General features: G+C 42.3%; 2 long non-coding RNA genes across 2 annotated transcripts in view; both read left to right on the top strand.

Annotated features, from left to right (window-relative positions):
* The first annotated feature begins 3,232 nt into the window (after positions 1-3,232).
* LOC120740728 lies at positions 3,233-28,447 on the top strand. Its single transcript, XR_005697472.1, has 3 exons — positions 3,233-3,249; positions 21,686-21,687; positions 28,351-28,447. It is a non-coding gene; the product is annotated as an uncharacterized LOC120740728 (long non-coding RNA).
* Positions 28,448-60,897: 32,450 nt separating this feature from the next.
* LOC120740677 overlaps positions 60,898-60,948 on the top strand; it is a 3,640-nt gene continuing 3,589 nt past the window's right edge. The window contains exon 1 of the long non-coding RNA XR_005697438.1: positions 60,898-60,948. This exon is cut by the window's right edge and continues 2,077 nt beyond it. This is a non-coding gene — a long non-coding RNA (uncharacterized LOC120740677).

Raw genomic sequence — 60,948 nt, 5'->3', positions numbered from 1 at the left:
AATAATATAAATTGTAAATAAAACAAGTATATTTACAATTACCTTTATTTACCTCACATTATTCAGTAATCCAAACAGTCTATGTGCTCGCCTCACCTCCACTTTCTTCTGCAGCCTAATGTCTTCTCTAATTAAATCCAGTCCTTCATCCTCTCACCCTCCTGCTCTTCCTCATCCTCCTCTCACTTACCCACTGCTGAACTTGGCCCTGGAGATTCTTCATGGGTGGAGGCAATTACAGCAGGAGGCCTGGTGGATTGCCTCTGTCCCAACATTTCATCCATGAGGCCAAAACAGAGCCAAGTAGACACCGGGCCCTTTCAATCCTAACAGCAGAGTAACAAAGCAACAAAGAAGAGTTTAACACAAATAAATAATTAATAATTAATTACAAAAAAATCATAATATTTGAATAAAATGTACATATTAGTATTTTCTCTTGTAGGCCCATCATCCCCAGACTTGTCCTAATGACAGACAGAAAATAGAGAACATGTTAATCCCTGGACAGCAGGACACACATCCAGAGCACCACAGGAAGTAACTATGCAGATCACATGCAAATCACCGGAAAAACTAACAAATACAGAAGTGAAGATAATGAAATGGAATCCGTGTACATGAAAACTTATAGCTGACACTAGCTTCATGTGTTTTTATCCTTTAACATCTCTCCTCATTTATTCCTTTTTCTCGCTCTGCTCTTCACGTGTCCGTGATCATCATCATGTACACGAATGCAAACAGGCGTGAAGGCTGCTGTACGCTGCACCTCAGCCAGCCTCTGACGGACTCTGGTAAGACGTTGCGTTTGATCGAGTGCAGTGAAGTGACGAGGAGTCGTACGTAAACGAAGGGAAAAGTAATGGACATGGTGAATGCGTGTCCAACCTGACACCTTCAGAGTCAGCTGCTTTTTATTCACAATTTTACGTTCGTTTTGTGTCTGAGGCTCTCAAAGTACACAGGACTTAAAATTTGGTGCTTTTTATCTTCCTTTCTTTTAGGAGCCTTCATTACTTTTAATTATATGAAAATTATTTATGGTTGAAAATCACATTATGCTCTTTTAAAAACTACAACCAAATCAGATTTACATCCACTCCAAGGGTCTCGAGTCGACTTCATGACTTGCTGCTTCATTTCCGGTTTGATTTTGATATATGACAGCATGTTCCTTTTATTCTCTTTATAGGTGGACAGTGAATTTCCTAAACTCTTACCTTTCCAAGCAGTTTTTACTACCTAAACCTAACCACCAAGATTAAAAAAGATTGTAAAAAAAGAAGAAATTCTCCAACCTGCTGAAGATAAAAACTATACCTCTCCAGCCCTCCAACATCTGAATTCATACTTTTTAGGTTTTGGAATTTCGTAAATCTGCAGCTTGTGTGTCGTAGTGAGATGCAGGGAGTGTCTCACAAATGGCATCGTGTGTTGGCTCGCAATGAGCTCGCTTACCTGAACAGAAGCATGCTCCCGCGCCTACAGATTCTCCATATTCATATGTAAATCAGTTTATATTAATCTGTTTTGTGAGACGTGGAAAAGGTGGTGTCCACCTGCAGCGTGCAGAACAAGCTGCGCTGGTGTGTGGAAGCTTTTCTGGTAAAACTGTGCATTCATGTGGCCACAAAAGAATAAATCACGCTAATTCCATCCATCCAGCCTACCCCGGTTTACCCTGGACAGGCTGCCAGTCCATCACTGAATCACGGATAATATGGATATCTGAGTTCATGAGTGAACTCAAAGTGAGAGTGGGCTAAACTCTAACAGTCGTTCTTCTCTCAGGTAGCAGGTCAGCAGCAGTTTAAATACAGAGATTATTAGGCAGATTAGCTTCATGCTAATTTCTCGTGCCATCCCGAGCTGCAGGCTGGAAATTAAACCAGCCTGCAGCTCAGGCTGATTTAATTTCAACCGGCCCCTTCCTCAGGTGGACTGTTAGCAGAGTTTGGATAAATCCAGCTGGCTTTGTGTTAATATTGTTCTCTGCATTATCCTCCATCATTTCTCCTCGCTGTGGAAGAAGCAGCGGTCCCCTCACCCAGGGGCCCTCGCTGCCATCTTTTATTATTTATGAATCTGATTAATAATCTGCCGCCCTGCTGGAGCAGAAGCTGAGATCTATAAAAGCACCCAGAAGAAAAGCAGCACCGGGATGTAATTCCACTTCAGCGTGCTGCAGAGAAGAAAAGGAGAGAGCTCATCATCTCGCATATGCTTAATGAGAATAAAAGCCGACACAATGCTGCTGGAAATCCCACACTCAGCCTGTTTAACCCAACTTTTTATTGAGGTTCAAGCAGGCGGGGGCGGAGGGGGTTAAACGCTGCAGGGGGTCTTGGAGGGGGAGACTAATGCGGCGTTGCCGAGTGTGGCGTAGAAACAACAGCAAGTTCAGTCATTGATAGCAACAAGCTCTGAATCTGCAGCAGCAGCACAGGCATAACCCAGGGACCATATTATTAGGCACACCCGCTCAAGTGCGCATCACTGCAAATGTTTAATCAGCCAATCACATAGCAGCAAATCAGTGTATTTAGGCATGTAGACACAGTAAAAATGACCTGCTGAAGTTGGGGAAGAAAAGTGACCTTTACTTTAAGTGACTTTGGACATGGCATAGTTGGTCTGAGTGTTTCAGAATCTGCTGATCTGCTCATGTTTTTTCCCCACACAACCATCTCAGAGTTCAGACAGAGACAGACAGAACAGTCTGAAAAAGATCAAATATCCAGTGAGTGGCAGTTCTCTGGGAGAAAACCTTGTTGATGTCAAAGGTCAGAGGAGAATGAACACACTGCTTTGGGCTGATAGGCAGGCAGCAGGAACTCAAATAACCACTCACTAAAACAAAGGTCTGCAGAAGAGCATCACTAAAGCATAAAGCAGATGGGCTACAGCAACAGAAGATCACACTGGGTGCCACTCCTGTCAGTAAGAACAGGAAACGGATTCATACATGGAAAAATATTTCCCGGTCTAACGAGTCTCGATTTCTGCTGCGGCTTTCAGAATTTCACAGCCTAACTGAGCGTTGTTGCTGACCTGCCCATCCCTTTATGACCTCAGCGTACCATCTAATGTCAAATCATCAAATCATCTCAGCCTGGCTTCCTGAACATCACGATGCGTTCGCTGTGCTCACATGGCATCCGCAGACACGGATCTCAATCTCTTTTGGGTTGTGGTGGAACAGGAGAGTCACATCATGGATGTGGTTGACAAGTTTGCAGCAACTGTGTGATGCTGTCATGGCAACATGGACCACAATCACAGGAATGTTTCCAGCACCTTGTTTAATCTGTGCTGTGAAGAATTAAAACAGCTCTGATGGCAACACGGGGTTCAACTCAGTACTAGCAAGGTGTACCTAACGAACTGTCCAGTGAGTATATATTTAACCAGAGTTTGCAAAGTCCAACAACTGTAAACTGAAGAGAGATGAGTGGGGTGAGGATTTATATGAATACAGACAGCTTTAACCTTTAAACACTCATAACAGATCAACAACAATACTGAGCGATTATCAGTCCAACCTGTCTCATCGATTTATTAATCATTTCTTAAAAAACAATGAAACATTATTAACTTCAGCAATATAAAACATCTAAATGTTTTCTTGGTTATCAGGCTAATTGTTGCCATTTAGCAGAAAAATAGTATTTTTTTTGTCCAAGGAGTTGAGTTGCTTCACTTTCCAAGGTTTGGTTTAAAAGGAGGAAATCTGGGACAGCGACAGCTCTTTCTCATCATATCATTAAGCAAACTACAAGCTCATTTTCATTTGAGTGACAGCAAAGTGTGAAGAAATGTTACACATCGATACTGCTAATAAAAGCTGTTGACCAAAAAATAAAAACACACAAAGCCTCGACCTAGACTAAGACTCCTAGACCAGAAACACAGGTCAAAGGTCAACACTACGACCAAATTATACCCGCAGAGCCCATGTGATTCAAAGTTTAGCATCACAGATAGAAAATACCAGCAAACACGTGAACGTGTGTGTACGTGCAGAATCCCTGACGGGGCCCTCATCACGCCACGAAGACGAGATCGGTTTTATCTGCTTCAGTCCAAATCCCCCCGTCAGGGCTGCGAGCGTTTATTAGAGAGAAGCTAAAGAAGGAGAAACAGAAATAGTACTTTTCACAGTTTTTTAATTTCCTCTCTGTGATTCATCCGTTATGTCTTCATCACTCTGTGAATAATGATTCAACTGGATTTATGATTCAGTGCCTTTCACCTTTTTTAATTTAATTTTTTAAAATGTGTTTGCTGAACATTTTGCTGGATGTTCTGGGCGGTAAAGCGTGGACGTTTTCCCTAATCGCTTTTTAACAGCCTTCACTTCACATGCAGCAGGAAAACAGATTCTCAGTTTGAGTGTAATTATTAAAGTTAATGACGGCTGAAGCTGCGGCATGGACTACACCGTTTAACTCCACTACAGGTCAGCGTCTCAGCGTGGAAGTGAACCCCGCTTTGCTTCGCTTCTCTGATAAAATATATTCAGTATTAGCTCAATATTGAAATTATTATTTTGTTCAGCTGGAAATGAGCTTTTTTAAAAAGCAGTACAAAGTTGGAGTTTAGTGCTCTGACATGTTTTATGGGTCTCACAGAGACATAGCAGACTGAAATAAAGCAGAATTACTCTTCAAATTAAATTTACAGTGGACTCAGGAAAATTCATTGGCATGGTATTTTGTATTTACAAATGAATCAGAATCAGAAAGGGTTTTATTGCCAAATGTTGAGCAGGTTTACAACATTAGGAAATTGCTGCGGTGCTTAGTGCAAACATACTGTCATATAACGCTTAAATAGACATGAAAATAAAAATAAGAATAAGAATTAAAAGTGCTAAGTAGATAGATATATACATGAGTGCAGGTGGTGATCAGTGCCAAACATGGAATGATGCAGTGAACACAGCGTAGGGTCATGAGTTAGTGGTGGGAACAGTCATACGGTTATTGTTCATGTGTCCAACAGCAGAGGGGAAGAAACTGTTCTTATGGCGAGAGGTTCTGGTGCGAATGGACCGGAGCCTCCTGCCTGAGGGGAGCAGGTCAAACAGACTGTGTCCAGGGTGAGAAGGGTCAGCTGAGATCCGAGCTGCACGCCCCAGTGTCCTGGTGGTGTACAGGTCCTGCAGAGATGGGAGTCTGCAGCCAATCACCTTCTCAGCAGAGCGCACAACACGCTGCAGTCTCTGTTTGTCCCTGATAGTGGCTCCAGCGTACCACACGGTGATGGAGGAGGTGAGGATGGACTCGATGATTGCAGTGTAGAATTGCATCATCGTCCGTGTTGGCAGGTTGAATTTCTTCAGCTGCCTCAGGAAGTACATCCTCTGCTGGGCTTTCTTGATGACGGAGGTGATGGTGGGCTCCCACTTCAGGTCCTGGGTGATGGTGGTACCCAGGAAGCGGAATGAGTCCACAGAGGTGATGAGGGTGTCAGTCAGGATGAAGGGGGGGAGTGGAGCTGTGTGCTTCCTGAAGTCCACAATAATCTCCACTGTCTTCTGGGCATTCAGCACCAGGTTGTTGTGGCTGCACCAGGACACCAGACGTTCAACCTCCCTCCTGTAGGCAGACTCATCCCCGTCCGAGATGAGCCCAATAACGGTGGTGTCATCTGCAAACTTGATTAGCTTGACAGACTGGTGGGTGGAGGTGCAGCAGTTGATGTACAGGGAGAAGAGCAGAGGAGAAAGAACACAGCCCTGAGGGGAGCCGGTGCTGATGGTCCGGGAGTCCGAGACATTCTTTCCCAGCCTCACATGCTGCTTCCTGTCCGTCAGGAAGTCAGTGATCCACCGGCAGATGGGATCAGGCACATTCATCTGGGAAAGCTTGCCTTGGAGATGGTCTGGAAGGATGGTGTTGAAGGCAGAGCTGAAGTCCACAAACAGGATCCTGGCGTAGATTCCTGGGGAGTCCAGATGCTGCAGGATGAAGTGTAGAGCCATGTTGATGGCGTCATAGAATAGAATAGAATAGAATAGAATAGAATAGAATAGAATAGCCTTTATTGTCATTGTACAGAGTACAATGAAATTGGAGTGCCACTCCCTTGGTGCAAGTTTCAATAATAAATATAAATGTAAAATATAAAAAGTACAAAAAAACAATCGTAAGTACTCAAACAATAGTATGTACAATATATACAGGATAGCAGCATTAATATAATGACAGTGACGGTATGGAATAGGTTCAATTGTTTTTGTGCTTATTTACTACGGTGATAGCTCTGGGAAAGAAGCTATCCCTGAATCTGTTTGTCCTGGTTTTATGTGACCTGTACCGTCGGCCTAACGGTAATAGTTCAAACAGTTGATTGCTGGGGTGAGAGTGGTCCTTGATGATATTGCCAGCTCTGCTGAGGTACCGAGAGTTTGCAGTGACCTCCAGGCTGGGCAGAGAGCAGCCAGTGATCTTCTGGGCTGTGTTGATGACCCTCTGCAGTACTTTCCTGTCCACAGCTGAGCACCCTGCATACCATGATGTTATGCCGTACGTTAGGATGCTCTCTATGGTGGCTCTGTAAAATGTCACCAGCAGCCTCTCCTCCAGGTTGTTCCTCCTGAGCACTCTCAGAAAGTGGAGACGCTGCTGGGCCTTTTTAACCACCGCCGTAGTATTTGCAGTCCAGGAGAGGTCATCAGAGATCTGCACGCCCAGAAACCTCATGGAGTGTACCCTCTCCACACAGCTCCCGTGAATGTAAAGTGGGGCCGGGTCTGCTCTGCCCTTCCTGAAGTCCAAATAAGTTCTTTAGTTTTCGTGGTGTTCAGTTGGAGGTTGTTAACTGAACACCACTCAGTCAGTCTGTTGACCTCATCTCTGTAGTCCGACTCATCCCCCCTTGAGATGAGTCCAACCACTGTGGTGTCATCCGCGAACTTTATGATGGTGTTTGAGAGATGGGTAGGGGAGCAGTCGGATGTGTAGAGCGTAAACAGGAGGGGACTCAAAACACATCCTTGTGGAGACCCGGTGCTGAGTGTGATGGTGCTGGACCGGTGGGGGCTGAGTCTGACAGACTGTGGTCTATTTGTCAGGAAGTCCTTGATCCAGAGGCAGATGGGGGTGGAGAGTCCCAGGTGAGACAGTTTCTGGACCAGGATCTCCGGGATGATATGATTGAATGCTGAGCTGAAGTCCAGAAAGAGCATTCTCACATAGCTTCCTCGGTGCTCCAGGTGACTCAGCGCAGTGTGGAGCGCTATGGTGATGGCGTCCTCGGTGGATCGATTTGTCCTGTAGGCAAATTGGTGGGGGTCCAGAGTGGGAGGCAGACCGGCCCTGATGTGCTGACAGACCAGTCTCTCAAAGCACTTCATCACTACAGGCGTAAGTGCAACAGGCCTGTAGTCATTTGGGCTGGCCACAGCTGTCTTCTTGGCGATGGGGATGATGGTGGAGGTTTTGAGGCAGGGCAGGACGGTGTTTGATGACAAGGAAAGGTTGAAGATTTTAGTGAAGACTCCGGTCAGTTCGTCAGCACATGCTCTGAGAACCTTTCCATGTATTCCATCAGGACCTGCCGCCTTCCTGGGATTCACTGACCTTAGAACACACCTCACTTGATGCTCCCTGAGTGTTAGTGTGCCAGTGCTGGGGGCGGGTGGAAGTGGTGTGGCAGCTGGGGGCCTGGTCATCTCAAAGCGGGCGAAGAAACGGTTTAGATCCTCAGCCAGTGAGGCATCAGTCCTAGATGTCGCCTGGTTATTGCTTCTGTAGTTGGTAATGTGATTGATCCCCTGCCACATTTTTCTGGGGTCGTTGTCAGCAAAGTGATCTTCAATCCTCCTCCTATAGGTAGCCTTAGCTTTCCTGATGCCTCTGATGCCTGATGCATCTACAGACCTGTTGGCTCTGTATGCAAACTGCAGGGGGTCCAGGAGGGGGACCGTGAGGGTCTTGAGATAGGAGAGAACCAGGCGCTCAAATGACTTCATGACCACAGATGTCAGAGCCACGGGTCTGTAGTCTTTTAGTCCAGTGATCCTAGGTTTCTTGGGGACAGGGATTATGGTAGAGGACTTGAAGCAGGCAGGCACATGACATGCCTGCAGTGAGGAGTTGAAAATGCCAGAAAACACTGGGGCCAGCACGTTTGCACAGTGTCTGAGGGTGGCAGGAGACACACTGTCTGGGCCGGGAGCTTTTCGAGCATTCAGACTCTTAAACTGCTTCCTCACATCTGCTTCATGAATATGAAGAGTTGTGGTGGGAGGAGGTGGTGTGAAATCCTCCTTTGTGTGGGGTGAGGAGGGGGGTGTTGTAGGTGAAGTGTTTGATGGTGGTGATGGCTCTATGGAGGGGGGAGAGGTGGGGGAATGAGTGTCCAAAGTCTCTTTTGTTGGGGCCGTTGGAGGTGTGAAGGCTGCCTGATGGCTCGTCAAAACGGCAGTAAAAGTCGTTGAGGGTGTTGGCCAAGAGCAAGTCATCAGTGGAGTGGGGGGTTTTAGGCTTGTAGTTGGTGATATTCCTAAAACCTTTCCACACAGAGGCCGAGTCATTCTCTGAGATCTGCTGCTGCATCTTCTCAGAGTGCTGATGTTAGCAATGTCCACTTCTTTAGTGAACCTGTACTTGGCCTCTCTGTAGCAGTCCCTGTCTCCACTTCTGAACGCCTTTCTCTTTTCCAGCCACAGCTTTTTGAGTTTAGGAGTAAACCAGGGTTTGTCATTGTTATAACTCACCCTGGTGCGTGATGGCACAATGCTGTCCTCACAGAAGTGGATATAGGAGGTGACAATGTCCGTAAACTCGTCCAAGCTGTTAGAAGCAGCCTTCATTGTGTCCCAGTCTGTAGACTCCAAACACGTGCGAAGCTCCTCCACAGCCTCGTTGCTCCACAGTTTTTTAGTCCTCACGACAGGCTCCATGACACCAACGATAGTTATACGAAGATGTATAACTGACATTTACTTCCTGCGGTGTGGGCTGGTGGCCACCTCACACCGCATCCATTCCTGCTCGCCAAGGGCACTTCCAGACACTTTAGCTATCCTGTGTTCAGATAATAAGGTATACAGGCTACATACAGAGATACAGAACATACAGTGGCATAACACGACAGAGCAGGGTGGTCTGTGGATGACTCATTGCTAGCTCGTGCAGTGTGTTTTCTTGGAACGTTTGTCGGTGCTTTGTCCTGAAGAATTACTGACAGCAGCAGAATCAGCCAGATTTAAACGAGTCTGAATATTTGTGAGATGATTTTTGGTGTTTTTAGGTTCTGGTTCTGTTTTAAGAAGAGTACATCCATCAGCAGCAGCCTGAGGTTCATCTGTTTCATGCTGCTCTGCGTTAAATGTGATGGTCAGCTGCTGCATTAAAAACCATCACAAATACATTTTACATTTTGACTCTATGACTTTGTTAAAGAGGAGAATGAGGAGCTGCGAATCTTACTGAATCAAATCAAATAAATTATGCATTTCAAACTCCTTTTGTTCTGTATTTGATTACATAACAGGAAATGATGGACCGCCAACACTGCAACCACTAGAACTTTTTCCACCCCCTCTTCTCTTGCTCCTGGTTTTGCGCCCTAACTTTCCTCTCCTCTTGCACCTGCGTCGGGTCATTCGTCATGCGTGTCATCTGCAGGATGTCACACCTGAGCAGCGTCTCTCTCTCTCTGCTGAAGATCTATGAGCCATGGATTTCATATTTTCAGCTTATTTACCTCGTCGTTTGTTTTCATTTTTTTTTTCCATTGATGCGGGTCATTTCACAGTTCGGAGTCGTTTCCAAATCTCCGCCTCACAAACACTCATACATTATAACTTTGCGCCTCTCCCCCTCGCAGGCTGCAGGTAGAGGAGGAAATATGTTTCCGCCACATGCTGATTTACAGCGAGCTGCTGGTGGAGGCTGATAGATATTTGTTTCAGCGCGGCCGCTGGGAGTCAGATGGCGACTGTTGCTACGTCTTCATATCCTCAACACCGCCTGATGTGCTCTCACATCCTCCTATAGAAAATTTCTCAGATAGGGTTTATCAAAACAGGGAAAAAACAAGGTGCTGGCATCGGCGGCGACATGAATCATGATAGAAGGGATTAGCTTACAGGATGAGGCTGCTGGCTGCTAACATTAAAGAGGCGTACCATCCCATATAGAAAAGATATATATAAATCTTATAAAGTTTGTATCTGTCTTGTGTGAAACTTGTATGAAAAGCATACAAGTGTGAAAACAGATATGAGATCCCTGGAAAATGTACATAAATGAAACTTGTATGTTTTGGATACTTACTAAAACAATATATGAAAGTAATGAGAAAGCGGCCACTTTTCATGAGTAAATCATATAAGCCTTATGTGATAAGTAAGGTAAGTTATAAAAACATTCACACCTGCGCAGCTGCTATGAAAGTTTAACTTATCTTAGAGACCAAAACTGTTTCTGTATCAGGCTGTAAACAAGTTTATTTCTGCTGTAAGGTTTTAACATGGGTATCTCTGGGGACTGACTCACCCACTGATGGAGTCCCTGGTGGACATCAGAGGAACTGCAGGATTCTACAGCATTAACTCTACAGCATTAACGTCTTGGAGGTTGCTGCTTGGTGCTCTGACTGAAAACCCCCCCAAATCAGAAGACCCCCTATGAGCAAGCAGTGTGGCAACAGTGGGAAGGAAAAACTCCTAAAGAGGAAGAAATCTCCAGCGGAACCAGGCTCAGGGAGGGGCGACCATCTGCTGCCACCGGTTGGAGGTGAAAGGAGAAAGACAGGCCAAAAGACACTACTGAGAACTTACCTAAAACATGCCTAATTTGGTATTTTAGCCAAACATAAGTGAATCTAGATAGCGCTACATAAGCGTAATCTGATTTATGGCCAGTTTGAGCCTCAAAGGGTCCATAGTTTACAAAATGAGCCTCATTATGTTTTAATAAGACTTGAAACTAGTGACTAAGACGGCATAATTATTGGGAACGTGTTAATTCTTCAGTTTGTGACTTTGATAGTCATTTCTCACAGAGGAGTCGCCCCCTGCTGGCCACTAGAAAGCATGCAGGTTTCAGTCACTTCTGTATTGGCCTGCCTGTTCAGCTCATCTTTGATATAATATCTACGGTTTCAATAGACAATTTCACACTCTTCTTTTTTATTCTCTTTTATCTGATGCCTGGTGTTGACTTTGGTGAATTTCCTCTTCATGTCTGTCTGTGTGAGATGAATTTCTGATGCTCTGTAGTGATTCTGCAGCTACACGACTTCCCAGCACAATACTGCTCCAGAACAAATAGGCCCTTAATTTACTTTTTGATAGCAGAGCAGTGAAATGTACTTCATAGTGAGTTATGGGTGTTAGAAAATAAGCTGCCCTGATCTTTATGCTCCATTATCTGTAATCCTTTTACACACTCAGCCTCCACTGGTGTGGGCCAGCTTTCTTTACGATGCACACAGAAAGAAGTCCGGTGGTTTGGGAAGCATTTTCTCCTCGAAGTCGGCAGTAAAAGGTTAACAGTCTACCGTGATAAATGGAAGCAGTAAGAATGTGATGAGGTTCACTGTGATATTCCCTCTGCTAACAGCTTCACATCAGCATTTACGACCAGAGGTTAGCAGCACCGTCAGCTAAAAGCTGTGGTCAAACAGTGAATGAGGTCAGAGGACCACAAGAAACATCAATACAGTCCCGGTGTTCTGACAAACCATCCTACTTTGGCAAAACGTCCTACCGTAAGTAGTTTATGCACATTTCTGCTGTCACAGAGCAATTCCAGCACAAATTTAAGTAGGTATGACGGTTTGCCACTTAACTTTGGCCATCAGAGTATGCGTGTAGCTTATATTCATAAAGCCAGGATGGTTTGTCACTTCATTTTACCCGTTAAAGTATGCTTGTAGGTCACATTCACAAAAGTAGCATGGTTTGGCACTTAATTTTACCCGTCAGAGTATGTTTCTAGCTCTTATTAACAAAGGTAAGATGATTTGCCACTTAGTTTTAGCTGTTAAAGTGTTCTTGTAGGTCACATTCACAAAAGTAGCATGGTTTTGCACTGAATTTCGTGTTGTGCGCATGCGTAGAAACAACGGGTAGGATGGTTTGTCAGGTAAGATGGATTCCCAGAACACCGGCATCCAGAACTCTCTCATCCAAGTGAATCAGTGTTTTCTTTTAACTATTACAAAAAACTGCTGGTAGGGATTAAATTAGCTGACTGGAATAACTCTTTAGGATCTGAAACAGCCCTCAGCATCAACTGACGGTCCAAAACCTGCAGTGCCTCCAACGTCCACTAGAGGCTCCAAAGTTGAGCCAGTCACCACAGACTCTCATGTTAAAATGTCCAACTTTACAGCAGAAATAAACATGTTTACAGCCTGATACAGAAACTGCAGATAATGTTCCCACTTTAGAACAACTGTATTAAGCCTTAAAGCTTGTGTAACCGGTGTGATTCTGCGTTGTGTCTGATAAAAAAGGTAAAAGAAAGAAAGACCTCCAAGTAAATAATTTGCCCACTCCAGCTCCTCTCCCACAGGGGAATTGTAGAAAAGGGCTGGCATTTATTTTTACATTAAACATAAAGTATGCATTTACACGTAACATATTTGACATAAGATAAAACAAAAACAACAACATGAAATCCGACATACCTGATAAAAAAGGTAAAAGAAAGAAAGACCTCCAAGTAAATAATTTGCCCACTCCAGCTCCTACGACCAAATACAAACAGTGGGGAAGAGGGTTAGCTCAACCCACCACAACTTCCAAGCTAGCAAGGAGTATATATTCATGCTAGCATTTATGGCGCCTAAAACACATTTATGATACACACATACTACACACTTATAACATCTAACAAAAACAGGCTTAATAATGACAATAATTGAACTAAAATCGCAATCAGAAACATCCAGGTGGCTAAATATGCATTATATGTGTTTTAATGTGTTGGAAAGAAATGACACCCACCTCTCCCACAGGGGAATTGTAGAAAAGGGGAGAGGCAAAAGGGGTACACTGTATTTATAGGATTGCACCAAAGAAGAAGAAGAAAAGGATGAGGAGGGGCTCTAATTGATAATGAACACAACTACAGGCTTGGAGGTCCTAAAAGTCAGGTATAAAAGGAGCAGTTTGGGGGTTTAGAACACATTTTGTGTAATTATAACAATGTGATTTATGACCCTGTTACACTTGGTCTCTTTGACTGACAGGTGGCAGCACAGGTGGCTGTAGCTGCTAGCTCACATCTGCTAATTGGAGTCCCTGAACTGGACCTGTGGAGGATATTTGTGCTGCTGGAGTCTTTTGAAGCGTTTTTAATGTGATTCTTTGACCAATAATGTGAATGCTTTAATGCTGTCCGTGAAGTCTGTGCGCTAGTTTTTCTGAAATTGTAGGATTTTATATGGACAATGCCCCCATACAGTCTGTGGATACAGCTTGTTTTTGTTAAAAAATAAATAAATCTCTATGTAAATCCAGAGCAAATCGTCTGCAACTTTTACCATATGCAGAAAAACCTTAAATGTTTATCTTTAGCAGTCACAGATTGTGGTTTTCTTTACTTGTGTTTTTGTATTTACACGCTGTAAGTAAAGCACAGCCACCATCAGCCTCAGACAGACTGAGGGGACTGCTGGGATTCCCTTCATCTTCAGTCTGTCGACGTCACTCAAGCATCAACGCAGTCGTCAACAGGCTCTCCAAAGTTTCAGGCGTGATGAGAAGTTTCTCTGTTTAATATCCAACAATTAGGAGGAAGTTGATTTAACGCCACAGAAATGTAACATTTGTCTCCGCGGCGGGGAGAAACAAAAGAGCCGTCCTTCGAGGCCTCATATCAGCAGCCATCTGGACGGGAGTTTGGCTGCGAAACAGCGATTCCCTGCAGACACTTCATATGAAACTTTAATTAACGGGGAGAGCGTGTGATCACGGTACGGTGAATCAGTGGCCTCAGTGGCTGACAACAACAACCTTCCTCCTCATGCAAACCTCACGATGGCAGCGCCGGGTTTGCAGAAGGAAAAGAAGAGGAACTAATTAAATTCAGGTCTCGCCTCCCGGTTTTTCTCTTTAAGCGGAGAGTGTGAGGGGAGGAGAAGACAGAGAATTAAACGGCAGCTTCATCAGTTTGGCCTGTGATGCCTTTACCATGAGCGATCTGAAGTACAGGACTCCAAACTCAGGCCGGTGGCATCACTTAACAAAGCTGCTTTTTCCTGTGAATGGGGATTACTCTGCTCATTTCCAGCTCCAGCTAACAAAATAGCTTTGCATTATTTATGGTTTATGCAAAGCTAACTTTCTGACTGGCTGCCTCAGGCAAACAGCAGGTCAGTGGGCATCTGTGCCAAAAGTTTCTGAGGATATTCTCTCTCCATGGCATCACGCAGTGTTTTCAATATAATAATAATCATTCTTTTCTATGTCCACATATGTTCATTCATGGACTGGACCAGAGTAGCTTTGCATGAGTCAGTTTAAAATAATCCTGTTATCTCAGACTCTGTCTGAAACAAGACATTTTTGTTTCTCCCTTTTTTTTTTATTGCAGGTGGGTGTGGTTTCTCTGTTGATAGTCATTTAAGGATATCCCCTCTGTATGACATCATCTAGATCCACGAGTAGAAAAAAAAAAAAACACCCTGAAACTTTGACTATGTTTATTACGATCATCCAACACTGTAAGGGAAGCTGTATGACAGGAAAAAAAGAGAAGCAGAAAAGTTCTACTTTAAAGTAGTCGAACTGCAGCCAATATGAAATTGGCCCATAGCAAAAACTTCACGCCCCAAATCAAAATGGAGGATGTTGCAAAGCAGTATCCTTAATATTGACACAAAATAAATAAAATACAATTCTGATGTCAGGTTTCCTTGGGTTGTTGACCCAGCGTTTTCAGTTTTGTCATGTTCAGTTAATTTCCCACATTCAGTTTTCTCACTTCCTGTTTTCTGTGCCAGCATACCGCCTGTGTATTCTTCTTCTTCTTTCTTACATTTGTACTGGCGGTTGGCAAACAATTGAAAGGTGCATTACCGCCACCAACTGGTATGGACGCTTGTGTATTGTGTTCCAGTTATTTCCATGTATCATTAGTCAGACTAAGTTCAGCTGTGTACTCACTGGTTTCTAATCATTCATCACCCAGCGTGTATTTAAGTCCTCAGTTCCATCCGTTTCCTATCGTGTCATTGATGTTGACATTATTGTTGCTCCCGTTTGTATGCAGTTATTCAGCCAGCCAGCCAGCCAGCCAGCCATTCATTCATTCATTCAGTCAGTCAGTCAGTCAGTAAGTCAGTCAGTCAGTTAGTCAGTCAGTCAGTTAGTCAGTCAGTCAGTAAGTCAGTCAGTCAGTCAGTCAGTCAGTCAGTAAGTCAGTCAGTCAGTTAGTCAGTCTTGCCGTTCCTGCTTTGTTCATTCACCCGCTCCAATAAATCCTCATCATTCCGCACCGTGAGTCCAACGTTTAGGTCATCTCCTCCTCGCCTCCACACACACCCTCTGACAGAATGACATGACCCGTGCCAAGAAGACACGCTTTTGACCCAGCGGACTCGGACCTTTTTGAGCGGCAGGAGGCAGCGCTCTCCTTGTGGGCGGAAAAGCTTAAGGAGAGACAGCGGCTCTTCGCGGAGCGAGAGCACGTCTTCGAGGGTACTCGCTTTGCTCTGGGAGGGCCTCGGAGACGCCGCGTTCACCCACCTGCTACCTCCCCTGCACTGGAACATGTGCCGTGGAGAGTGGGCGTTTCTCGCCGCGCTTCGGCGACTCCCTCTCTCGCAAAACAAACTGTTTTGTTTCGGCCTTGTGATATAAATATATGCAGAAATACTGTTTTGCAAGTATTTGGATATTTTGTGATAAATACATCCAAATATATGCAAAAATAGTTAATTTTTTGGGCTACAGCTTCACAGAGCACTACTCATTCTGAATAATCTTAATACCACTCTGTATTTAACAGATGTCCAGAGTGTCTGCAGTTCTTAATTATATTAGTATTTAATTAATAATCCTCTGTGTTTATTGCTTAATGAGCTTAACCACCAGCCTCTTTACCGCCATCTTCTGATTAGAAAGAAAAAGTGTTTTAAGGTAAGAAACCGTATAAAAAAAAACTATATTTTCAATAATGTGGCAACCGTATGAATATTTAAAAGTCACGGCCATCCCAACTACATAAACTTTGATTTATAACATAAATCAAATGAGGTGTAGATGTTTTCTGAGGACAAAGTGATGTTGGGTGGACGAGGTTCTTTGCCGTTAAAAGCAAAAGCAGAAATGTGGTGTTTTTAACCGCTAAAAGTTTCCAGTGTTTTTTTTTTTTTTTTTTTTTGAGCAGATCTTTGCAGATGAGAAAGTGAGAAGAAGAAGAAGAAGCCAACACACAAACCAAAGCTTAGATTTCAAAACATGAGAAATGTAAATTATAATGCTGAAAGAAAAAAGCAAAGAGATTATAATACAGTTGTAACATGAAGGCAAGGAAAGAAAAGCAGTGCAAAGAGTTGTTAAAACTGTACAAAGATATGACACAGATCAAGTTTAATGCCTCCAGTTCCTGAAAGAAAAATGAGAAAAAGACCAATACGACGGGTAGACACGGAGAAAGAAAAAGATTATTTAATACTTCCTTCAGCACCAGTGAGAGCCATGACTGAAGGTTTGAATTGAACTGAAGTGAGCTGTTTTTTCCACTCCATCCGTCGGTGTGCAGAGACCACGAGACGCACACTGATCACAACAGTCACGCTCTGCTGCCTCTGTCACCGAGTGGAAAGCTTTAAATCTGTTTTTTCTGCAGCTGGAAGTCTTTCACACCAGACGAAGAGAGGCCAGCAGGATCGAGGCCGACTGCCCTCATTTTATTCCAAGAATAATCAGAAGAAAAGCTGAATGTAAAAACACACTTCCCTGTTTGTCTGCTGGGAAAATAAGAACAATCAGAAATGCAATTAAAATGTGTTATTTACCTGCATATGTGATAAAACACCTGAGCAATAAATTTCAGCCTGCTACACCTGCTCGTGTTAGGATAAAAGTCTGATTATTAGCTTGACACGAAGAATTTAAAATTCAGAGTTTTGTGATGAAATGACTCACAAATGTTAGAATTAAGATAAGTTAAAACCATTTCAAATAAAGAAAACCGTTGATTCAAACTTTGAAATGAAAATGTAACTGAATAGTCTGAATTATAAGGTCAAAGGTCACTCTTTCAAGGATGCCAGTGTTCACATTTTGGACAAAGACGAGAGATGGTTCTGTCACTACCCGATCCGTACCGGAAACCCGATCCGTACCACACATGTGCAAAAGGCCACTACTTAAACTGAACTAGCGTCATTACAAACGCGTGTTAAATTTGATTTAGTGATAGTCGAGTGTGTTCATGCTTGTCTGTGTGGAGAGGATTGTTGGAATAGTGATGATGATGTCTGCTGTCACTATCAATTGTCAGTAAACACTTAATCTGGCTGATGAATCTTCACGTGACATATTACTAAGTCAGTATTATTAGGTCTGTAATTAGGCGCCATTTGACTTATTTTACGTTGCTGTTTTTCAATTGGTGGACGCTCTCTGTTGAGGAGAGAAGCATGAATTTGTTTGTAAACGGATTATCCATTGTTTAAATGTCCCGGGCAGTCGAAAAGGAGGCAGAGCTGTTGAGAAATGCTAGGAGCTAACTGGGCGCTAACCGTGTCATTCAAATACATAACTGTTGCAATGTTGGCAAAGAGAGGAAGTGACGTAAGATTTGCGCATGCATGGTACCGATCGTGTTTCCGGTACAGATCGGGTAGTGACAGGTTCAAAAGAGGAGTGAAAGAAGCCATCTATGCCCACTTTGAACAACCATCTTTAAAGAGAGGGCGGCGCTTACGACACCAACTGTCTGCCACCAATGACTGTAGAAAACATGGATGACGCGAGAGCTCCAAAAAAATGAAGCCAAACCCCCTGGTGTCTGGCTGCAGTATAGGTCATAAACCCCATGTTAGCGGATGGGACTGGGGTCAGACTAAAATTAATTTATTCTCCTCAGACAATTTTTTTCCAAAGATTCTTTCTTTTATTATCAATAGTTCTCATCACGCTGATTTATGTCCAAGGCGTCTCCTTTCCCATAAGTTTGATTCCAATTACTACTGCAGCGCTTTTAAATTGGGGTAACAGTCACGGAGAAACTTGCGTATCTCTGTCCGGGAATAGCAGATAGAGCGTAGGCTCTGAGAGGAGGGCCAGCGTTTACGTTACGTTACGTTTTAACCTGACAGCCTGAGGTGTTTTTCAGTAAGCTGGACTACCCGACAGAAGGACCCGAGGCCCCGCTGCACTTTTTCGGTAAATTCAACGTGTTTGTAAGCTAATCTGTAACTACCGTCCTTAGCTCGGTCCTGAGACATAGCTAATTAACGTTACTGTACTTTTATTACAAGTATTATACTGTAAAAACAACAGGCTTCAGCTCCTGTGCAGAGCTGATTATTAAATATGTGCAAATAGCAGCATGTTTTCAGTCTCTTGCCACATCTGTAAAGACAGTAATACCAACTTAAAAAAACAAAGCTTGTACTTCAATAACTCCTCATTAATCAGTAACTATGGATTAAACGGTAGAACTGAAAAAATGTAAGAGAAGAATTTCACATCCTGAGTGTGTGAGGACAGAGAAGGATCAGCTTTATTTCAATTTTGAGGGATAAACTTTATATTTCAGTTTGTGATGATTGTGTTCTCTTTGTGATTTCAGGAGCTGCCCTCAGATTCAGACCTCAGGGCTCAGCCTGTCTCTGTGGCACCCAGCAGACAGATCATCCAACATGTTCACATGTTAACTGCAAAATTAACTGATGAAAGCAGTACAAAGTTTAAAATACCACATATGCTGTCAGTGAAAGCTGCAGCTGTTTTATTAATAAAGTTAAAGATAAAAAGTCAAAAGGATTGTAACTGTAACTGTGTCACTATATATCAGCATTAACAGGACCTCAGTTTGGTGTTTCAGAAAACTGCTGAACTCAGACCTGCACAGCTTCCATTTTAAACACTTTATGTACTCAGCTGCATGAAGCACACATGAGATTTTTTCTTACACAATTAAATAAAACCTGATGAAGGTCAAAGGTCGTCACTTGTATGTTGAACTACAAACTGGTGATCTGGAATTCTTTCACAGTTTTTTGCAGATAGTGTGTTATTTACTGTAAAGAGTAAAGAGTTATTGATACCAGAGTAACCAGAGAGGATAATATATTTTTAAATATATAACTTTCTACAGGACTGAATATAATATTTCATGTAAAAGTCCAGAGCCTCTGAGGTTTATCCAAGTATTTACAACATTACACAAACCAAAGGTCTCACCACACTGTTCATGAAATGCTGGGTTTATCCATCTCCTGGGGCGGGCCTACAGTGGAGCTCTGAAGATTTCCCTGTGAGGGAGCTACTGGTGAAGATCAGGAGGTCCTCCTTGATCAATGCGATGAGCTTCAGTCTTCCGGTTGTTTTTTAAATGAAGCCTCTCTCAGTGGGTCAACAGAACTTCTGGCACAGGACAGCTGTGATGAAAGAAAGGCAAGAAGTTTCTCCAAACCTCTGGACCCACAAAACCCAGCTTAGTCCTGATGGTCTCCCTCACTAGTTTCTCCCCAGGGTGAATGTAGCTGTTGATAATACTATGGACTCTATTATTAATGAAAATAACAAATTACACTACTGAAACCTTCTGCTGCTGTTTTTAAAGTTTCCATGTTACTAGGCTGTAGAGGGTTCTGAAGATTTAAACAGTTTTAGATCCGTGAGATTCACAGTCTTATGTTAAAATCTGGAAGGACAGCATTACATTTTTGATATTAACAGTAACTCTGGGCCTCTGTGGAATGTGCAGCTGATCTCATCACTGTCTAAAAATGGATAACAAAAACTAAGGAGTTGATTCTCAATCATTCAATAACAGACTATTAGAGTAACTGGTATGTAGCATCGCTAACTAGCTAGCAACAAGCCTCCAACACAGTGGGTATGCTAGTGGCTAATCTAGCAAACGAATTAACAACAGAGTGATTTTAGATGTTGTAGAACTATAAGATGTTAAGCTGTGTGTCTTTTTTGTAACAGTGACATTGTTGTATTTACCTTAATTGAATCAGTCGTCAACCGCGGTAAACGACTGACGAGTCGATTGTTGGATGAAACGTCTTAGAAACGTTTCATCCAACGTACTTAGGAAGTACAGTCACTTTTTTTTCTAAGCACCTTGACCTGGATGCATGAGACCCTACACAGACATCTCATATAATTAAAAATTAAGAATTAAAAAATGAAAACCATAATCTACCTAATTTTAAAGATTTATTGAAAAATCTGCTTAAATTATTATTATTGACGCCTGTGACTTAAATGATTTACAGCTGCCTAAAATCACCACCATTTAGCATGATAATAAATCACGTTTCCACTCAGATCTGATTTTCATCACAATGATGTTAGCAAAGTTGGACAGATTAGTCGCTATTACCCACTCAACATAGGATTTCCTACAGCTTAGCGTTACAGCTTACAGTCTGTTCTACAGGAAGTCAAGCACTAGCTAATGTTAGCCAGAAGAACGATAGCTTAGGGACCAATTTAAAAGTTTTCTTCTGTCAACAGTAATGGTCAGGTTTTTGTCCAGGAGTAGTTCGCTATATAGAATGTTTTTCTTCTGACTAATGATGTTAGATTGGCTATTAATCTGGACAATGCTCTACTTACCCAATGTAGCAGCTAACTGGCTAACCTCAGCTCACTTTGTAACAAACAGAAAACCCCTTTAAAGCCACTTCAGTTTATATATTTTGTCCTTATGTGGAGTTTGTGTTGAATCTAGTTATTTGGTGTCATTAATTATTAATGTACTCTATTTGTAAGCCAATGCTAGTTAGCATAGTGCCAATGTTTTATTACCATCCCATTCACTGTCTGTACTACTCAACTCATAGTGGCAGCTCCGTGTTTTTGTTTTGCGGTAAATTGCCCGCTCCTTATTTGAATAAAAATAAGGTCAAGTTGGTGCTTTGGCCTTTGCAGGAGTGTTCTTCCTCTATCTATAAACGACTCCTATTTCTCCAGTGTCTGAAATATTGTCTGTAAAATGTTCCACTGTGCACTCACTTCCTGTTAGCTTTGCAGCTAAAAACACTCCTGCGGACACCTACTGTAGACTCATCATCATCACTGTGAAAACCATCTCCTCTTTTCACCACTGAGCCTGTCTAGCATCTCACATCCAGACACTGAGATATCCTCATTATAAAAGAGAGAAAGCACCTTAAAAAGGAAAGTTATTCAGGTTTCTCTAAGTGCGAATCAACGACTTCCTGCTTATCGTTTGAATGAGTTGATGTGTGTCAGAAAAACGCCAAAATAAGAGAAACTGCTCCACTTTCTTTTCTCTTTTTTACTTTGAAGCAAGTCTGAATATGAGGGTTGATGTTTGTGACGAGCCCGAGGCAACAGAAACAAAGACGACATGTGTGAATGTGATACAGGAAGCTCGACAGCCTCCGTTACTTTTGTCGAATCCGCGGGAAAAATTTCACCAAACGCGTGTTGGAGGAGCTGTAATTAGCTCGGCTGTGATTTCCCTGCTGCTTTGATGAACTTGTGCACGTGGAGCGGTCGCGCTCGGAGAAGCCTCGAGGTCGACTCCGATCAGCTGATAGGGAGACGCATCCTTTGAGCCCGTCAAAGCGCAGAGAGAGGGAGAGAGAGGAAAGGCAAAACTCAGATTATCTCACATGCAAATCACGGCGCCGCCTCCGAGCTCAGTTCAATACTTTCATGCAGTTACATCATGGAGGAGGATCTGATTCTCTCATTCATGTGAATCCTGTGTGCAGACGGCTGAGGGAAATGTAATAAACACCAGTTCAGTCGGTCCTTTCACCGTAAAAAGTGACTCTTCAACAACGAAAATATTTTAATATTTACTCTCTTACGTTACGAAAACTACATGCAAGTTAAATTTTGTTTGTTTTCATCTTTAGTGTGGGAACTTTAACAAAAAGTATGAGTTAATTTTACAGAAATACTTTAAGTGTCGCTGTTAATAATAAAGCTAACAAAGCTCATAATTTTACAGCACAACCTACCTTTACATATAAACTTGAAACCTGGTTCACGCGTGGACCGACAGCATCACAGTTCATGAAATACAAATGCTAATCTATGTTTTGAGAATCCCTCTTACCCCTTTTTTCTTTTCGTAGTGCTATAATTTATTAATACTTTTATTAGTCAGTCTCATGTCTTTTGGTTTTCAGGTTTTTTGTGCTGTCAGCATTGTGTTTATACCTAAAAACTAAGCGAAAGACCGTATGTGTGTCCTGATTATGGATTTGTGTTGGTGTGTGGGGCTGTAGCCTATAGCAAATATTGTTACATGAGAGAGTGTCAGGTTGTTTTAGGAGAAACACCTAAGTAATGTAACAAGTAGTGTAATGAATTACTTTCTCCTGGGAGTGTTTAAGAAATGTGCTGCATTACTTTTAAGAAAAGTGTTCTGTGTAATATGTGTAATTGTCACGCTCAGGTGTCTGGAGAATGGAGAGAAGAGCCAAATACAGGACTGCAGGCGGGTTTGGAATGGAGCACAGATTTATTACAGAGACTGAACATGAATGACTGAAATAGAAACAGACGAGGAAAAGGAGATGACAAGACAAGGAACCGGGAGAAACTGAGGGCTTAAATAGACCAGATAATGTGGAGGATTGGAAACAGGTGGGAACACAGCTGGGATAAATCTAACTAATGACACAGAGGAAGTAGAACTAGGCATAATGCACATGGGACAAAGACTATCATGGCAAAGTGGTGACTCCCAAAGAGGAGCCAATGGGAACCCAATGATAATCAAAAAGGAATCGAATCAATAAGTGATATTCATAATGGAATCGGAATTGCTGCATTTTTGCTAAAATCAATTCTCATCCCCACCACATAGACAAAGAACAGTATAAACACTAAAATGCACCAAAGACTAACATAAACCAAGAGTTGAAACACAAACTGGAATACAAACTTAAAATGACATGAACACAGAAACCAATGTGGGCTGAAGACCCAAGACCACGACACCAACACGTTCCCAAAGGCGCAGCTTTTACTTTGAAGGCGAACAGATGCATGTAATGAATCTGCTTTACCATTCTTCAACACTTCTCAGTTTCACTGTGCTTGGAGAGCACTTAGCAAGTGTTTGCAGATATATTGGCATCATGCGTACAAACTACAGAAGACTATTGCAAACACAGGGAGGTTTCTGTCAACCCTTTGGGGAGAAACACATTTTTCCTAGTACTGGTCCTTATTCACTCAATCCTACAATGTCACCATGAAAATGGCAGAAGAGATAGTGTCTGCAAAACGTAAGTGTGGTTTATGTACATTTGTTTGGGCTTCTGTATTTCATATAGACAGCAGAAACATCTGGCACCTTGTAAGTTGTTGTGTGGGCTAGAATTGACTTTAAACTCATGAGCCAGGCATGGCTACAATGTTTGTTTGTGCAGAAAGTGAAAAGTGTGTGTGCTGCAGCATTTCGATGCTCCTTAAAGTACATTTAGTCTCCCGGTGTGGGCTGTACCTGTGTCTTTAGGTGTACACGTGTTCAGTGAGCACCATAATCTGTGTCTGCTGTTGGCAGCGGTGATCTGGAGGCAGAGCGTGTCTCACTGCGGCGCTGCTGTTATTTTGGGTTTTGCTCCGGTGGCTCATTGGTTTTCCCCTCGCCCTCCTGTGGGATCGCTAACCTGATGTGATCGGGCTAAGCGAGGCCGCTCGCCGCCCTGAATATATTGCTAAAACACAGTGTAGGCTGCATGGAAATGCTGCGGTTTAGCACGGAGGCCTGCAGTGATAGGATCAACCTGAAATGAATGTAACAGCTGAAAGAGCTGCAGCTTATCACTCCCTGTTTATCTGTGCCGGGTTTTACCTGCAGATCCTATCAGACAGATGTATGTTTAGTTCACAGGAAGCAGATCATTTCCCATAAGCCTCTGAGGCATGCATAAGGTTAGATTTGAAGAGAAAGGAGATACCAGCAGGACGTGTAAAGACAATAACAAAGCAAAGGTTTGTGATGTACCTGCGGCGTGTTTGTGCGCGCCCCACTGAATAAAGGTTTATCCAAACAGGCAGATAGAGTGAAGTGATGCTTCCCTCACACTGCAATCATTTCCCTTTTCCAACAAGGGAAACGTGTTTGTGTTTTGCAGCACTTTTCCTCTTCAGATAGCCCACAGCCGCTCGTCTTCTGTGCTCTGTTTGCCCAAATTGTGACTAAAATGACAAAGGAAGGCTAGTTTTTTGTCAGGCTGATGAATTATTTTAAATAAAGCATTTCTAGTGAGCCCACCACCCCCACAACCAAATCTCTCACCATCTGGAGGCTGAGAGTTAGCAACCGTGTCACAAAGCAGCTGCATTTTTACAAAGTCATCGGATTCAAGCTCACTTCCTGCTGGAAACACAAACGTAGCCTGTTGAGTGTTAGGACTCAAACAGATAATTACAGATTAAATGCCAAGTTTGTTCCAAAACAAGTTTGAATGAATGGAGAGCTAATAAACACAGAGCGAACAGCGCAGACTTTAAAGCTTCAGATCTGTTTCCAAAAACTTAGAAGATTTAAAACCTGAAGTAGAAAGACAGCAGACTACGCTCTTTTTAAATATTTGCTTGTTTTGAATTCGAGGCCACGAGCTGATCTGGAGAAAGCTCAGGTCACAGACCCGCTTCCTTCTGTGCTGCTTCTCCTCTAACATCCCTGTAGATGTTTGGGAACTGAGGAGACCGTCTGCTGCTGTTTTAGAGTCCTCATTTCCTCCATTCACCTGCTCGCTGTGCTTTTCTGGAGTATGAGCACAGCGAGATTTGGCACCATCTCCGAGATAAGAAAGGACTTCTCTGGATGGAAGCACATGTTGCTCCTGAACCTGGAGGTGTGGATCAGCATTAATGAGGCCTTCATGGTGGTCCAGGTTACCCCTGATATGTGCACTCATGCCCCTCCATACCATCACGGATGCTAGGTTTCATCTGTGTGCTGATAAGAAGCTGGTGGTTCATCTCCTCTTTACATTTTGTAGCATCCATGATATCCAAACAGAATCTCAGCATCTGATTGTTTACAGTGAGCTCAAGCTGGTCTTTAGGCTCTGTGAGTGATATTATCAAAGCTGAAGACTTCAAAGAAGTTTTCCTTTACGTTAAACTGTTTGCCCACAGAGTCTTCCTCATCTTTGCTTCTGAAAAGCTCAGCCTCTCCTTTTTTACCCAGTCATGTTTCTAATCAGCCTCATTAGCTGTAGTAACTGCAGAGGGATAAAGCCAATGAGCCACACCATGAAGAAATGAGAAAGAGCTGCTGATGTTAGGTTAAGAAGAGAGGGGACGATCAATGACCAGCAGTACGGCTTCATGCTGAGAAACAGAAATACAGACGTGATGTTTGCTTTGAGAGTTCTGATGGAGAAGTTTAGAGAAGGTCAGAAGGAACTGCACTGTGGATTTGTGAGAAAGCAGATGATTGGCTGCTGAGAGAGGAAGTGTGGCACTGCATGAGGAAGTCAGGATGAGAGATGTGTTCACAGCGGGGGTGGGATTGCATCAGGATCTGCTCTGAGCTCCTTTCTGTTTGCAGACGACACTGATCTGTAGTGAGAGCAGGTGGAGGCGAGGTGGAGGTATGAGCTGGAGAGAAGAAAAAGGACAGCATACATGTGTGGGAATAAGAAGGACACAGTGTAACACTAAGGCTTTAAGGAGCAGCTGGAAGAAGAAATTGTGAGATGTTTAACCTGCCGTTTATCTTTTAGTTTCCATCTGTTTTTCCTAATACTAAAACCACACTCTCAACACAGACTGGTTAAGAAGTCATGCAGAACATGCGCTGCCAAAATTTTACTGAAATTAGTTTCAAATTTCAAAGTTTTTCAGTTTCATTCTTTTATATTTTGTTTTGTACTATTGTTTTGTGCGATCGTGGCTCAAGAGTTGGGAGTTCGCCTTGTAATCGGAAGGTTGCTGGTTCGAGCCCCGACTTGGACAGTCTCGGTCGTTGTGTCCTTGGGCAAGACACTTCACCCGTTGCCTACTGGTGGTGGTCAGAGGGCCCGGTGGTGCCAGTGTCCGGCAGCCTCGCCTCTGTCAGTGCGCCCCAGGGTGGCTGTGGCTACAATGTAGCTGCCATCACCACTGTGTGAATGTGTGTGTGAATGGGTGGATGACTGGATATGTAAAGCGCTTTGGGGTCCTTAGGGACTAGTAAAGCGCTATATAAATACAGGCCATTTACCATTTATTTCTAAATAAATGAACGTTTGAAATGATTTTAGAGTCTCTGCGTCTGTGTTTTTATTTCAGTCATAATGAGTCCTGTCTGTTTTTGCTTCACAGAGCTGCAGACGTGGCAGGCCGTTACCATATAATCACACACCGTTTGTAAACTTAACTCCAGCCTTTGCCCTGGACTCGAGTCCCGGTGCTGCTGTTTTCCTCCTTCAGCCGGACAGATGCAGCGGCTGTTTGCTGATCGTCCCTGTGGTGGAGGTCAGACGGTTCAGGTGCCTCCAGATGGACAGAGAGGTCTTAAATGAAGGCAGCGAGGCACTGATGGAGGAGTAAAGTGCAGCCGAGCCGCCGGCGGAGCGAATGATGATCGCTGTGCAGAAAGAAAAGAGGCACACTTAAAAGTCCCAGGCTGCAGAGATCCATCTGACATTTGCAGGCGATGAAAATGTCACCGTGAGACCTGGAGGAGAGACACGAGGACACACGGCTGAAATATTTGACTCCACTTATCAAACTTCTGTCGTGCAGGAGCTGCTCTGTGACCGCAGTGACTGAAAACTCTTTAGTTTAATCGAAATTACTCACCCCTCCATTAAACACCTTCTCTGCGTTTCGATTTTTTGTTTCTTAGCATCAAATGCTCTTCATATCAGCTCAAGCTACAAGGGGCTGAAGTTCATGGCAAATTTTATTAACACAGCTATCCTAAACGGTTTCATCTCTTCACAAACGCTATGAGCTGTTTTTTTGTCGTCTGTGTGCCGTTCCATTGTCTAATACTCAGGTCAGTGATATCCCTGCAAGCCAAAAGCTGCGACTGCAGATGCTCTAAACTCAGTTTTTCTGGTCTTGGATCTTTGACAGCCATTCCCAAGATTCGGATTTCCAGCGCTGACTTTGGAAACTCTGTGTCATCTGTGGGTGAGCACGTCCAAACAAAGAGAGGCGCTGCGCTCTTTCAGGATTTTCTGTCTGTGCTCCCGCTGGCACGTCTCTCTCTGGGACTTGGATGAAGTTTCCGGTCTTTGTTGAAGCCGTTTCCTGTGATTTCTGCCAGTTGAGGTGACTTGTAGTTTCTCACCTTGGGTGAAGCGTAGGCAGCAGGGGGCGCTCACATGTTAACCTGCAGGAGAGCCGTGATGTCAGCCTGTGTTCGTCTGCCTTAGATGGTTCATATCAAAAAACTAGAGCCAATCAAAATGTGGACTAGCGTCTGACTCTGATCTTTCTATTTTTGTAGATTCATTTTATATCTGTGGATTCAGCGTCAGTGATGAGACTGTCCAGGATATCCACTCTCCCTCTGCACATGTCCGAACCATCTATGGATTCACTCTAATCCAGTCCTTCCTCGTCACTCCCAATGAACATCTGAGCATGTGCACAGGAGGGAGAGAGGATGCATTGGAGGAAAGATGATGATGATGGAAGACCTCTGAGGAGATTCATGGATGTAGTGAAGGAGGACATGCAGAGGGTTAGTGGGATAGAGGAGGATGCTGGGATAGGAGGAGGTGGAGGCAGATGATCCGCTCTGGCGACCCTTAAGGGAGCAGCGGGACGAAGGGGAAGGAGAAATGGCCAATCCAGGATTTAGAGATTCACTGAGGATATGATTTTATGATCATTACAAGCCCACAGCTCTAGCCAGGAGCACAGAAGCTCCACCCACCTGCTGTTCAAACTGTTTCTAAGAGGAAACCAGAAAATGAGAGAAGGATTATTTCCAACTGTGGTTTAGTAAAATTGTGGAGGTCATACTGGACAGACACACCGCACCAAGCTTCATGCTGCTCAACATGCCACGCCACCTGATCTGCAATGTACATGATGAAGATGGTGACCGATCGGGTAAAGGTTCAGTATACGGTCACTCTGTTTTCCATTGTAAGAATTAACAAAAGGAGGTAGGAAACATGCACCATGGATCCACTTTAATAGAAACACTGAATGAATCGGGTCTGTGGGCTGAGGAGGGTCAGGTGACCAGTGGCGTGTCTAGGAAATTTTTGTTGGGGGGGGCCAGGTAGGGGCACAGATTTGGAGAAGGGTGGCAGATGTAATTGGCAGATAATGTTTAAAAAAAATTCTACCAACCATTAACCATATTTCAATAACCCTATGAACCTAATAACCGAATGCGCTTTTAACTCTTATTAGAATGAGATTTTAACCACTACGGTGCAAAGTTTTTAGATACTGCGTTGATAAAGTACAAGAGATACAATCAGTGCTTTGTCAGTGTTTACTCAGCATTCAAGGACAGCAATATTTGCATAGTATTTTTACTGACATGTAGTGCACATATGTTTTGGGCAAAAACATTTTTGAATATTAAAATATGAACATTTGTAACAAACAATTGACAAATTAGCCAATGCAAAACTTTATCTGCCTATTAAAAAAAGAAGATAATCTTCTCACAAACTGGTGTTTGATTTTGAAACAGGAAAAAAGTGGGGAAACAACTGAAAAGACTAACATTTGAATAACACCTGAAAGCAAGTAAATACTTTCTATGCTGCCTTATGGTAAACTTTGGTAATATTGATAAAGAACAACACTGGCTGATGATGAAATACAGTCAGCTGGCATGGTGACACTGCCAGTATTAACCTGCAGGGCTGGACTGGGACAGAAAATCGGGCATTTTGACTAGAGACCGGCCCCCAAGGTATTAAAGCCATAAAGCCTTTGAATGAAAACAAACCCTGTTGTGACAGTGATGTACACTGTCTTGTTGGTATATGTATGATTTCTATACATTTTACGTCAGATAAAAACTTTGGTTTTAAGATTCAGATAATTATTTAATAAAAGCTAGATATTTTAAATGAGAATAAAAAAGAAAAGTATTTCTTTGTGCCCCCCTCTCCCTGTTAATGCCCTACCTGGCCCCCTGGCAACACTTTGCTAGACCCGCCCCTGCACAGTTACCAGCTGTCAGCTGCTTAGAAAAGGATCCTGGTGTTATTTGTCTCTCAGAAACAGTTCATAACTTCCCTTCAACTCATTCATGTCACCTAAAAGGTAAACCTGTTTCTCCATCACCTGTTCAGCTCTGATGATTCAGTAAGGACATCTCCTGGTTTCATCTTCATGTTTCCCTCTCACCACATATCCAAACCGATATCATGACCAGCAGCTTTTGCAGCTGTGACTCCAGCAAACATCAGCTGATACTAGAAATTAATATTAAATAAATTCTAACAACAGCTGATCAAGCTTAAACGTGCTGCTGTTGTTTAGCGCGACATCTGCTGGTTTCCTGTTTCTGGCGCAAAGTGGGCGATAAATAAACAAGAGAGAAAAGCTGATCAGCTGATCATTGATCAGTTTCATGATTGAAGTAGAAACAGGAGAGGGAGGGGGGAGAATGAGAGAAAAGGCAGCTGTGCAGCGTAACGACAGAATAACTCCAGCTTTGTGTCTTTTTTTTCATTATAGCAAAAGTACGGGACAAACTGCGTCTCTTCTCAGCTCAATACGAAACGTGTAATATTTTCTCTGAATGAGGGACCATTCCATTTTTTTAAGGAGCCGTTGGCAACTCTACTAACTAACCTTATGAATAAAATAAAGTTCACTATCAGTAACATCATAGCACCTACCCAGCTGTATATAAACTCCGTCATGCTAGCTAGAACGCAGTACGAGTTATTGCAACTGACTGTAAAAAGTCAGCATAACGAAAATAAACTCCACCTAAACTTGGTTTATATCTGACCCAGATAGACTGCAGGTCATAACTTCTTACCTGAAGTTCAGTTCACCTGACACTCGGACTGGTGGCCGCCTCGGGGCTCTCCTCCTGCCTCCCCTTCCCTCATCCACCTGCTGGCCTCTGTGGAAGCCCCGCCATAGCCACCACCAAACAACTGAGTTATTTTTACACATCGACCTGCATCTGGCCAATCCACCACCTCTCATTGTTCATGCCATTACAAAAAGAAAATAAAAAATGAGTCACCGGGCATATGCCCGGTGTGCCCGATGGCCAGTCCAGCTATGTTAACCTGCAACCAAATCTGCAGCTCCATACAGCAATGTTACGACTTAGATTATATCTTATAACTCATAACTCTTATGTTAGCTGCCCTCAGTAGCCTACTGTCTGAAATATTCGACGGCTGCAATAATTCTTTAAGTGTTATTTTTTCCTTGGTATTCTAATTTCACCGAAGTTTACTAAACTCAACAAACTTAATATTACTTACCGGGACATTTATTCTGTCCTCATTTTCTTTCACCGAAAAATTGCTTCATGTGGTGCCATCTTTCGTGCTTGGCTCTCCTACCTTTGCTAACATGATGCACATAGCGCAGAAGCCGATGCTGCATTCACTTACACTCGGATATCTGAGCTTCACCGTGAAAACATAATCGGACATTTGATATTTGATTGCATTTTATTGTTTTACCTTTGGGGTGGCACCTGGGGTGGCCAGTCTGGTGTAGGGGTGGCCTGTGCCCCCCCAGGCCACCCCGCTGGACACGCCATTGCAGGTGACTAGTTTTGCTGTTTTAAGAGAACAGGTGAGGTTTTACTGCAGCTTCTCACAGAAACAGGAACACTGAGCTCATCACTGCGAGCTTCATGTTTCTGAGCTTCCACTATGGAGTTAAATCAGGGCCATAATGTTTGTGTAGTTAAAAGAAAAATTTGAAATCGAAAATATGTAAACTGAAAGCAAAAGTCACATTTTTAGAGTGAACTTTGAAAAAGAAAGAGTTGGATTTAAAATAAAATCAAACGTTTTGAATATTTGTATTAACTGAAAACCCAATGGTTCTTTTATCTATAATTTCTCTGAGTAAACTTTATTTAAAAATTTTCAGTAATCTTTTTTTCATTATTATTATTTTTAAAAAATCTATTCAGTCTCAGATTACATTTTTCAGATTCAGATCTTTTAAATTAATGTACAAAAAAAAATTATTCAGGTTCGGATTTTTCTCTCAGCTTCAATTTTTTTTTTCACTTTCAGATCTCTATTTTTCAGTTACAGACTTTTGGCCCTGTTTTGGCCTGGTGGGCGTGGCTACACAGAGAGGGGCGGGGAATCATAAGTGACAGCAGACCGCTACAGGCTCAAGATGGTCCATTTTTCATGTTGCCTTCAGGAAACCTGGGAATGAACATAATTTATCAAACACCTCCTGCACTGTATTATTTGATAATGTTTAGAAAACATGTCATGCATAACTGCTAAAAGTCAGTTACTAAAGCTCTTTCAAGCAGTAATGTGTACAAATTATGCTGTAACTGATCAATTATGAGACGTTTTCCCAGCCACTACGTGAGAAGTGGTCATTTCCCATGCTCTCAAAGTAGCGCGCATTGTATCGGGTGGGGGCTGCTGTTAACTTGTCCCTCAGTGAACGATGGCGTCGTCTTCCAACAACACTGCTGGTGCGAACAATCAGGTGAGTGTTTAAGTTTGGAACAATTACACTGCAGTCTGTGAATACTACGAATTTAAGAAGTGGCTATTGTTACGGTTAATTTTTCGGCTATTCTGTTTTTTTATTTTATAACGTTTTTTGCTGAAATGCTAGCTCAACAGAAACGCCTCGCTATCATTTTCGGCTGAAACTTACTTCGAAAGGTAAAGTAATATTAACAATTTGATCCTTCCCCAAAAATATGGAAAACATTTTAAAAGACTCCATAACTAATTGGGCTTGGGATGCAGTCTTCATCACCTGCGCTACGGCAATTTATTGCAAGACTCTCATCCATCCATTATCTGGTTCTGTTGAGACAGAATAGCCGAAAAATTAACCGTAACAATAGCCACTTCTTAAATTCGTAGTATTCACAGACTGCAGTGTAATTGTTCCAAACTTAAACACTCACCTGATTGTTCGCACCAGCAGTGTTGTTGGAAGACGACGCCATCGTTCACTGAGGGACAAGTTAACAGCAGCCCCCACCCGATACAATGCGCGCTACTTTGAGAGCATGGGAAATGACCACTTCTCACGTAGTGGCTGGGAAAACGTCTCATAATTGATCAGTTACGGCGTAATTTGTACACATTACTGCTTGAAAGAGCTTTAGTAACTGACTTTTAGCAGTTATGCATGACATGTTTTCTAAACATTATCAAATAATACAGTGCAGGAGGTGTTTGATAAATTATGTTCATTCCCAGGTTTCCTGAAGGCAACATGAAAAATGGACCATCTTGAGCCTGTAGCGGTCTGCTGTCACTCATGATTCCCCGCCCCTCTCTGTGTAGCCACGCCCACCAGGCCAAAACAGGGCCAAAAGTCTGTAAGAGAAAAATCCGAACCTGAATAATTTTTTTTGTACATTAATTTAAAAGATCTGAATCTGAAAAGTGTAATCTGAGACTGAATAGATTTTTTAAAAATAATAATAATGAAAAAAAGATTACTGAAAAATTTTAAATAAAGTTTACTCAGAGAAATTATAGATAAAAGAACCATTGGGTTTTCAGTTAATACAAATATTCAAAACGTTTGATTTTATTTTAAATCCAACTCTTTCTTTTTCAAAGTTCACTCTAAAAACGTGACTTTTGCTTTCAGTTTACATATTTTCGATTTCAAATTTTTCTTTTAACTACACAAACATTATGGCCCTGATTTAACTCCATACTACCCCACCGAAGGACCGGCGTGCTGAAACGCCATTCTGCTGATGTCAGGCCGTGTGCTGCGATCAATCAGTTTAACACACGCCTGAAACATTCGTGATGTTCACCTGGCAGCCGGACGCCACGAGCAGCACCAAGTTTCATACAGCACTTCAAAAACCGTGATCCATCCCGCGCTTCGCCTCGTCTTCCATCAGAAACCGTCGGAGCGGGGAGCTCACGCCTCGGGCAACAACGTGTTCGACAACAAGAAGATGAAGGCGCTGCAGCGGAGAGAGCTCCGAGAGAAAACAGCATCAGAGGCGGGAAAAGTGTCTCCGCGTCTCTGCGACCGTGTTTGTGCTGTTGGAGCCTTTTGGAGCATTTTTAATGACATCATCTGACCAATAATATGGCTGCTGTGAGGTCACTGCACTAACAGAGCATCTGCATCTGTGTGATGCTCTCATGCGGTCCTCATCAGTTAAACTTTACCTGTTTAATAACGTCCATATTAGACGTTATTAAGAGCTAATTAACTGTTGTAAAAGGTGACTGCAGTACAAATCTATTGGACAACTGATCGGGTTGTGGTTGTATTCAGGTGGAGGAGTCAGCAAGCATCACTTTGTGGACTCCGTCTTCTTGGGAGCGGTTAAACAGCGTCGGATCCATTTTGGTCGACGGTGGCGAGCCCGCGCAGAACTCAGCTGAAATAAATCACGAGTGCAGCGGGCGGCTACAGTACGGCCGCTGCATGCATATTTCATCCGTCCCTGGCACACGGCGGCTCGATCAATCCTTCATGAATAAAAAAACAGCCCCATTTAAACTGAGACCCAATTTGCATCCGTCACTATCCCTCTGCTGATCACATGACCCCCGCAGTCTCAGCCTCCATCCACTAAGAGAGATGCTCACCTGCTCCAGCACATGAAAAGCAACACGGATGTCTGCATGAGTACAAACACCAACCTGAAAATGAAGGTTTCTGTTACTGAGACATTAGATGCCCAAAAACATCAAATCTGTTTTTTCATGTGTTTAATTTCCTGCTTTTGTGTTACAGGTGAAGCACCTGATGTCACGGTGACACGTTGTTAAGGTAGACCTGTTCTGAGTTTCTCCTCATTAGGCACTGCTTTTTTCTTAGAACAGGAAATTAAAGTCGTTTTCTTTTTCAACTCTGTGCCGGTCCAGCTCAGCTTCCCTTCTGCACTTGAGACTCTATTAGAAACATTACCGCCATTCTGCTGATTTGGTGCCGTGTGATTTAACTGATCTGAGCTCATGTCTGTTTGGATGCTTCCTCTGTGAGATCAGAGCTGAAAAGTCAAATAGATCAAAAATTTGTGATTTTGAAGTTAAAATTATTCAGTATTTTCAATTTTAAATAAATAAAAGCGAGTCCAGAAATATTAACCCTTTAACACCAGCTATTTAAGCTATTTTTAACCCTTTAAGACTTGCACAAAAATGCTGCGTATATCAAACTGATATTTATTTATTTATGTAGTTGTTAATTTTTCACACTCCAATTTCAATTTTTTTTTCCTGGACAGTTATTTCATAGTTTTATGCTTTAAAGGGTTCAATAAAACCTCAAAATTTGAACCTTTACTTTAACAATCTTCACTTTTTGTGCTGTAAATATGACTAAAATTGTTGCTTTTATTAGAATGAATAAAACACTGAGAGGCAGTAATGGTCCAAACTGTAAACTATTATTTGTACTTCAATGATAAACTTCTAACTCTGCTGAACATTGTAGATTTTCTTCTTTGTGGACGCGTTAACGTCAAACATCATTGAAACAGCCACGATGATCATGTTATTGTGTTTAACTTCAGCGGCTCCTCAGAGTTTGACTGATTTGGGGAGTTTGGAGCTGGACTTAGAGAGAAAACTAAACAGCGGTGAAGTCGAGTTAGGCCACAGAAAATGAAGAGCGACCTGGTGGACATCTACAGAGCTGCTACATATGCTGGTATCAACACATTAATGGAGGAAGGTGGAGGATGAGGGTGAAATTGCTCTGAGTAAAAGTTCAAGTTGAGGGTCAGAGACCAACGGCATCATATGACAGGAAGAAAAGGATGAAAATGACCAAACTCAGAACACGTCTGAGATGATCCGTCCACAGCACAAGGTTATTTGTTAATGCTCTGCCTGCTTTCGCTTCCTCTCTGTCTTCTTCTCTTGTCCTTTTTCCCTCTGTTCATTTCTCTCCCAGTGAATCCGTTTTGCCGTTGGTACCTGTAGTTTGGGGCTGCCTGAGTCACTTTGGGGAATTTGGTTTTGATGACTTTAATATGTACTCTGACCTGCATCCTGTTTGGAAGCTGCAGGTAGACGTCACCAGGTTTCCCCCATAAATTATCCGAGCTGCTGCTGGGGAAATAACAGCCATCACGGCAGCGGCGGCGCGGTGGATTACTAATGGGCTGCAGCTAAAGATTTGCGGCTTGGCCGATCTGTCAGAAAAATAATAATAATAATAACAGAGTAAGACGGGTAAATGCAGCTCAGTGTGTGTGTTCCCGGCGTGACTGACACCCAATAAATAACCCATTTCAATTTCTGAAGCAGTCATGATGATAAACTCCACAACAGGCTTCCAGGCTCACCTGTGTTGATGCATTACATCCCTCTCGCGTGACAAAGTGGCTGTTTAATCACAAATCTGTCGCCATCTTACAGCAGAGAGCTTCCCGACTGAAGCGCTCTTTTCTTCCAGGAACCACTCCGCAACAAAAACATTTAAAAAAACGGCCTCTGCTGCCTCGGCATGAGCAGATAAATCAGCGAATGACTGAGGAGGACGAATCTGCATTTCCACTGGTGGAGAACTGAGGCCTGTTTTCCTGCTGGTTTCAGGTATCAAAGATCTAAATAAACCTTCAGCTACACCTTCTTCCAGGGTTAAAAAACAAAAGCAAACTATTAAAAGCTGTAGTTCCTGTGACATCCACCAGAGGCTCCAGTAGTGACTCAGTCCTTCAGTCTATGTAAATAATTTCTTCCTTTATTACACCTGTACATGTGTGATTGTTTCTGCAACTCAATTGTTTTGGGGCTGAGCTAGATAATTTCTCCCTTCATTAGGGGTGTGGCTTCTTTGACTGACAGGCGGATGGTGACACAGGTGGCTGTAGTTGCCACCTTCATAACTCTCTGGGTGTTGTTTCACAGTTTTGTTATCTTTGGGATTTTGACCCTGTACAAACTAAAAAGCCTTACAGAAGGAGGCAGCTCTGAGTTTTAACAGTGCAGTTATAAACAAAAAAAGATTATCCCCTTGTGTTCGTGAGCTCAAAACCACAGAAGAAGAAGAATCTCTCAGAGTTTAGGTGGTGAAACAGCCGACTGCCTCTCACTTCTTCAGAGATGAAGGCTGGAGAGAGAAAGGTATCCAAGGTTGGGCTCTTGTCCCAGCGCTGTCTGGCCCTGTTGTGATGTCAGGAAGAGTTGGCGTCCCCCAGAGGTCCACCGACCCGTCTGATTCCTCTCTAATTGGACTTCTTTAATTAGCTGGCAGCCCTCTCGTCCTCTTGACTTGGCGGGCAGAGCGTTTCCTGCAGCTCAGTGCAGGGACCTCCTGATTGGGCCCACAGCTTTTCCTCGCTGACCTCGCAGATTGAGTCGGCCGCTATGGTTTCACCTGAGAGAGCGAGAAGGGAGCGTTGTTTCTAGGTAACCAAGCAGCTGCAAACGATGCTGCTTTCAGATGTTCAGACAGTTTGTTTTCTTAAACACTGCTTCAGGTTTTTTTTCCAGGAGGCGGAATAAAATGAACGCTCGCTAATTTAAGACTTATTTGATTTAGCTGCAAATTAAATGTGCTTATTCCACTGTTGTTCTTAAGATTGCTGTGCATTAGCACCAGTGTTTAGTTTGACTTCCTCCTGAAAAGCAATTATTTCTCCCTAACTGGATCTCTGTAAGCACATTTGCTCTGATTAGTGTCATAAAACGCCAGCTCGTTACAGCAGATTGGCCTTTCTGCGAAACCTGATCAAACGCCGGAGAGGAAATGGAAAAACTCTCTATGCTTCGAGTTAAACTGGTGCGTGTTTCACTCAGTTTGTGAACTCAGAAAGAAGACGTTCAGAAGGAGATAATAAACCGGTAACCTCAACTTTCTCAGGTGTGTTCAGTCCTGTTTTCCTCATGAAAAACTTTAATGCAAAAGTCTTCAGCTTCAACAGGAAAACGCTTTGTTACTTCATTCATGAAGGTTTTTGTCATAATATTCCCAATTTTGGCTTTTTTAACAGAGTAAGTGATATTCAGCATAGCATTTCTAAACTAGTTTACTTTATTTATTTTTACACACAGTAACAGAATTACTTCAGAGCAAACAAAATCACCAGGGCCACTACTGTTAACCACCTGAAAAACCGAGCCGCAGCGCAGATCACTGCTGTGCAAACATGTAAAATCAAGTTAAACCTGAGTTTTATCTTTGAATACACACAGTATGAAAACTTCAGCCAAGGTTTGAACTGTCACTGAGAAAGCAGCACGCAAAAAAACAAAAGAAATCAGTTCAGACTTGAGAAACAGAATTGCTGATGCTCACAAAGCAGGAGATGGATGTACAAAGTTATCACAACGTTTTCAAGTGTCAAGAACTTGAGTGAGAAGTGTCATCAAGAAATTCAAAGAGAGCCACACGGTACAGAACAAGTGTGGCAGAAATAGGAAGCAAAGATTTCAAAGACTCTGGAAAGAAAGTAGTGAGACATGTGTCTAAAGAGCCCAGAACAACTGCTGAGACACTGAGATACAGGAAGTCGGGAATTATAGTCGCTAAGATGATCACTGGAATGCACAGGAGTGGACTGGGAGGTTTTGGACCAGGAAAAACTGCACAAGAGACACCTTCAAGCCGGACTGAAGGATGCTAAGAAGAACCTGGAGAAAGATTTTAGACTGGAAGTGCACCCTTTGGTCAGAGGAGATGAAACTAGAGCTGTTTGGCCAAAGAGACGTTGCTTATGCCTGAAAAAAGAAGATGCTCTTCTTTGGTACAAACCATCAGGGGGCTAATTATTTTGACCCTGGCAGTTTTCTTTCAAAATAATTGATGCAAAAAAGCAGCCTGCAGTTTCTGAAGAGTCCTTTATGTGTGTTAAAAGTCAAAATTTCACGTAAGTCTGTAAGTAAGGCTGCTCGAGACAAATTTAAGTTAGTAAAATTTATTTATAAAACGCTTTTCACAGACGAGCAGTCACACAGTGCTGTACAGCAAAACAGAATCAAGTAAATAGAAAAATTAAGTCCTGTAAAAGAGATACAAAATCCAGTTAAGACACAAAATAAAGTAGAGAGGTAGTTTTAAAAACAGCTCCTATTAATAAAAAGTCTCAAGAGAAAGTCTGGTTAAACAAAATCAAAATTTCAACTACTTTTTAGATGAAGTCCACAGAGTCAGTTAAACATAGCCGACAGTGGGAGACCGATTTAAAAGCTAAACGATGAGCTCTGCCCCTCCCAGTCCTCAATCTTATTTGAGGAACAACTAACAAATTCTAAGCCTGTGATTGAAGACAGCGAGCTGCACTGGGTTTGGTAAGAAGCTACGATAAACAGTCTGGAGTCTGGCTGTTTAGTGTATGTACAAGAATTTTAAAACGAATCCTAAAATCTACTGAGAACTGGTGCAAAGAATATAAAATAGGAGTGATGCGAGCTTGCTTACCAGAATGTTTTAACAGTCTAGCTGCAGCATTTTGTTTCACTTGGAGGCATGAAATAGATGATTTATCTAAGCTGGTAAACAGGACATTACAACAATCTAAGCACGGTGACACAACTGCATGAATAACTTTCTCCAGTTCAGCCATAGACGTGTTAGACGTGTTCCTTAAATGAAAGAAACGGGAAACAGATTTTACATGTGAATCAAAGGTCAGAGAGGAATCAAATATTACACCAAGAAGTCAAACACTGGACTTTGCAGATGAACAAAACGAAGCAAGAGCCTGACTGATTTTAAGATGGTCTCAGTACCGTTCAAGTTTAAAACAAGGTAACTGTTGGGGAGCCAGTCACTGATCTAAGTGAAAGAGTGAAATACTATCCAGTTGTGAGACTTAAAAGACTATATACAGTGGAATGTCATCTGCATAGAAATAATTGAGCTTTGTGTAACCCCACAGGTTAGAGACATTACTCGCCCTGGCAGCAGAAGTCCTTCTACAGACTAAATATGAGGGAAACCAAACGCAGAGAGTCAGAAAGACAGACAAATCCCTAAAACTATTAAATGTTATGGTCATCAGTCTGAAATTATAAATGGAGAATTGAAAACCAAATCTGTGAGTTGCATAATAAAGACTGTGGTCGACTTTATAAAAGTTTTTCTAATGATTTGCAGACAAATCAGAGCAGACACCAAATGTAGGTTTCTTCAGTAAAGGAGTTACTGCAGCATGTTTAAAGTAAGAGGGAACACACCTTGCTTTAATAATAGAACAACAATGGACCAATAGTGGTGCTGAAGGAGGTAATATCTCTAACAAGTGTGAAAATGGCTTCATCTTACCTATTACTCTAGTTAAATCATTAAGTGTAATCTGAGGACTGTCTTCACAAACGGAGGAACTGGATCTCAAGTCCATCACTGGACTTACAAAGTGATTGAAAAGCACAGTAATCATCAGAGAGTAACAGAACGTGCTGAGGTGGAGGAGAAACAATGCTGTTAATACAATCAAATAACATCCTGTTAGTTATCCTGTTATTACGATTGCTGAGTAAAACTCTATTTTTATTTCTGCCTGGCTGATCTACATGTCCTCTCTTCTCACACTTGTGACAGTCGATGTTTTTACCCCAACAGTGCGCAGTAGGGCGTCCAGATCTGCCACAATGAAAACCTGGGCTTTGTGCATTTGCTTTAAAGCTGCTTAGTTTGTGCACTCTGCACTCCTGGGAGACGGTTCCAGTTTTAATAAAGTGAAAATGTAATTAAGACTTTGAATGATGCTTATCATTCGAAATAACCTTCCTGTAAGGTCAAAGGTTAAATACAACAGGGTGTTACTGAGTTAAAATAAAATGTTATTTTTTTCCAGTGTAACTTGATTTTTAAGAAAAAAGCAAAGCAAAAACACATTTGTTGTTCAACATCCTGAGAACTGTTACAGATTGTTTCCCATAGAGTGTTCTTCAGTATTACCTACATGGTCAAAGGAGCTTGCAAAGAAAAGCGTCTGGACTTCTTTAACTTGCTTGAAGACGTTTCACCTCTCATCCGAGAAGCTTCTTCAGTTCTAAGGTCAAATGGTGGGGAGTCCCAGATATAAACCTAGTGGGAGTATCCCCCCACAGAGGGACAAAAGGACCCCCTGATGATCCTCTAATCGCCTGAGCCAAGGTGTGAAACTGGGTGTGGGTCCCAATCAGCCAGGGTTTTGGGTGAGCTCATTGTGAAACCTGGCCTCACCTTATCATGCGAATTCCTGAGGTCAGATGGCCCAGGATGTGAGTGGGTGTTAAGGCGTCTGGGGAGGGAACTCAAAACTGGATTATAGATGGCAGAGAGTTGGTGTCGTAAACCACCGCCTCTGTTCAAAGATGGTCGCTCACAGTGGACATAGATGGCTTCTTTCACTCCTCTTTCAAACCATCTGTCCTCTCTGTCCAAAATGTGAACATTGGCATCCTTGAAAGAGTGTCCTTTGTCCTTAAGATGCAGAGGGACAGCTGAGTCTGGTCCTGTGGAGGTGGCTCTTCTGTGTTGTGCCATGCGCTTGTGAAGTGGCTGTTTGGTCTCTCCAATGTAGAGGTCTGGGCATTCCTCGCTGCACTGTACAGCATACACCACATTGTTAAGTCACACAGACTTAACAATGTGGTGTATGCTGTACAGGCGATTAGAGGATCATCAGGGGGTCCTTTTGTCCCTCTGTGGGGGGATACTCCCACTAGGTTTAAATGGGACTCCCCACCATTTGACCTTAGAACTGAAGAAGCTTCTCGGATGAGAGGTGAAATGTCTTCAAGCAACTTAAAGAAGTCCAGACGCTTTTCTTTGCAAGCTCCTTTGACTACAATGACCTGGTTGACTGAGAACCTTCACAGACATATTACCTACATGCTTTCATCGAGAGTTTGGAGAATGTTTGAAGGCTGTTTATCATTTCTTAGAATTTTCTTGTAAGGTTCGAAGGTTAACTAAGACAGCAACATTCTGAGGATGTGTTGACAGAAATTATGTCTTTTTTTAAACAAAAAAATCCCCACCATGTTACACAGTAGCAGTGAAAAAAGATTCTCAAGGCAACATTTTGAAACCGATTCAGAAGGTGTTTGCAGACTCACATGAAGATTATTATTATTTATTTTTTGGTAAAACATCCTTTCAAGCAGAACGTATCACGCTGCAGAGCCGTTGCTGGGGTAACACATTCTAGAATTGTCTTTTTCATGAAACTGTTGCAGTGTTACATTGAAACTACAGAAATACACTGTAACCATGGAAGAGCATTTTCAAGCCAACATGTAAGACTGTGTGATTCTAAGTTTACGAGAACACATCAGGAAGATGTAATTACACACTAATCTGTGTATCTGAGTACAACATTCTTTTTTTCTGTTCCACAAACTCAAACTTACTGACTCATCCTTTAATAAGTATTTTATAATATGACTCCACAAAACTTTTGAATGATTTAAAAAGTTTTGAGTTAAATTTTTAACCTCACAGTCACATTGTGTGAAATAGTAAAGGTAGAGACAGATTTTAGTAAATATGAGGTTTGGTTTGGCTGTTTTTAGATCAAGTTTAAATAAAACTCGCCCGCGGAGGAGAGGAGAGGGTGAAGCAGGAGCCTCTTCTGTTTCCACAGAGACCAGCCACCTCATGAAGCCTTCATGAAGGGGCTGAGGCATGCTGGGGGATGGAGGCAGGAGTGATGTAGGAGGGGGGCTCCTGTGGGCGTCGTGAAGCGGCCCTGGCAGGTCTTAATGCTGCTGTCAGACGTCCGGGTCCAGTGATGCGCTTTCCTTGCGCTCCATCACCTTTGAGATTATACGACTTTTAAATGAGCCGCAGCCACGGGGAACGGCGCCCGGGGAGCGCCTGTCGCCCCGCCAACATGAGCCATGATTTGCCGTGCCATTAATCTCTGCGGGGAGATCTCAGCCGATTTGTCCTCACCGACAAATGAAGCTGTAAAACTTTTCCTGCATGTGACGCTGCTGCCGACAGGACCACAACGCCATCGGCACACGCATCAGGAGCCAATCGGGACCCGAGATCTGTGCAAATGTCCTCACACCACAGGAAGAAAGAAGAGACAGCATTTAGGTTTAGGTCTGAACACAGGACAGGCTTTAAATCAAGCAGGCAGGAAATAGCCTGTTGATTACAGCTGGAGGTGGAGTCAGCTGACCACGCTACAGGAAACAGGCCTCTGATGGTGAACCGAGCAGCTCAGAAACACACTTCATATTAATGTTTTTAATAAAACAGAGAAGAAACATGGAGGTAAATACTTTGTAAATGACAAAACTGGGGCACAACAACAGAACTGAGAGTGAGTTAAGGTGGAATTTGATCAATTTAGTCAATCATTGATGTAAATGCCACCTTATCTGCTGATCAGTCAACACTGAATGTGAGGTTTACTCTACAGATGGCCTAAACGAACACTTTAAGTAACTACCAAAATATTCTTTATGTTTCTGTGCAAACTCTTTAATCAAAACATTTTAAAGGTGAAATACAATTATTGTTGTTATCTATGAATCACCCAACACCCATCTCCACCTACTCCACCCTGCCAGCACTCTCACCTCTCTTTGGACTCCAGGTATTTAAACTCATACACCTTGACTAACTCTGCTCCTTTCCTCCTGTCCCCCTCTCATTCACACACGTATTCTGTCTTGCTTCTGCTGTCTTTCATTCCTCTTCTCTCCAGCTCATTCCTCCACCTGTTCTCCACTCCCACTCAGTTTGTTGTTGGACAAATTTTAGTTTTCCACAGATTTCTAAAAGCTTTCCCAGTTTTTTTTTTTATGACAGCTGTTCTGATAAATTTTAAGTGCTGTATATTTCAGATATGTCTCCATGATAAATGACAGAGCTTTACAAGACGGGGACACAATGAACCTAAACGAGTCATCAGATTATCGAATATGTGAAAACTTGAGTTTTGTTTTGATGGCTGTGTTTTTAAAGTGTTTCCAGCTCTCGTATATCAGCTTCCTCACCAGCGTACAAACCGTCTCCTCTTTCTCAGGACCCGTTTGGCCTCGGGGAGCTCCGGCGGGACCGGGAGGAGCATCTCGAGGGCCTGGCTTTGTTTTCTTGTCTCTCCGTCCTCGGCTGGCTGCTTTCATGGCGGTCATTAGGCGCCCGGCCAGCGGCAGTGACGGTTGTCCAAACTGAGAATCAGGAGCTGGAGAAGAGAAACGACACGGAGTCCAGCAGGGAGCCCGAGAGAGGAAAAGTTTTAATGGATGAAAGGAGAGAAGGGGGTCAGTCAGCTGCTCTAACTGGTCTCCTAGGCCCTCCTTAAAGCTCCTCTCTCCATCCTGCAGAGTACAGAAGCTTCTCTAAGCAAAGCTCGGAGCGCCCCACTGGGTTTGGTGTTTGTTGCCTTTGGGGTGATGATGGCTTTAGATGGTTGCTGGTTGGAGGGGTAGGGTGGGAGGCTGGAGAGCTGTCACCCTCTGGGAGTCGTGTCCTACATCGGCTCTTAAAAGGATCTGAAGCTTCTCTCTTTTCAGTCTTTTTCTCTTCCAGAAGTGAATCCCCAGCTGCCCCGTTATACGCGAGTTTCTAAATTTAAAGCCTCACTGTGGAGGAAAAATAAAGAGACGCAGGGGGAAACTGAAAACACACATGAGTAAAAAACAAAGTTATTCTACAAATCCAAACATGTTCAGACACAATGGAGAGTCAGTCGTCTCATTTCCTTCATTTCGGGTCAATTTTTACTTCTAACACAAAAATCAGGCACCAGCCTCTAGATAATGAATACTTTATACAGCAGTAAGATAATTGTTCTCAACTTTACCTCACCGAAAATTACTTTTGCCTTCAAACTTTTTGATTTACTCCCAAACTCCTTAAATTCTATATGTTTAAGTCATTTAGAGACTATGAAATGTCACTGCTGCACAGTTTCACTTCTACAAACCTAAAATTGCAACATGCAGACAGGTTTGAGTCGTTTTCTGAACAAATGAGAGCGTGGGAGCCCCAACTTCAGCACGATGAGCAGCAGAAACAAACTGTTCCATCCAGAGAGAGTGAAGAGGGTCCACTGTTTGATAAGCAGAACTGAAGCTGAGGCCCCGGGATGCAGAGCTTATAATCAATTTTTAAAACGTTTCTGACACCGAAAAAGAGAAGGTGTAGGTTTGCTGCTCAATGTGGACCTCTGAAAGTTCACTTCTCAGAAAAACATCGACGCCCAGAGATCTTTTCACCAGCACATGGCCGTCATCCAGGACTGAGAGGCTTCAGGTTTTTGTTATGGAGAGGCGGGCTCTCCATAAACACCTCTGAATCTACCTGCATGCAGAGAGTCTGCAGCTCTGAGCTACTTTTTTTGGAAAGAACTGAAATGTGTACATACAGATTAAACCCTTAAACACACACAAACACACACACTGCAGCCTGTTTAATTTATTCACTTTTTAAAAATCACACTGCAGATCGTCCCCGGCTCTGGATCACTTTTGAGTTAACTTATTATTGCAGAAAACAAAAGTCATGATGACTTAGTCGTCATTAAAATGTGTTTAGAATATGTTTTTGGTAATAATGGCCCGGTATTTGGCATCGGATCAGTACCAGAGTTTGCAGTATTGAACACCACTACCCACATAGCAAGCAGGTCTGGCCCGGATCTGGTATCAAGCCGGCACTGCTAGCTGACTTCTGGCATGATAAGACGTATGCCAGCCAGATGTGGGCCAGGCCTGGCAATGATGGCACTATTTATGTTCCTATTTTCCTATTTTAGTTAGAAGACCCAAATGCCATGTTGCAATACTATACTGCTATGGTAGCCAACGTTTCAAATGCAGGTTTAACAGGTTTGTGAGTGTACACTTTATCCAAAACCTAGTGAGGGTTTACTCATGTTTACCACTGGGAGGCTGTAGCTATGAAGGTAGAGCAGGTCACCTAGTGATTGAAAGGTTAGTGGCTTGATCCCTGGTTCCTCCAGTCTGCATGTTAAAAGTGTGAATATATATGAATGTAATTAGGAAGCACTCACTTTAGAGAAAGTGGGTGACTGTAGCATGTTGTATAGAGCACTTTGAGTAATCTGGGAGACTAGAAAAGTGCTATATAAGAGTCAGTCCATTCAGTGTCTGAGCAGAGTTCTGGCACGTGTTGTTATTACATGGCTTAATTAAGGTACACATTAGGCTGACATCTGGGGCCAGAGCTGAAACTGTTCTGGGCCAGCAGTGTGTCTACAACTGGAATGACGAATGACGGCCCTTTGGTGGTCCAGATCAGGTTTGCCAGAGATAGTCCACACATGGGCCAGCACAGGACCACACGTGTCTGCAACATCTGTGCTTAGTGATTGTTGATCAAGCAACATTTGAAATTCTTCAAATGAGCTCAGCGTTAAACATCTGCAGCAGTAATATTGTTAAAATAAACCTGCTGGGGATTTTCTATTCTGCAGATTAAATACTTTGACTTTGGAAAATGTATTTACAGTTTGTCAGTAATACAGTTTTATTTGCAGTAAGTTGTTTTCAAATTGTTTTACTGCTACTTTTACTAAAGTGCTTCGCCTTCAACCCTGCTGATTGTCAGCTAATGATAAATGGTTAGACCAGGGGCGTCAAACATAGGACCCAGGGACCAAAATCAGCTTGGCAAAGACTCTAATCCGGCCCACAGGACATCTTTGAGAAAATGAGAAGGAGAGTATGACTTACGGACTTATGGACAGATTTTCAAAGATTTTATAGCTTTTCTTGCTGATACAGAGCTCCCCGTGACCAATGTTGACCCAACTGTTTTTTTAACAATGGATCCACAGTGATTTAAAACAAATTAACAATAAAACCAGAGAAAATATTCTGTGAATTAGCAAAAACTTTCTTTTTCACAATTGCAGGCTGAGCAACAGAACCTGCAAAATTACAGAACCTCTTCTGTAATTTTACAATTTATTTCTTACGGTTTTCCTTTGTCATGTAGAAAAAGTGAGATGTGCGGCTCATAGTGCACTTCTTTTTCTAATACTAAGATCTCTCAGGATTAACTTCTTTCTGTCAGTGTAAAAAGCTTCTCTGGTCCAGCCCACTGAGGACCAAACTGGGCTGAAAATGGCCCGCGGTATAAACCGACACCCCTGAGTTAGATAGACCTACAGAAGAATGCTGACACTGACAGAGCAATGTGTTTTCATGTGGTCCAGTTTGTCGTGCTATAAACTGGAGAAGGATCTAAACACTCAGCGTTTCACTTTTTTTTCTATTCTTGGCTCTGTGTGATGTCATAGAGTAGATAATGAAGGCCACCAATTGCTTATTTTGCTGATATCTCACAAGTGATGAGCTGATGACAATGATTATGCTGATCTGTGAAATCATGCAAGTCAAAGAAACATAACAGGCCTCTTTGTTGTTGTCCTGCTGATTTACTCAAATTCAATATAAATCTGCTCTGAAAAATTTATTTTTCATTAATTTAACATTCAGACAGTTTTGTGGTCTTAAATCATTGTCTTGATTATTTGTAACAGGCTGAAAAACAAAAGTGTTACATGCGGTGAGCTCCTCAGAAACCAGTTTTTGTAAAACCCCCTCAGACCTCCTGGTGTTCAGCTCTGAGCGGCGTCTCCTCTGCAGCCTCCAAGTTAATTACAGTGAAAGTCGTGGAGGAAAGTCGTTAAAGCCGCCGCTCTCTGCTGCTTATCTGCGAGGTGTGAACAGGTATTTACTCCAGCTGGGAGAGACGCCAGGAGGAACGCCACCGTGCTAACGCGGGATTAGCGGCGGGGCTCTGTCAGCCCGGTTCCTCTGGGGGCCCACGTCAGGAGTGGATCTGTCAGCGGCGTTAATGCCGCTGGGACGGCGTCTGATTAAACACGAGCTGCTGCAGCAGCATCCTGGAGTGTTTTCAGGATCAAGTTTAAATATCAGAGTCGGTGTGATTACATGTGTACGCAGTAGAGACAAACATATGTGGACGCACCAGTTTTGAGATTTTTTTCTGACACATAAAACACGCATGTATGTTAAACAAGAAGAAAACCACCTTCACACTAAAAACAAAAAAAAACAAGGTCCGAACTATCCCGGATATCTTTACCGATCCTAACATCATCAATCAGGCTGAGACGTCACATGAAGGTGGTCTTCATCTCAAAGAGTTTAAAAATCTCTGAGCACTTTCACATGAGAGAGGCGCAGAAAAACATGTTTGCTGACTGCAGATAAAACTGCTCGTGGAGGTCTAAGATCATCTGAGATGGTATTTCACTCGAAACCGTTTCCCATCGCCTTGAATCGCCCTGATCCTTTATTACATGAGATCTGGATGTTGTGTTGACTGGTTTGTAAAGTGCCTCAGGTGAAGTTGTGCATTTCGGTGTCCGCTCGTGCCAAGGTCAATATTGAACAGACAATTTTAATCTCACTGATATTTTTATCAGGATGAATAAATGACAGAATAAAGTAACTGTTAAAGGTTATAAAATGAAAAATGTTTGCTTCGTGAAAACTTTGTCTGTGAACGACAGCTGGGTCATCTGGTTCATTCTCAGACTTGTGCAAAGAAAACTGAGCGAGTGTGATGAGGGCCGAACCCGAGACCTGCGCTTTCAAAGTAAAACTGCTGCTCATTAAAATTTAGCAAAGGTCAAACAAAGTAAAAATGAACAAATTCAGTTTGCTGTGATTCCGGTGGCTTATTTTGTTGACAAAAACTTCTTCGTTACTTTGCGTGAACGTTAAATGAGCTCAACAACTCCGAGTTATCCACGGAAAAGCCTTCAAAATTACAACAAAAGGTGACTCGGCACGGGACAAAACAGGCAGAAAGAGACTGAGAGTCTTGGCTGCACAAAAACAGCACAACTTCAGCATTTCTTAACTTCACTGCAGAAATCTCTAAAAGCTGTCTCTGAAAAAATGCAGTTTTTTGAACAATTCCTGTATGTATAATCTGGAAACACGCAGTATTCCGGCTTAAGTCCTGATCCAGCAAACCTTTTGGTTATGTTGGGAAATCCCCGGAAATGTAACGCTTGTCCATCTTTGGCCTGTGGCGGTAATGCTGCATGCATTGTGATCAAGCTTTTAATCAGAAGTTTAATCTTAATGATCAATTACAGCCCAGTTTCTCTCTTTTTACTAAACAACAGGATTTTATAGGTTTTACATGTTTAAGTTAACAAAAAAGAGATAAATGAAATTATTTTTGTGCGGTAATCAGACACTCAGAGAACTGCCAGACAGTTTGAGTATTTTAAAGAACAGTGAGGATTATACTTTAAAATAAAATGCTGTGGATCTCAGCTGCAGCAGTAAGTCTGAAGAATTTAAACTCCTGATATTGAAAAGGGGTAACAAAGACAAACAAAGCCCAGCTCTTCAGTTTTTGACTACTTAAATAAACCTGCCAGAGGTGGCAGAGCGAGGTCATAGAAAAGAAATGACCGGAGGTTTTACTGCGTTTCTTTTTTTGACAGTTTAAAAAGTTAATTCCAACTCGGATGCATTTCTTTCCTTAGAAACTGTTCGGAGTTCCTGTGAGGGTAAAGGAGCCACGATTACAGCCTTTTATCAAATTGATGTTGATGATTCTCAGCAGTAGTTTGATTTATCCACTCTTCATGTGTGTGTCACAGAAATTCTAAATTTGAAGCACTGTAGGTAGGGTGAGGCAAATTCCCCTTCAGGCGAAGATAATTACACAGTGAGATGTAAGAAATGCACAACTGAATCAGCGCAAGTGCTGAACTCGCAATCGACTCAGGTGCTACCAAACCAACTCGTCAAGTGAATAAAAGCAGCAGGATTTTGCTCACGGAGGCCGCTCAGAGAACGCTCTCAGAGAGCGCTGCTAAACCATCATCTGCAATGAGTCGCTCTCTCTGTGCAAACACGCTAAAAAGTCCTGCTGGTTCTGGGTCTTCAGGTCCTCGGGACCGAGGGGGAATCACTGTCACCCACAGGCTCCAAAATGAAAAGATACCCGGGGAAGACCTGGCACATATTCCACAGTTTTGTTGTGCGTGCAGACTGACAATAAAGGTCTATTCTATTCTATTAACAGAACAATCATACTCATAGTTGCACTAGTAAGAGATGGCAGCAAGAAAGCCTGACTCTGCCAGAGGTTCAGCCGACAGAGGTGCAGTGAAGAGTACAGCCAGCATGATACTTACTTAAATATTGCATCCTTCCAAATCTCCAAATGTAAATATAAAAAACAGTTTGACAGTCATACCACAAAATAAGACCTTAATGATGTCATCGGGACTGGGTGATGCCAGTGTGACAGCAGGTGCAGAAAATGAAGGCGCCACTAAAAGCAATTAAAGCTTTTATTATATTCTAAGTGCTTCATTTGGATTTACTGCTGCAGCCTTGATTTTGAATGTTTCTGATCAAAATATATTTTTATTAGACATCCAGAAAAAGAGATGCAAACGGTTTACTGAAAGTTAAAGACAAACTGCTGTTGTGTGATGATCAAGAGGACATGTAAGGTTCATGTTATTAGACTTTTTAAGAAACACACCACCTTTGGTGTCTGTTAGATAAATGAGGTCTGTGGTATTTAACAGGACGACGCCCAGTATTACTACATGCTGAGGCAACACTCACCTTAACGGCACTAATGAGTTGTTGGGGTCTGACTTTTCTTCTGGCGTCAAAATCAACAAATTTTCAGCCTTTACATTAGAAACTTCCCTAAACATTTTTTTTTCAGATCTACAACTGAAACCACACATTTCTAAAGTTCTGAGTTTTACACGAGCCACAGAGCGGGAATAAAACGTTTGTAATCACAAAACGAAGCAGAGCTCGAACGTCTCCGCCGTGGCTTTAATCAGCCTCGATTTACATGACGGACAGACTTCAAACAGCGTCTGTCTTTGTCAATCAAGTGTCACCTATAAAAAGAGCCTTCCATCACATTTCACTGACAACGAGAATTGAGAGGACAGATGAGATGAGCTCAAAATGAATTTTTTCCTCAGCGATAGCATCACCCTCCTGTGAACGCCGTCGCGCTGCGGCTCCAGAAGACTGATAAGAGCGACTCCTGCCTTTTAAAAAGGCAAAATGACGTGCAGGATACGGAGACACGGCCGCTCTTAATTCTCACTTTATCTGGCAGTAGTCGTGGTTTGAATATTTGTGCGGCAGGGTTGGCTCGCTGTGTGTTTCTCTGCCTGTAAGTCGCTGCCGAGGTCTTTGTGTCGGATTTTGTTAAATTATACAGCAGCTGATAAAGCTTCTCTGAGTATCTGCTGCTTAAAGAAGTTAAAGAAGAAAAAGAGGATGGACTTGAAGAGTGGGTTGGAGGGGAAGAGCTGACTTTGAAGGGCAGGTGAAAGATTCTTTTAATCCGCTCGGCAGATTTGGTGCCACAAAGAGAGAAAGAGAGGACGAATCCAGGCCGACTTAATGCCTCGCTCCTCTTCTTCCTGCTTTCCTCTCCTCCTCGTCGCCACGTCTCAAAGTAAATCATCACCTCAACAGGTCATTCATGCAATAATTGAGCCCTGAACTCTTAAAGTTGTCTTAAAACGATTGAGAACAATCAGTCAGAGGGTGGAGGTGAGGTTTAACAACTAAAAATGTACAGAAAGACCAGAAGCCAGTCAGCCTCAGTTTGAAGAAACTGACAGAAAGCCGAGAGGCACAGATTCATATCCACAGATTTTCAGAAACCTTCCCAGCAAAGCAAATTACCACATGATGTGAAAATTTTAAGAAAGACCAAAAAAGCCAAATCAGAAATCAGAGCAACACAAAAGCGAAAACAAACAGAGCCTAAAAGATTTCAACAAAAGGGGTTGAGAAGTAAAGACTAGGGTTAAAAAATGTTCACCGCAGTATAAAGAAATGGATGCAAAAAGACTTCAAACTGAAGCAAACAGCCACAAAGACTATTGACACAAATATCAGTCTTAAAATCAGATTCACAGACTCAAACTTACAGCTTTATAGAAAACGCCTCCACTAAATGCACAGACAGAAACTCGGAGACAGAAGCTAAGAGGTTAAAATGGAGAAAACAGAGACAAAACTTGACACACTGTGAAAACCAAAGTAAAAAAAAAAAAAGCAAAGATAGAATTTAGATTAAAAAAAAATCACTACAAATATACACGAAATGTCCACAATCTAAAGCAAATATCAAGAAGGAAACACAAAAGATGGATTTTTTTGACGACTTGAAACGTTAAAAGAAAACAAAGTCACCATAAACACACATGAAATGTCCACAGAAAAACGCACACTGGCCTCAGAGTGCATCAGTATGGATAAATGAATAGAAAACAAAGGTCGTCTTTGAGAAACAAACGGATGTACTGAGCTGAAAATACTGAAGGGAAACAAAGAGAATAAAGAAAAGACATGAAGATGTACAAAAAGTGACACAAAAAGATGCAAAGATATTAAAATCTGTTAAATTGTCTTTCTGGGTTGATGTTACTGAACTCAACCTCTCTAGACTCGGGTTATTGGCCTTTGATCATAACTATTAGTGTTAATAATCTTATTATCTGTATTTTTCTGGCCGGACTCTGGCGGACATCTTCAGCCTGCTGCAGATATAAATTACACCCATTGAATTATAAAAATATCCATGCTTCTTAGCAGACAGAGCCTCTCTTTTTTATGTCCTCCAACACAATTAATATGATGACTTTGAAATAGTAACCACAGTCTCACTTTCTTCCTTTTTAATTCTTTTTTTTCCCCTTCGTCTGATGTCACGGGTCCATTTTGGTCGAGTTTTACTTCCGTTTGTCCGTCTGCAGTAGAAGAATTGGCTGCACGAGTCTGAAATATGAGTCCTGTAATCACTGCGAGGGAGGAATGAGGCCGCAGAGTTCACAGCGTCTTAATTAGTTTGCAGTATATCTGTAATTATTCCTGCATTTTTAAATTCACTTAAGGCATTGCTCCCATTCTCCTTGCTCGACATTTTTTAAGGATCTGGTTCAAGGATGTCCTGCAGTTACTAATCAATCCCGCATCAGACCCAAAAAGCTCCGTGTAATTACAGCCTCTGTTTTTTTTTGAGGAATGATCCGACGTATGGATTTAAAACCAGATGCCATTTTTAGACTCCACACTTTTCTTTGTCCTCATCATTTAAAAGAAGCGGAGTTGCAGGACGAGCTGCAGAGCTGAGCATCGACCGCCTTTGTGACATTCATCATAAAGAGAGTTTACAATCAAATATGTAGAAAAGCATACGTGATTTTAGAAGGGAAATCTACGACATTTTAAAATCTTTATACAGTTATTTAAGAGTGTAATAGTCCTCACAACAAAGTAATCGATCATTTCTTTGCCTTATGACAGCAACGAGATGCGATGCAGAAAATATGGAAATAAAGGAAGATATTCAAAATATTGTTTTCTATAAAGTCCCCACAAACAGATGCCAAATAATTATATATAGAATTAACAAAATACTCAAAAGGCAACACAAAATGCCCATAAACGGATTCTAATTTCCCACAAATTGATGAAAAAATTAAGACGAGATAATCATCCAAAGATGCACATATACAGCTGTAGTGAAATAATAACTTTTAACAGAATAGAAACAGTTGGAATAAAAAGGTGTATTTACATCTGTGAGCGTCTTTCTTGCTGGTATTCACGGTCACGTTACTTTCTCCTCTCCCTGCTCTCAGTCTGGCTGTACGTATACCTTCTTACATACAGAGTGGAGCAGATAGAGAAACAGCAAAAGTAAAGGTAATGTTAATATTGTTGACAAAGTCATACTTTAAGTGCAATAAAAGTCTGAAAGTCTCTGAAACTTTGAAGCCCTGGAAATTATTATGAGTTCGCTTTCCTCACAGTAACCACAAAACTGCATGAATATTCATACCAAATTAATGAGAAAGACGTTTGTCCTTGTCATTTCATCAGCTGCACCTTTGTGTTATCACAAAGTGACTCACTGAGCATTTTTCTAACCTTATTAAAATTCAAAAGGTGCTATGTTGAACTGAAGGGATGGTGAGTTTGTTCAAGGTTTCCTTCTGTGCCTGAAAAAAACTCGAACCTTCGGCGCCTTTTGTTTCCTTGGATCTCGACATGGCGACGTTAATGATGCTGCCATTCAACCCGTCGCTCATAAATGGAAAAACATCAACAGAAACCAGCATAGAAGAGGATGGAGGTGGGCTGACGTTAATGCTGCATTCACAGAAATTTAGACTTTTTTGCTCCTCAGACACGGAAACATGTCCCAGTGCTTCCTGACATTCAACTGTTTGGACATCCCTCAGAAATCAATTTGCTTTCCGGGTTTGTGCTTATTATTTTGTTCCTTTAAAAGTCAAGCTGACACGGCAGATGACGGACTGTCACATTCTTCTTGTTTCCTTAAAGTGTATTCAAACTCTGAAGAAAGAGCCTTCTGCTTCCAGGGAGATTGCACAGTCATCAGGATTTCTGAGGAAGTGCCATCGTCAGAGTAGGAGTGATTTTTCTGAACAGAACAAGAGAAAAGATTTTATTTTTTCCCTTTGCTTCATTTCAACAGGGGAGCACAGAGGTGGTGTTGAAGAAGAGCCAGCAAGGAACTCTGCGAGAGCTGCGACAGGTCTTTAAAGAAGAAATGAAAACACTGCATCTTCTTCAGCATACACATTTTAAAAGAATTGCCCTGGCAGTTTTATTCCTTTAATGCAATCGTCAGGTCCTAACCTCGTAGCGGCCTGCCACCTTGCCATTCCCCAACGGCCACAGCCGGCCAGCATGTTTCTACAGTTTGTTTGTGTGTAAAAACCTTTTTGCACATGCTGCATTTTAAAATATTTCAACAATATCAATACTGAGGAATAAATCATGAACTATAAATAAATACTTGACAAAATATTTTTACAATATTTTACGTTTTTACCCTTCAGTCAGTGGGGCTCACTTCTGTCCAATGACAGCAATGCTGAGGTGAGTTGTTGAGGATATCCTGAACTTTTCTGTTGGTGAGTGCTGCCATTCTTGTTTGCTGTTAGCTGCTGTTAGCTAACAGCCATAGCTATGTTAGCATTGTGCTTCCACAGACTGAATGGGCACATCTCACAGATACACACAGTGCCGTTATTCATTAAAACTACCAAAGTAGGCAGGAAGAAACCTCCAGCAGAACCATCCTCAGAATTCAAAATAACAGAAGTATCGTTGGCAATGTCTTACTGCAAGTGCAACTTTTTCAGCTTGCTCTTAGTGGCTTCTTTATGTGTCAGCTGTGTTAAGGTACAAACACCTTAAAATACTCAAAAAGTTAAATTTCATATTGCTGTTAATTTTTGACACCTGTGGGAAAGAGTACGTTTTCTATTTGTGGTATGCTCAAAGTGTAACTGTTGTTGCGAGATCGATCAACTTCAGACCAGACAACAAACTACGGAGGCTCCGGAAAAGTGCAATCAAACGATGAGTTTTATTATCACAGGAGAACAACCAACCATCAGCATACAGAATGTGTTGCTCTGACAAGAATACATTGGGTTCTGGTTTTATAGGACAAAATATCACACCTACGTCAATACAGTTCAAAAATACTTGGTGACAGACGGGCAAAAGTTCAACCTGTACAAGCAAGGGTTCATCACGTACACTTCTAATAACTATAAACTGACATATAACTTCTCCTTTCTACATTACTTGCCTTTTAAGGTAATAACTTCAGGTCTTAGCTTTTCTGAGAGCTAATAATTGGACCCTCGTCATTAATCACTAAGTAGAGTACTTTAGCAGCCAGTCTCAAACTGAAGTAGAAGACGCTTAGGCCTTCACTCAGACCTGCTACTAGATTAATATGTGTATCGTAAGCGTGCATGCAATTAACCTGCTATGTTCTCATCTCCCCTCAGCATGTATCATCTGGACACTCTCACCAGTGAAGCTTAAAACCTTCTAGAATGGAACATCAACTCTTAACCAAGCACATTTATGCATTGTGTATAAATAGAAAGGTCAATGTGATGACAGACATATTCAATGCAATATAAACCCTGTAGGAAATATTACTGATAAATGATACTGTGAAACATGTTATTAATACATTCTTCATAAGGCAAATTATATGGTAGCAATAAAAGAATCTCTGAATCCCAACATTCCCTCTTTTGACATTCCAACAGGAATGTCACCATATTTCATGTTGTATCACTCCCTGCCCCACTCTATGGGTTCCAGGTTCATCTGGTAGATGCCCTCAACCCAGCCAGGGTTCGCAACCCTCGCCACTATCTTTACCAACAATCCTCTGACACAAGGAATGATACAACAACCAGCGATGACCAATATTCCCAAAAATACAGCCAATGAGCACATCACTGACATAGCCACACCTACCCATTGTCCAAACACGGATGTCATCCAGGATGCCAGCGGGTTTTCAATACCTGAGTGCTCATGCATGGTTTTAGACAAATTTTCCGGCCCTCCAGAGCTCGGGTTACTGAGCCATCTGGGGCAGTAATGTTGTTCCATGGCGTCCCTCTTTTTGCCAAAATGTGTCTCTTATGTCTGGCTGCTAAGGTACGTGTGTTGTGTTGCTGAATAGCCTTTACCTGATTTCCAATCAGTATGAGTGGAGCTCCCAGTGGCACCATTTCACATGTTCCTACGCTTCCTATAGGAACACGAACCAAAAGGGTGCTTTGCCCACAATAATAATACAACCCACTTCTTGCCCATGTTCCAATTAATGTGCTCGGGTCACTCACATTATTCGTGGTTCTTCCCGTGGGTGTGACGGCACACCAAGTAGGGTCGATTTCTCCCACGTGGTACTTTACTTTATCTGTAGAAAACCTGAAACATGTATAGTTATCTTGTTTTGGCATAAATGAATTGGCATTCTCCGCTTGCCCTATCGTGTTTGGTGCCGAGATTATTAGTTTATCAGTTAGATTTGTCATTGAGTTTTTAAGTGTGACTCAGGCTTTGGGGTAAACTAAGTGTACCCTAATTACCCCAAACGAATCTGTTCCTGACATGTCCACCCCGATTACCAGATAGAATACGCCTCCCGGGCTCTCGGCTTTAGGCACTATGTTCCATGGACCTAAGAAGATGGTGACAGGGTTATGAAAAACAGAATAAACCCTTTGAATTACTATTCCTTGCAGGCCTTCCTGCACATTTGGCTGCCATCCTACTCCTGTCCAACCTACCTCATTTTCCCAGGAGCACCACTGACCCGCTGTGTATGTATGGATGTGTTTGCCCCAGGAGGGGCTTTGCAATAAGCATAACTGGAGCATATCATAGGGTGATTACAGACCCACACATCATATGCTCTCCAGCTGCTACTAGCTGCTGCACACTTAATGACGTCACACAAATCAAACGTGAATGAGCTGGTGGACCCTTTAACATAATTTAATTCTATGCCGTTGTATGTGCTGAGACACTCATCACCTTTACCTGACACCTCGCACTTTAGTCTTTTCACCGATCCCGTTTTAGCAACTATTGTCTCAGGAAGTGCTGTGCTGGACTGGCATCCGTGTCCGACCGATTCACAAAATGCGCCCTGCAACATAGAGACCTAATATTTAATAATCCACATTTCACTGTTTATGCTTGTTTATGTTTAAGTTGTTTATTTCTAGCTTTTAGTTTGTTCATATCTGTTTGGGAGCTGACACAGTCTCTATGGATAAGGGTTTTTTCCTCGGGTACCCTAAGGAGAAAAGCTCCAGAGAGGTGTGTTTCATGTTAAAAGCTAAAATATAACAAAAGAGATTTTGCTCAACAAAACAATACCTTTCAATTGCCGAACCCTATCTCTCCCCTCAACGGGTTGTATGCTTCAATGTTTCCTAATTAAGCTGTGAGACAGCACCTTGCGTTTACGCTGGGCTGTGAGCTGCCCTAAATCTACTTCCTACACCTTCACTCCTTCTAGTTCTTTCAATTTGTTACCGCTCCTTTTGGTGGCGCGGCGACCTTCTGCGATGCTCTTCTTCTTTCTTCGGCCTTCCAGGTGGACCACTGGTCGGCCCGTTGCACAGGTGAGAGGGTTTATTCTGCCTCTGTTTGTCGACACCTGTGTTCTTTGAAGACGAGTTTTCCTCTACCAAGCTCTCGTGTGCGGGTGCACACTGCGACCAGTGGTACCAGGTGTCGCCTTTCTCTTCCAGTCGAACTGCTGTAGTCGTTCTGGAAATGACCTCGTAAGGACCCATCCAACGTGGTTCCTTCCACTTTCGTTTGAGCACCTTCAGCCACACCACCTTTGCCTCCGGGGTTGCCCTGTCCACAGCGTGTACTCCAGATGTGACCTGTTTTGTGAAACTGGAGCTTCTCGCCACCCCTGTGGTCGCTGTGGTACTGGAATGTTCTCCTGTAAAGGATAGAAAACAAAAAGCCTCTCCCTGCTACACCTCACTAATCTACTGAGTTCATCTAATGTTCCCTTAATTATTCAAAGTTGGTTCAAGACACCATGTTCTGGGCTCTATCCTTTATATTAACTTTACTTAATCTCAATGCTCTTTATGTGTGTAAAGAGTTTCTTCTAAACAGGATTCAGTTCATTTTAATCCTTCAATTTAAACATGAAAATAACAATTTCTGCCTCAGTTTTACCATATCTAAATCATCAAACACCCCAAAAGTCATAAAATGATCCTAAAACCCATTTCAAATTAAACCTTAAATCCCCCCTTTTGTGACACTCAAAATGCTTCACCTGAGCTTAGAAAATTAAAGAAAAAGGTTAGTCCTATCATTTTACACCTCAGCAATCCTCCTCTCAGGTAAACAAAACCTGTGTGTTAACCCGAACTTCACATTTCATACTGAGTTTTCCTCACTTATGATCCAGTCTGTGTTATAAGAAAGAAAACTTAAAACAGAACAGTCATCAGTCATGTGCTTCACCTTAGTCCAGTCTTTACCTCAGTGTCCAGTTGGTCCAACCTTCGTTCACCTCGTCTGTCCAGTCACCGTCCATCTACACACATCCATTCATACATATTCACACCAGGTATTGCTAATAGTGGAGACCCCCATGCAAATAATCAGATTCTCCACTCTCAGCAACATGAGCTCATTCATTTGTTTTATTCTGTTTTGTTTTTTTGTTTTGTTTAGGAAGCTAGTTTTTTATGCTTTTGACTGGATTGAATCGCTACAATCCTTTTAGACAGACCTGATCACAGGTAGGCTTCTCCTCAGCCAGTTGTAATCTGGAAAGCCCACCTTATATTTGCTCTCCCGAGAATTTTCAGCGCTGTTATTCACTGTTGCAGGCCTGCTTAGAACAAAAATGAGAAAAAAGAGAGCTGATTATTAGCTCATCAAGCACAAAACAAAATCACCTGACAGGTTTTCTCTAAGTGCACTGTTACCAAAATAATGGGCCCCTCTCAGACATGTCCATGGTTAATCAAACTCCCTCCATTAAAATAACAAGAATATCCAAAGCAAACTGACCGAATCAATCCATCACTACAACAACAACCTCAAAAATCTTAAACACAGAACATTTTGCCCCAAGTTCTTCAAGGTCCTGTCCCTCCGAAGTTAACTGACATAATTTCACCTGCTCAATACACAGAAAGTCTTGTTAAACGCCACACAGTCACAGTGTCTCCTCCAGTGCAAGCTTCACTCACACAGTCAGACAGGAAACCCAAGTTTCTCTTTTTTCTTTTCCTGTCCCGAGTCATTCAACTACTTTGCATACTGAGTCATCTCTCAAGAAGTTGCCGTGACCAGAGAAATACATGTTCAAACATTACCACCTTATTAAATTATTTTATTTATTTCAACCGTGATCACTGGTTTTGATCACTCAGTACGAGAGCACTCCTAAGTCACTCTTTTAAAACTACTTTAATCACTGTTTCTTTTTTCCATAACTCACTCCCTTTGTCATATAGCTTCTTTGAGTTATTCCACAACTTCAAACACAAGTGTATTCTATTAAACATTCACACCATTCTATCACTCAGAGAAATAGGAAGCTGATCTTCATTGCATATGTTTGTGTTCTAAGCCAGGTTTAATCAATGTCTATGCATTAATCAACATGAGCTTGTCTTGTCTTTGTAAGGTTAATGCATTTTCTCTTTGTGTTTGTGATTTTGCATGTGTTGCTTTGCAGTGTTTCAGACTCCTTCACAATTTTCCCTTTAAACAGTCAATTTTCTCCTTCCCAAATTTGCTAACCCAAATTTTGATTTCCCACCTTAAATAACAGCCTTCCTTGTCCTCAGCCAGAAGTTAGGCTCCACTTGCCACTTTCCCCCTCCGCCTGAGCCCAGCGGCTTTACCCTTGAGGTCCCGTCTTCTTCACTTCATCTCACCCGTGAGTCTGAGCTCACAGGGACTGAGGCCGAGTAATCGTGACTGTGCCTGCCTTAGGTTGTCCCAGGGTTTCGAGGTGGGATCTTACCCGTCATGGGCTATCCAGCCTTCCATACTCGCCTGATACGGGGGCCAAGTGGGCAGGGGTGCTATGAGGGGAGGGGACACACTGGCTCTGGAAATTAAAGGAGTGCTCTGGAGTGTAAGCTGCTTCCTTCATTGCATCTTATATTAAACTATCTCACTTCTGATTCTTTCCTAGAATAATTTCACATATGGCACTTTGTGTGTGTGTGTTTTCTATTCATTAATGTAATTGTCAGTTATTTTCTCTCTTTATTTTACTTTTTTATCTGTTTGTTTGTGACGTTCTACTTTAGTTCTACTAAATCTTGATGTAAAAACAATACCCCCTCTTTCACGCACACACTCTGCAGTTTGCCTACGCACACACTTCTCTCTCAGACTTCCTCTGTTCATACACTCACCTATGAGTTATTATTTGTTATTTATTATTTTGTACAAATCACACAGAATCATTCAAATCGAGTACTCACAGCATTCACACACTTAGAATCACTCAAAATACGCTTTCCCAAGAGTATTTTATCAAACATGCTTTCAAGAATCAGAAAGAGGAAGTAGACAACACTCAGTAACTGCGTCTGTCCTATTAAAAGAGAAGAGAAATAAACACATATGGGACAATTCTCCCCATCTTAGACAAAATGTGACCTTAAATGTCCTTTTCTAAGTCATGTTCTTCTCTATACACAACTCTTGGCCTCCAGGGCATAACCTTTGGACTTGTAACTCTGATATAAGTCCACACAGTACAGAGAACCTGCAAGTTCAGTTTTTTCTTTTTTAAATTCTCCACACACTTGAAGAACTGTTTGTCATTTATCTGCCCAAGAACTTCATCAAATGGACCTCGCCGGGTCCAGTAGTCTTCAGCACATGTATCTCACCGCTGCCAGTGAGGATTTAAAACAGTTTCTTGTCAGCATTCACTTATCAAATGGACTGCAGCCGATCCAGCAATATCGACACAATTGTGTATCCTCATGTACACAACTTAATCTTCACTTGTATCACAGCACATCTAGTAATATCTTCAGAATTACTTCATCATAGTAAACATTGATTTTCCTTTAAAATCAATTTACCATTAGAACTCAAGATCACAGCTGACTCGATTCTCTGAAATCCTGAGTCAGTTAAACACCTTGCTCAACTCAAGGTGTCCTTTTCTCGGGCTTCCTCGTCCGAGCTCACTCTTTTTACCCCGGCATGCGCATTCAGAAGATCCCCTTCTCACTGTAATTCCATTCTCATAGACCCAAAAGTAAGCATATTATCTCCCTAGTCAAAAGTGAAAACCGTTCCTCACACAGTAATTCTTAATCCAACCTTAAAGTGAAACAAACACCCTTC

The sequence above is a fragment of the Simochromis diagramma genome, unplaced genomic scaffold, assembly GCF_900408965.1.
Source record: "Simochromis diagramma unplaced genomic scaffold, fSimDia1.1 OVJJ01000433.1, whole genome shotgun sequence".
NCBI classification, from domain to species: domain Eukaryota; kingdom Metazoa; phylum Chordata; class Actinopteri; order Cichliformes; family Cichlidae; genus Simochromis; species Simochromis diagramma.
This window is presented reverse-complemented; position numbering and strand designations above follow the sequence as displayed.